This window comes from Lygodium microphyllum, chromosome 30 (genome assembly GCF_053477565.2).
Source record: "Lygodium microphyllum isolate KBCC chromosome 30, Lygodium_microphyllum_v1.1.10, whole genome shotgun sequence".
NCBI classification, from domain to species: domain Eukaryota; kingdom Viridiplantae; phylum Streptophyta; class Polypodiopsida; order Schizaeales; family Lygodiaceae; genus Lygodium; species Lygodium microphyllum.
The window spans coordinates 52338932-52400104 of NC_141164.1; the positions used below are offsets into that span (position 1 = coordinate 52338932).

At 40.7% G+C, this 61173-nt stretch overlaps 1 protein-coding gene across 1 annotated transcript; it reads left to right on the forward strand.

Annotated features, from left to right (window-relative positions):
* The first annotated feature begins 6922 nt into the window (after positions 1–6922).
* LOC148009844 (uncharacterized) lies at positions 6923–41362 on the forward strand. The gene is made up of 2 exons (XM_087673267.1): positions 6923–7515; positions 41055–41362. The coding sequence occupies exons 1-2, from the start codon at positions 7029–7031 to the stop codon at positions 41075–41077; spliced, it is 510 nt and encodes a 169-aa protein (XP_087529393.1). The 5' UTR covers positions 6923–7028; the 3' UTR covers positions 41078–41362.
* Positions 41363–61173: the final 19811 nt, after the last annotated feature.

The following is a 61173-nucleotide window of genomic DNA, read 5'->3' on the forward strand; positions in this document are numbered from 1 at the left end:
AAGAGCGTAAAGCTTCATAAGAGGCTATTTACCATGAGAACCATGATAATGAGGAGCTAGAGATTAGTTCAACACATGCTACAGTAAACAATCAAGTGAATGGGGTTGGCACTACTCATGCCTCTATCGATTTTAACAGTTTTCAACAACTCTCTAATGACATAAAGGACATGAAGTCGGGCATTGAAAAGCTTGTGGCTCTCTTGAGTGAGAGGTTATTACCTACAACAATTCCAAATGCTCCAAGTCCTCCCATTGTTGAAGAGCAGCCAAATACCACAACTCCCAAGGTTGTTGGACACTATGAAGTTGGAGAGGCATCAAGAGCTTAGCCCTCTCATTTTCAGCCTCAATTATAGCCCCTTTATCAACCCAAGATCTACACTAGCCCTCATGGTCATGATTTGGAAGATAAGACTCATGCTAACTCAAGGCTTGATGATGATACACATGGATGCCATCCTTTTTACAAGTCTTTTTATGGACATCCATCTACTATTCATAGATCTACACATGAAGAGAAAGCTGAAGAACAAAGGTCTTATCATGGTCAAGCAAGTGGAGGTAATAATTCTCATGGACAACACCCTTACAATGGACATGGTCATGTAAATTCAACTCCAAATTCTTTTGGACAGCAACATCAAGTCAACAATAATCATATAAATAATCAGCCCTCTAAACAAGGCCCTAATTCAAATTAGTTTTGGCCTCATCAAATGAGTGGATAGCAACCACCAATGAATGCCACAACAAATATACACTCTTCAATGTATGGACATCAAGTCTATGGACAGCCTCATGTTGTTGGCAACTCTTTTTTTCCGCCACAAGGACAATTTAATCAACCAAATGAATTTGTAAATATTCATGGATAGCACATGGAGTAACAATGTTCAAAAGCAAAATTCAGCAAGGTGCAGCCAATTATCCCAAGACGATTGCATGTCATGACAATAATGTCTTAAGTATACTTCCACCCATTAGTTAACCCTTTCGATTTGACCATTAGTTTAAGGGTGGTAAGCGGTACTTGGGGCAAGAGTAGTGCCCATGGAAGTAAACAAACCCTTCCAAAAATTTCCCATGAATCTAGTGTCTCCATCCGACACTATCCTCAAGGGCATACCATGTAGCTTGAACACTCCTTCTATGAATTGGTCGACTACTTGCTTTGCTGTAAATTGTATCTTGGTTGGAATAAATTGGGTTGATTTGGTAAGTCTGTCCACCACAACAAAAATCCTATTCCACAGTGCCTTGTGGTAGGGAGGCTTGTAATGAAGTCTATTGAAATGTCGGTCCATTTTCCTAGTGGGATAGGCAAGGGCTGAAGGAGACCGACTGGTAATAAAGATGACTCTTTATTTTGTTGACATTCAAAGCAATGAGAGACATATCCCTTCACATCCCGCCATAGGCCTTTCCAATAGAAACTCTTGTGCACTTTGTCAAAAGTCTTAAAGAGACCAAGATGACCAAAAGAATGCATTTCTTGAAAGACTTTTAGCCTAAAGTTGCTTTAAGGGATCAAGTAGACCTTTCCCTTGTACCATAAAAGTCCATTATGCCATTTAAAGTTTGGATATTCTTCATTTACCCCTTGATGTAATTTTTGCATTATTGTGGTAGCATGCTCCTCCATCATATATTCCTCTTGTATGTCATTTATCCAATCTTTATATATAGTGGAGGCAATAGATACATTACATGCCCACATCCTAGAGAGCGTATCCACCACTACATTGTCTTTTACAACCGTGTATGCTATCTCGAAATCATATGATTGAAGAGTTGCCAACAACCTTCTTTGCTTAGGAGACAAGTTAGGCTGAGAGAGGAAGTACTTGAGAAGTACTTCAACACCCAATGGTCACTTTTCACTTTAAAGTGACTTCCATGGAGGTAATGATACCATTTTTTAACTGCATGTAGTATAGCTAGCATCTCTTGCTCATATACATTCATTTGCCTCTCTTTTTCATCAAATTTTCTGCTCTCGTATGCAATGACACCATGTTCTTAGACTAAAGCAGTCCCCGATCCTCTCCCACTAGCATCCGCATAGATCACAAAGACCTTAGAAAAGTCGGAACAAACCAATATAGGTTCTAAAATGTGGAGTTGCTTCAGCTCATTGAAGCTTTTGTCGGCTATTTCATCTCAAAAGAAAGCTTCTTTCTTTAACCTATCGGTCAATGGTACAACCACACGAGCATAATTCTTGATAAATCTTTGGTAGAAAGAAGACAAACCAAGAAAACCCCTCAATGAAGTAGTATTTATTGGAGTAGGCCAGTACTTCACACATTGGACCTTTTTCAAGTCAACCTTGATGCCATTTTCTTCAACAATATGTCCCAATTATTCTACTTCTTTGGCCATGAATGTACATTTGGTTGCTTTAGCAAACAACTTGTGACTCCTCAATATGTCAAAACATGCTGTAAATGCTATTCTTTGTCCTTGCTATATATCAATATGTTGTCAAAGAACACCAATATTGTCTTGAACAAAAGTGGTTGAAGTATTTTGTTCATTAAAGCTTGGAATGTGGCTGGAGCATTTGAAATACCAAAGGGCATAACCATGAAATGATACAATCCCCTCTTGGTTCTAAATGCACTCTTGTATTCACCCCCCTCCTTCATGCGTATTTGGTGGTATCCCGATCGCAAATCGATCTTTGAAAAGACCTTGGCATCCTTCAATTCATCCAAGAGATCATCAATCCTTGGTATTGGATACCTATTTTTTACGGAGGCCTTGTTCAAGTCCCGATAATCTATGCACATGTGGAATGAATCATCCTTCTTCTTGACTAAGAGAACAGGAGAAGCAAAGGGAGATTGACTTGGTTGTATAAGGCCCATTTCAAGTAGCTCCTTTACTTGGCGCTCAACTTCTTCTCTTTCCACCTTTAAAAGGCATTATGGAGACTTATTGATAGGCTTGGTATTTGGAAGCAAGTTGATGGGGTGATCCACTTCACACTTTGGAGGAAGAGAGGAAGGTGGCTGAAATAAATCATCATACTCTTCCAACAATTTACAAAGACAAGGATCCATATCTTTTGAGGGAGTAGAGGGCTGATCATCATCAATCTTTGAAAAGAGAAGGGCAAACATACATGCCTTTGCATTAATCTCTCTCTTAATATTCTTGGGGCTGATCACCTCTAGCTTCTTCTTCTCAATTCCTTGAAGAGTAACTTGCTGTCCATGCCATTGAAATTCCATTTTCATCCTATTCAAATCCATGGGAAACCTGCCAATACTTTTTAGCCAATTGCAGCTAAGTATAATATCAATGGGGCCCATCTCCAAGGCAATAAGACTCACTGAAGCAGTACAAGATGACGATAAAGTGATGGGAACATTAGAACAAATCTGATTACTACTCTCATAAGCTCCATTTGCCACTTGAATTCTTAGTGATGAAGGCATTTCTTGAGTGTACAACTTCAACCCATCAAGAGATTGTGTATTAACGAAGCTATGTGTATTCCCAGTGTCGACAAGAATATGAGCAATTCTTCCATTAATGTAGCCTTTAAGGCATAATGTATTGTCCCCTTTGGAACCATTTCATGCATCACGGGAGATAGAACAAAGCTTCAATGAATCCAAATTTGCCCAAGGATCATCCATGTTGTAACCACCCGAGTCAAATGGAAAACCATCCATAGGGTTGTAAAATTCTTCATAGCAATCATCATCATGGTCATGCGTCTCCTTAAGAGTAGGTAAGCACTCAAGTTAAGATAGATTGCTTTCATTTGCCTCAACATCCAATTTCTCTTCAAAGATCATGCTCACTTTGACATTCTTGGTTTTGTATTTTGTTTTGTGGTCGGGAGACCATTTCTCCCCACATTTGAAGCATACACATTTCGCATACAAGTCCTTCAGCTTGTCATTAGACACATGTTTTCCTTGCACCATAGGAGTTGAGTTTTTGCCACCTATTTCAGTCCTCCTTGCATCTGATCTATTTTCAACATTGAATCTAAAATTACTGCCCTGTTTTGATCCATAAACAAAAGAAAATGTAGGAATCTTGTTGTAGGTATTTGTTGGCCACGAAAACTTTGATCATTGCCCTCTTTAATGCATCCCATGTCAAGAATTCATTACCAATCATTGACATGTACTGCCACCAAGTATGTGCATATCCCTCCAAATGTAGGGCTACAAATTTAATCTCAAGAAGCATAAAAAGGTTCTTAGGAACTGAACTCTCAATGAATGAAGGGGCTACCTATGGAAGAGTCCACTTGGCAACCCTCTTCTTATTTGGACGCTTTTCCATGGCTTTTGGAAGATGAATGATGATAGTCTATGCAGGGACAACTTGCTGTTTCAAAATACTTTTACTAATTAAATTACCTTAATGACATAAAAAAGTGGTCTTGATGGTATGGAATGATACCTCAGGTTGTGTACTTAATCTCTATACCTCAAACATTGAATTTGGACACTCTAGTCAAAAGTTATGGCAATTCTACTTATGCAGCTTTGTTTGGACATCAATTCACTACTTCAAGTTCATTGTGATGTTTCTTCACATAAAGTGCTTCCACATGCTTATGGATATTCATCAACATAAATTGCTTCATTATCAACTTGCCTATTACCTCATTATCTTAAGTTTTGAGGACAAAACATCTCTAGGAGGGGATGATTTGTAATGAAGCAAATTATCAACATGAGAGTTGAAGCCTAGTCCAAGTATAAACCTTGTAAATACTTGAGCCAAGAGAAAAGAGGGCTTTGGGGATTAGTATAAAAAGGCAAGAAATGCTAATGTAGCATCATTCTTTGGCACTATCACAATTTTTTTCCTTCTTGTCTTTCATCTTCTTGTACTTGGTTTGCAACTCATGGCTACGTTGTGCTATGGTAATAGAAGATGTTCCATGGCATGACCATGCTTGTACGTCAGTTTGGTATATTTCTTGTTATGTGTAGCTTAGAATATTTTGCTTTCCTATTCATTTCCATTGTTAGATTAGTCTTTCTTTACAAATACTCAAACCCATCACATCTATTAACAATAATATCCCAATACATTTTTGTACATTTATTTAAAGTCCATCGTCTCTTGACTTCTTCAAAGGGATGATGGCGTTATTAGGATTAATCCATTGTGATGCTTTGCTTACTTTTGGATTAACCAATGGACCTGCAACCTTTAACATGCTGATGCAAGACATTTTTCAGCCCTATCTTGATGACTTTGTTCTTGTCTTCTTTAATGACATCCTAACCTACTCAAAAAGAGATGAAGATCATTAATCGCAACTTCGAGTTGTCCTTTAAACAATGAGAATACACAAGCTTTATGCCAAGAAGAAGAAATGTGCCTTCTTTATGAGGTAGATTGAATACCTTAGATTTATAGTCTCTAACAAAGGGCTTGTGGTAGACCTTGCCAAGGTTAAAGATGTACAAGATTGGGCACCCCCAACGACAGTTAAAGAAGTCTGGGCTTGACAAGATGGTACATGATTTTTATTAAGGATATCAACAACTTAATAGAATAATGGATGTAAGGGAATGCATCCTTAGAAGCACAAACCATTAAGGAATATCTCATCCAGTGGAAAAACTATCTTGAGGAGGATGCCACTTGGATGAACGAGGATATCCTATGCAAACAATAACCCCAATTTCTTTTGTAATAAAGGACTAGGACCCAAAAAAATCTTAGAAAGTGCTTCAGGAGATGTAATAAACCACCCCACTTCCAATAAGAATTGCTTTAAAAAGCTATTCTATCTTGTCCATATAATCTTAAACTTTCAAGTATTGTAGATGGTCAAAGTAGCATAACAGAAGCATTATTGAGTCCTAGCTCAAAGCTCAATGGTCCCCACTTATGCTAGAATCTACAATCCTAAGTTTCCTCGAGATAAGGACATCTCAATTCCTCTTAGGGGGAGAGGATGTAATACCCCAAACCATGCAAACAAGGCTTATGGGAGAGGAGTGAGAGAAATAAAGTGTAACCTTAATAGGAAAAACAATAGGAGGAAAAAAGGAGAAGATGTCAAAGTCATTGCCGTTGACAGATTATACCATCTTCCAATAATCTCCCCCTTAAGAAAAATGTTTGTGTGATTTGGGAGCTGGGGGGAGGTGGGGGGGGGGGGGGGGGGGGGGCGGGGGAGGGGGGGAAGCCCAATACCAAAAGGCTTTATTATTTGCCTTTAGGTATACTCTTTAATTTTGGGTTCCGACTTGACTCCTAGAAGGAAAATTCTTCAACCCCAACCATGAACAAATGCTGTCACATTTTGGGTTTTGATACCCCTTATTCGAGATTTCCTTCTAGGAGTCAATAATGCTTCCTATGATTCCTTTAAGGAAAATTCTTCAACCCCAACCACGAATAAATGCTATCGCATTTTGGGTTCCAATATCCCCTATTGAAGATTTGATTCTAGGAATCAATAGTGCTTTTGATTGTTCTTGCAAGGAAGGTTCTTCAACCCCAACCACGAACAAATGCTATCATATATTGGGTTTTGATACCCTTTATTCAATATTTGCTTCTAGGAATAAATTTGAGGTAAGAAAAAATTCATTTCAAGTGAGAAAAATTCAACCCTGATGACAAACAAGGGTGCACTATCATGCACAAGAGCATTGTTCCTTTTTGAGAGAGAGAGAGAGAGAGATAGAGAGAGAGAGCACCACTTTTCTTTACTTTTCTAAAAACAAACTCTTCTTTCTCGAAAAATAAAATATCCACACATTTCAAAACTAAACTGATCATTGAACTAATATCAACATTGAATAAATTTTTTGGGACCTACAACACCTTGTCACCCCACCGTCCACGGTAACAAATGCTCTAAACTCCATGGTAACAAATCCTCCAAACTCCCCCCGATATAGAGGAAGGGAGGCCCAAAGGTCGATTATACGCTAGAAGTCTCGACGCTAGATACAGCTCTAAGTCTAGTCTCTGCTTACATATATTCTATATACCAGTGCAGATTTCGGAGAGGCTCTGTCGCAACAATGCCGAACCTCTTAACACGACAAGGCAAGCGAACCCTCTTCTGGCACAGGACCTTCAGGCGATGCCTTTGTTCTTCTTCTTCCTCTTCCTCTTCCTCTGGATCATCCTCTGCCCCGGGTGGTTCCTCTCCCCAGCCATGGAGCCTAGCCGACGAGGCCTCCGACACAGAGGGTGAGAGCTCCCCTTTCGCCAAAGTCATCAACCAGGTCTATGTCGACTACAGGTTCAAGCGATTGGCCCCCAGCTGGCTGCCCCTTTACCGCGAGGCCTCCTTCTTCATCCCGCCCTCGCCGCCTCTCACCAAGATCATTCAGGAGCAGCAGCAGCATGCCCCTGCGCCCACCTTGTCTCCTGAAGTAATCAAATTCGCCATCAACCCCTTGGGCTGGGTCTCTGAGGAAGCCCTCGTGGAACTCGGAGCTGTGACGATTGACCCCAATGATTCCCGGACAGGCAACCCTGACCCAAATTCTCCGCTTCAGCAAGGTTATTTCTTGGTCCTTTTCCTTTGCTGCATACTTTGGGCACTGTTTGTATTTTCGTGATTTTGTCTGATGAGTACTTGTGTCCCATTGGTTAGTGGTGTTTTGATTGGGCCACAAATGAACCTTGGTGATAGCATCAAGCATTACAACATTATAACTAGGTTAGGTTTCAAGATTATAATTATAACATTACAACGTTATAGGCTGGTAATACCATTGACCATTACAACATTATGGTTGGGTTAGGTTGCTAGCATCTATACTAGGGAGTGATCTGGAAAAAGCTTGCTACAGGCAATAAAATATAACGGAAACATGGAACAAGATGAAGGATAGGTGGTAAAGAGGTCCGAAATTTCAGTCCTAAATATTGAGTTTTTGGCTGAAAAGTAGAACAGAAACCCTCCCCCCCGCTTAAGGGGTTTGTAGCTATACCATGGCGTTGCTACCGGAAACACCTATATAGGGAGCAGTTGTGACTTTGAGCCGTGCTTGGTTTCCACTCTACATGTGATTTCCTATACCGAGTGGTGAGCCCTCGTTATGTACGGCGTCACGAGGGTATAGTCTTGGGATGTGCCTATGTTGTATCGTTTCTTTGATTGAATTGTTACCTTTTTGTGCCGTGTTGAGTGAGTGAACAAGTGTAGGTGCATCTCACACTTGGTATCAAGGCAACTCTTGCTCGGAGTGAAAGAGTACTCATGGAAGCAAGAGAGGAGATTCATTGCCCCAAAGAGATCGTGCTAAAACGACCCATGTCGTGTCGCCCCACGTCGCGCCAACCCCCGGCGTGATGACCCCGATACTAGCCAACACCTAAAGACGTGATGCGGCTTCCCTGTGTCAATCCCGAAAGCTGAGGCGTGGCTCCCCACGACCACATGGAGGACGAGAGAGAGAATGCATCCATCGCAACAATGGAAGAGAGGAAGAAGAGCAGAGGGCAAGAATGGAGAGTAGCTCAAGAGGAGAAGGGAGCCAGACCAGAGAGGCAGTTGGAGGGTCTATTGGACTCAATTTAGAGGAACATGCAGATGAAAGAGGAGGAAGAGGAAAGGAGAAGAAAACTAGAAGTGAAGCAGGGTTATAGAGAGTGGGTGTTACAGCAACAAGAAGAGAGAAGGTAGAAACTACAAGAGGAGATGGATAGGTTAGGGAGAGAGGAGACTTCTAGGAGGGCACAAGATACAAGAAAGAACAAGGAGAAGGTAGTGGAAGCAGGAAGTAAGATTACAAAGGAGAGAGAGACGGATTGGTCCTGAAGAAATGGATCGCTAAGGTAGACAGATACCTGAAGCATGCCAGGATCATTGAAGACAAGAAGGGAGAGGTGGTGGTAATCTACTTAGAGGAGGACGCTACCAGTTATTGGTACTTGCTAGAATAGAAGCAAGGGCATACCATCTTTTCATGGGAAGAACTCCAAAAGGAACTCAAAGACTATTTCATTCCAAAGATGGAGAAATTCAAAGTTAGAGATGAATGGAGAAATCTCAAACAGACACAAGTGAAAATGGAGTATGTTAGCAAATACAGGTAGCTCATGCTGCAGTTACCCAACATGGACACTGATACTAAGCTAGATGGATTCTTATTTGGCATGCAAGAATGGGCCAGAAGAGATGTAGAGAGACAGGAGCCAACCAGTTTAGCTGAGGCTATGAGGATGGCTGAAAGACTAGTGGATCTAGAAGGGAGAAGGACAGCTCAAGGGAAGCAGACTAGATTCAACACCAACCTCAACAACTTCTCCTGGACCCTTAGATCCAATATCCCTAGAGGTCCATTCCCGGAGATGCGGAGTCAAATCTCAAGCATAGCCCCAGTTGCGTCCCAATCCACCTTAGTACCAAGAGCAGTTGGCAGATGGGGGAGTAACCGCTACATACCAACTTTGAGTGTATCATATGGGCCTGCAGGATCAAATACATCATGGTGGAGATCCCAAGGCCCAACCATAGGGATTAGATGTTTCAAAAGTAGGGGACCCCACTATCAAAATAGATGCCCCATGGATGACATAGCCTCATCAAGCGGGTCTAGAGTGGCAGCCAATAGTGCATATGGAAGAGAGGAACCACATTCCCCATGCATCCAAGAAATCCCCAATGGAAGTGATGAAAGCATAGACCATCCATGGGTGGGGATAGTCAATGCTTGTCCCCAATGCATGATGGCCAGTGTAGCAGCAGTCCAACACTTATACATCAAGGGCAGAGTGAGTGAAGGGGATCAAGCCATTGTGGTGGACACAGGGGCCACCCACAACTTCATCACACCAAACTGTGCAGCCAAACATGGGCTAAAATTATCTAAGGTCCCAAAAGGATTAATAGTAACTTTTGCACAAGGAGAGGCCAAGGAGGTGAAACAAGTCTTTCTAGTACAAGTAGAAGCAGGAAAGTGGAAAGTCAAACTCAACTTCTTAGTCGTTCCCATGGACGATTTTGAAGTCATATTAGGTCTGGAATTCTATGACAAGTATGTCATCGCCATGTTTGGGAAAGGCGTTAATAATATGATGTTGGGTATGCAAGGAGAAGGTGTTAGAGTACCTTGTGAAAGAATGCAATTGCTAGGCAGAATATCAATCAAAGTGCAATTGAAGTAGAATAAGCTTGGAGTCTCATGCCAAACGGCGAAACCAAGTACAAGTCAACCAAGAGCACCAATCCAATCACTGCCATGTCAGGTCAACCATATCAGACCTTGCATCATGACTTGCAGTGCCAAGCAGGTGGAGAAGTCAATAAAGCAAGGAGACATGGTGTATCTATTTATGATTCATGGTGTATCTATGTATGATTCGACCCTTGAGCAGGAGGTCATCAAGAAGCCCAAGTCCCAAGCCAATAATACGGAAGTGGCAGAAATTCTTGAGGAGTTTAAAGATGTAATGCCAGCAGAACTAACCAAGGGCTACATCTGATGAAGAAATGTATGAGTCAAACCTTGTCCTAAAAGTACCCAACTTCACCAAGCCCTTTGAGATCTCCACAGATGCATCAGATTATGGTATTGGGGGCGTGGTGGCGCAAGAAGGCCACCCCATAGCTTATGAATCCAAGAAGCTCATAGATGCCAAAACGAGATAGAGCATACACGAGAAGGAGATGCTAGCAGTAATCCATTGCCTTAGAAAATGGAAGCATTATGTCCAGGACAAACACACAGTAGTCTTTATCGGCAATATCTCCCTCAAACAAGTTCGATGGCTTGATTTCCTAGCCGAATTTGACTTGGAGATCAAACAAAAGCTAGGATCCACCAACAAGATAGTAGATGCTCTAAGTCGTAAAGCTGATTTGAAAGCCGTCAGTGTGGTCAGTAGCAACTTCCTTGAGTTAGTGAAGGAGGCTTTGGAACAGGACCAAGACATGCACAAGATTATAGAATATGTGAAAGTTGACAAGACACCGCATGGTATGTATACCCTTGAGGAGGGAATTCTATTTGTAGGAAGGAAATAGATTTTACATTTCCAACAACGTGGAATTGAAGAAAGTCATTTTACATGAAGTGCATGATGGAAAACTAGGTGGACATAAAGGACAAAGCAAAACACTTGAAGTACTCATAAAGCAGTTCTTTTGGCCTAACATGAAGGAAGAAGTCATAGAATACATCAAGACACGTCCTACGTGCCAACTTGTGAAGGCACCACGCTCTAAGCCGGGATGCTTACTCCAACCAATGCTAGTACCTAGCTGACCATGGGATGTAATTAGCATGGATTTCATTGTGGAGCTCCCCGAATCGCGTTGATACACCATTATTTTTGTAGCGGTGGACTATTTCTCCAAGCAAACTCACTTCATACCTGCCAAGCCACCATTGAACACCAAGGAGATAGCCCGCCTCTTCTTCACACGTGTTCAAGCTACATGGTCTACCCTTAGCCATAGTGTCAGATAGAGATGGAAGATTCATGAGTGACATGTGGAAGGAACTCTTCAAGTCCCTAGAAGCATAGTTGCGATTCTCATTATTCTTCCACTGTGAGAGAGATGGGCAAACAAAACGAGTCAACGAAGGCATTGAAGACTATCTTAAGAGCTATGCTTGGGTGGATCAAAAGGATTGGGCCTTGTACCTTGATGTGTTGGAGTTTCACTACAACAACTTAGTTCACTCCGCCATTGGCTACACACCCTTTGAATTAGCCATGGGAAAAGAAGTCATTACCCCTCTCGCCTTAGCATCGGGAGTGGCCAAAGCTGAAGATCAAGATGTGAAAGAATTCTTGAGGAAATGGAGAGACCGCAATTCTAGCAAAGTAGAGCCTAGAACATAGCAAATTCACCATGACAGAACAAGCCAACAAAAAGAGAGAGGCAGTACTCTTCACCAAGAGAGACATGGTCCTAGTTAGCTCCAAGTATATGTCACTCCCAAAGAATATGAGCCCCAAATTCAATCACAGCTACTATGGACCTGCATTACTCAAGTGCTGAATGAAGTCACATACAAACTTGACTTGCCAGAAGGTATTTGTGTTCATAATGCATTTCACGCTCGACTTCTGCGCAGGTTCTATCCCGACAACCAATGGGGATGGCACGTACCAATGCTTCATTCCAATGGCCCCTTCGAAGTAGACGCATTCCTTAGGCATTGGGAACACGAATGGTACCTTGAGTACCTCACCAAGTGGAAAGGGCGCCCTCTCAAGGAAGCCATTGGGATTTCAGAAGTGAAGGGCTGAAGCGCACGAATGTGGCAAAGATGCCTTTACCATTTGGCTCAAGGAGAATCCCACCAATTCTTCCAATGTTCCTTGAGTCATCCTAATGGCACTCATCATAGGCCTAGTAACGCCTCCACTTCTCAAATGTAATTGAGTCGAGGGTGGACTTGCATGGTAGCTCGAATAAACCAAAAAGCCACCAACAAGTCTAGATGGGTAGACACTGACCAACTTGCTAGATAAAGTTGTGTTAAGACCCCCAAGTCCTAGTGTGGCAGACACTGGCCAGTCTAATAGTAAAGGCTGCATTAAGACCCCACGAATGTATCAAAGTCCTAGATCGGCGGACACTGGCCAGCTTGTTAGCAGAAGCTATGTTAAGACCCTGGATGAGTCAAATAACCTCTACCCTTAGATTGTTGAGGACAGCAATCTAGTAAGCTTGAGCGAGTGTAAGGGCTTTGTAGCTATACCATGGCATTGCTACCGGAAACACCTATATAGGGAGGAGTAGTGACTCTGAGCTCTGCTTGGTTTCCACTCTACGTGTAATTTCCTACACCTAGTGGTGAACCCTCTTATGTGCGGCGTTACTAGGGTGTAGTCCTGGGATGTGCCTATGTTGTACTGTTTCTTTGATTGAATAATACAAGAGTATACCTTGCTCTCACATATGGTGTTACCTTTCTGTGCTGTGTTAACCATTGGTGTGCTTGCCTAGATTACTATCCAAACTGTTGGCTACTGCCAGAAACTGCTGTTTGACTTGCTCCTGTACATGGTACCATGGTTTGAACGGCTCTAATTGTTGAGATATCGAGCTCCACTCGTGGTATGCCAGGGTGACCGTTGTGCATTTATGTCACCGACTTGTCAGTTTGCAGATGCGGTTGGTACACCGCCCATGAATAATAGCTAGATGACAACTATCCTTATCTACTCTAGTTCGTGGCTCAGTTAGTATGCTACCTTAGTTAGTTGAGTTTGGTTTGAGATCCATATATAGGGTTCTTCTATTTCTATATACTAGAGTTCTTTTTGGCTTACACAACTAAGAAGAGGAAAACTGTTTTCAGCCTCCACCCTTGTGTGTATTTTCCCATTGTGCAAGCAAGAAAGCCACAAGTGAGACTCCTTCCTTCTCTCCCACAATCTTGACATGGTATCAGAGCCTTGTTCGTGGTAAGGAGCTCAAGAAAGCAAGCCAAGTTCGCGGTGTTCTGGTAAGAGGACCAGTGTTGCTTTCATTTTTTTGTTTTGGGAGCAAGTCTCTGCAGGTAGCATAGCCGGAAAGTGCAAGAGTGCATTGTCTTAGATTGAGACGCCCTTCGCGGTGTAGCAAGAGGGCAGTATATGCTGCGGGAAAGGGCTTTAGCCCTTGGTTGCTCTGTTTTTTTGATTTGAGACCATTTCGGGGTCTGTTTTGGAGGTGGAAGTTTTCTATACGCACTCAGGAAAAGGCCCTGTTTTATGCTGTGCGACCACTGTTCTACAGGTCGGTGAAAAGTTACCACAGAAATTGCATCGTATGCTTGTGTGCAGAGACATTGGGAGTTACAGAATCATCCTTGTTTCCTGTTTATGCAAAATCGTCACTAGGAAGTGACTGTGTGGTCAAATACCACTTTCGCCAGTTTTGCAGATTTGTCCTTGTGAGGGTGAAGCTGTGTTTTTTGCAGTGACATAATTTTTTGCAGTGTTCTGTAATGGCGTTTGATTCTCTTTCACAGATTGTAACTAAAAAGCTTGACAAGAATAACTTCCAAGCATGGAAGTTTAGAATGACGAATTTCCTTATGGGAAAAGGGTATTGAGAATTTGTTGCAGGAAATGAAGAAGAACCAGTTCTTCCCGATGTTCCCAATCAACAGCAAATGCATGCATTTAAAGCATGGCATGAGAGAGCTAGGAAAGTTATGTACTGGCTGTCTATCAGTATTTCAGACTCTATGATTGTGCATATTCAGGATGCAAGTACGCCAAAGGAGGCATGGGATACTTTGTCAAAAATGTATAGCACAAATACGCAAGCCAGGAAAATGCAGCTCAAGCAAGAGTTGCATAATGTGCAAAGAGAAAGTATGAGTATCAATGACTACCACATGAAGGTGAAGAAGATTGCAGATGCACTTGCTTCCATTGGATCGCCAGTGGAAGATGATGATTTAGTTTCTGTGACCTTGAATGGTCTAGGAAAGGATTATGTACAGTTTCGGGCATCCATTTCAGTTCGTGAAAGACTTCCTGATTTTGAGGAGTTGATTGCTCTTCTAATTTCTGAGGAGAGGAGCAGAGAAATGGTGATGCATCTTCTTCAGGAGGAACTTCAAAAGAAACTGTCTTCTACTCAAATGCTGGAAGAGGTAGAGGCAGAGGTAGAGGAGGCCGATCTGGAGGCCGTGGTAGAAATCAGAATATGCAGCAGACTCAAGAAAACCAGTCCTATGGAGGAGGATGGTAACTCTAGAGGCAGGGGGAGCCAAAGAGGTCGTGGTGGATGGCAAAGAGGCCAAAATGCAAACAGCAATGTTGAATGCTACTACTGTGGTAAAATGGGTCATATGGCTAAAGACTGCTATAAAAAGCAGAATGACATCATGAATGGAAAATTGCAACAAGGAAATTATGCATCTTCTAGTAGACAGGGTGATGACAGAAATGAGCATTTGTTTATGGTGCAGCACATGAACAATTTTGTGACAAGTGCAGAAGAGAGCAACGAAGTGTGGTATGTTGACTCAGGTGCATCAAACCACATGACAGGTTATGCAAAATGGATGCAGGATGCAAGAAAAATGAAAAAACCAGGATTTGTGGAGACTGGTGATGATACTGCACATCCTATTGTGCAGATTGGAAAAATTCCTTTGTCTATGCAGGATGGAAAAAAAAAATATTTGTCAGATGTATTTCATGTCTCGAATATCACCAAGAATCTGGTTTCTATTGGTCAAATGGTTGAGCAGGGCTTGCAGGTCAGATTTAATCCTCATGGATGCTTTGTTGAGGATATGAAAAATAAAGGTCGCTTGATAGCAAAAGGAAAGAAGAAGGGCAGAATGTTTACATTGGATGCAGACATGCTTGAATTGAGTGCAGCAATGTTTGTACATGGGACCGGTGTAGTTGCAGATATTGATATTTGGCATAAACGCATTGGTCATGTTAATGTACAGCGACTTAAATCAATGCAGGCCCAAAATATTGTTGCAGGATTGCCTAAATTCAAGGTTGCAGAAATGCATAAGGTATGTGAAGCCTGTCAGTTTGGAAAACAGGCAAGGAAACCATTTCCTAGACATGTTCAAGAGAGTAAGAAGCCATTGGAATTAATCCACTCTGATGTGTGGACTACTAAAGTTGCATCTCTTGGAGGCTGTCATTATTTTGTCACTTTTATTGATGACTATAGCAAAAAAGTTTGGGTGTATTTTATAAAAAAGAAAAGTGAAGTTTTTGGGCATTTCAAAACTCTTAAAGCTATGGTTGAAAAAGAAACAGGTCTGCAAATAAAATGCCTAAGGTCAGATGGAGGGGGAGAGTACCTCTCAAATGAGTTTGTAAGGTTCCTCCAGGAGCATGGCATAAAGCAGCAATATTCATGCAGTCATACCCCACAACAAAATGGAATTGCAGAAAGGAAAAACAGACATATTGGAGAGGTATCTCGTGCCATGCTCAATGAAAAAGACCTGCCAGATTTTTATTGGGCTGAGGCAGTTGCTATAGCAGTCTACATAATGAACATGACTTCCACTGTAGCAATACATGGGATGACTCCAAAGGAGAGGTATACTGGTAGGAAACCAGATATTTCTCATTTGAAAATTTTTGGTTGCATTGCCTATGTTCATGTGCCAGATGAGTTGAGATTCAAGTTGGATCCAAAAGCTGAGAAGTGCATCTTTATTGGTTACTCTTTGCAGCAGAAGGGGTATAGATGCTATAACCCTTCTACTCGTAAGTTTATAGTGAGCAGAGATGTTTTTGATGAGATGAGTAGCTGGTATAAACCAGTAAATGTGATTGATAATGTAGATGGACAAAATGGTAATGCTGCACAGATTTCACAGCAGCAGTCACAAGATATCAGTGGACCTGGAGTGTCCTCTAGCAGTGGTTCACATTCTTCGCCATGGACAGGCAGATTGAGATCATGAGAATCTTCTCAAAGCAATGCAGATAGTGGTATGCAGGTATCACCAAAAGGAAAAGAGAAGGTAGATCAGCCCATGTTTGATGTGAATGCAGGTCACTCTTATGTGGATGGTGAATCCAATGGCTCAGAACAGAGCATTGATGATGAGTTAGGTATTCCTTCTATTGTTACATCTGGAGTAAGGAAGACCATGGATGTTTTGAGAGCACCTGGAAGTGAGCCTACTTTGCGTAGGTCTACCAGAGCTAGGTATCCTGTGGATAGGCTGAAATATGATGGATTTATAGCCATTCACTATGCATATATAGTCAAAGTGATACAGGAACCAGAACCCACTTCTTTTGAGCAAGCCATGGGAAAAGAAAAATGGGAGAAAGCCATGGATGAAGAAATGGATGCCTTGGAAGCAAATGCTACAGGCGAGTTGGTACCTTTGCCTAAAGATAAGAATGCAATTGGCTGTAAGTGGGTTTATAAGGTGAAGCACAACGCAGATGGTTCTGTGAATAGATACAAGGCAAGATTAGTAGTCAAGGGATATGCACAAACATATGGCATTGACTATAAAGAAACATTCAGTCCGGTTGCAAGGATGGCAACCGTAAGAGCAGTCATTGCTATGGCTGCATCAAAGGGATGGTCTTTACTTCAGATGGATGTAAAGAATGCCTTCTTGCATGGTGATTTGCAAGAAGAGGTCTATATGGAGCAGCCACCAGGTTATGTGTATGCTGTTCATTCTGAGTTTGTTTGCAGGTTGAAGAAAGCCTTGTATGGCTTGAAGCAAGCACCTAGAGTATGGTCTGACAAGATAGGACAGTATCTTGTCACTATTGACTTTTAGATTTCCAAGGCAGATTTCTCACTTTATGTGAGAAAAACAGAGAAAGGTATTATGCTGCTTGTCATTTATGTTGATGATTTGATTATCACAAGTGATAGTGATGAAGATATCCTTCATGTGAAAATGCTATTGAAGCAAAAGTTTGAGATGAAGGATTTGGGAGAGCTGCGTTATTTCTTGGGCATTGAGGTGATTAGATCACCAAGTGGGATATGGCTCTTGCAGAGGCAGTATGGATTGGACATACTGTCCAAATATGGGATGACAGCCTATTTCAGTTCCTTTGGAGCAGAATGTGAAGTTGAGCACAGATGCATGTGAGCTTCTCAAAGACCCTACTATGTACAGACGCATAGTAGGAAGTTTGATTTATATGACTATTACCAGGCCAGATTTGAGCTATGCTGTTGGATTGGTAAGTCAGTTTATGCAGGCTCCAAGGAAACCACATTTGGATGCGACTAGACGCATACTCAGATATGTGAAGTCCACATTGTAGTATGGACTATTCTATGAGACTGGGGTTCAGATACAGTTGCATGGATACACTGATGCTGATTGGGCTGATAGTATTTCTGATGGACGATCTACCAGTGGATATGTGTTCTCTTTTGGGAGTGCTACAGTCACTTGGAGCAGCAAGAAACAGCCTACAGTTGCCTTGTCAAGCACAGAGGCTGAGTACAGGGGTGCAACAATGGCTGCATGTGAGGTAGCTTGGTTGCATAAGCTACTTTATGATATGCATCAGCCTACAGATGGACCAGTTGTCATTTATTGTGACAACATGAGTAGTATACACTTGGCAAATAACCCAGCCTATCATGTTAGAACAAAGCACATTGAGGTGCATTATCACTATGTGTGGGAGAGGGTTTTACTAGGTCTTATTGATCTAGTTTATGTCAGCACAGAGGATCAGGTAGCTGACATATTCACGAAGGCATTGGGCGCAGAGAAGCTGCGCAAGTTCAGAGACTTGCTTGGTGTGCAGGAATTGGGATTGAGCTCGAGGGGGAGTATTGAGATATCGAGCTCCACTCGTGGTATGCCAGGGTGACCGTTGTGCATTTATGTCACCGGCTTGTTAGTTACAGATGCGGTTGGTACACCGCCCATGAATAATAGCTAGATGACAGCTATCCTTATCTACTCTAGTTCGTGGCTTAGTTAGTATGCCACCTTAGTTAGTTGAGTTTGGTTTGATACCCATATATAGGGTTCTTCTATTTCTATGTACTAGAGTTCTTTTTGGCTTACACAACTAAGAAGAGGAAAACTGTTTTTAGCCTCCACCCTTGTGTGTATTCCCCCATTGTGCAAGCAAGAAAGCCACAAGTGAGACTCCTTCCTTCTCTCCCACAATCTTGACACTAATTTGCCCTATGCCAAGGCTATGCAACTATTATTGTCACATAGTAGTGTGGTAGCCCTCGTTTGTGAAGAGCTAAGCTCCTCCGACAACCTTTGAACCCAAACGATCTCATAAGTGGTAGAACAAGTTATGTGGTACTCGGCATTTGTAGATGAAAGGGCAACTGTAGGCAGCTTTTTGTTGCTCCAAGAAATTGCAACTGTACCTAGAAGATAACAATAGCTTGTAGCTGATCGCTTGTGATTAACATCACCAGCCTAGCCAAAGTGTCCAACCTCGTAGCATCAAAGTAGAACCACTTGCACCTACTGGATAGAATAGGCCAAGATCAGGGGTCCCCTTCAAGAACCACCACATCCTCAAGGCAGTGTGCCAATGAGCCTTCTTGAGCTCATTCATGAAGGCTGCAAGCAAACCAACTAGAAAGCACAAATCAATCATAGTAATCAAAAGCCAAATCGTCAGCCCAATCAACTATTGATATCGGGAGGCATTTGCCGCTAGTGAATCAACATGGGCCAAAGCCTTTGAATGTGGATCCATAGGAGTAGAAACAAGGTGTCTCTTCATTATCTCAAAAGTAGTTGAGCTCTTGAAAGAGAATGATCCCCCCCAATTTTCCATATCTCATGACCTAGAGGCTAGGAAGCACTTCATGCAAAGTTTGAGATGACACATATGGGGCTTCAATTAATCCTAATATCCAAAAGCCAAATTAGTGACCCAATCAATTGTTGATATCGGGAGGCATCTGCAATTGGTGCTTCAAGATGGGCTGGAGCCTTTCAATGTGGATCCATAGGAGTAGAAACATGGCATCTCTACCTCATTTGAAAAGTAGTTGAGCTCTTGAGAGAGAAAGGTCCCCCCTCAATTTGCCATATCTCATGACCTAGAGGCTAGGAAGAAATGAAGAAGCCTCATATGTGTCATCTCAAACTTTGCATGAAGTGCTCCCTTAGTCTACTTGATCCTCTGGGCATGAGCACTTGTCAAATGAGATCGTCCATGTGAAGTTAAAACAACGTGTTCTCTAGCTGACATGTGGACATACAAATTTGGGTTGGAAAGATCTATTTGGGTAAGAGGTAGATCTTTGATATCAACCTCTCTTGTGAAATGAGTCTATTTTCTCATTCCATGCATAGGGAGCTCATTTGAGGCCATAGAAGGCCTTCTTTAGCATGTAAACCTTACTATAGGAGCAAGAAAATCCATGGGGTTGTCCACATAGATCTCCTTTTTTAAATCATTCAGAAAGGTGGGCTTGACATACAATTGGTAAATCGGCCATCTCCCATGGTAGGTGAAAGGAAGTACTGTTCGAATAGTGGCCATACGAGCTGTGGGGGCAAAAGTATCATGGAAGTCAATACTTGGCCGTTGTGCAAAGCCTTTGACAACCATACGTGCCTTGTTCTTTCGAATGTGCCATTATTGAGGTACTTGGACTTAAAAGATCCACTTGACTCTATTAACCTTCTGATGAGCAGGTTGAGGTACAAGGTATGAGGAGGTTGATACTCTTGTCATTGCTTTGCCTTTGATGAAGTCTTTGGAATATCCACAAACGTGGAATCCAGTGAAGTAATCTCCTCATTGGTAGGTGGAGCCTCAAGAGGCATAGGCTCTAGAGGCACTAGCTTTGGTGCTCAACTATCATTCGAATCTCCAAGAATAGAGTGCTCCTCACCTCCCTCTACAGTTAGGAACTCAATGAACCCGATATCTCGGCTTGTGTAGATATCTTGTGAGATGGAATTATAAAGTCTATATCCTTGTGAGAGCTATAGTCAATGAACACTTGTTTCTTGGACGTGGGCTTGAACTTATCTCTTTGCTTCTTTGGGATTTTAACAAGAAATATTTAGTTTTAGTCCAAAATAGGCCTCTAAAGGAGTCATACCAGCAACAACAGATGTGGTTGACCAATTCAGGATATAAACTGTGGTGGCCATTGCTTTAGTTTGTAGACGTTGCGATGTTGCGGATGCATTCTCGCTTGAAGACTAAAGCCTTTAATGCTACTATCGTTGTTGGTGAATCCATATGAGACTGGAAAACAAGGACATTAGCTCAATTTCACCAATTTCTTAGATTTTCTAGATGCTCTCATTGATGCCTTGGGTTGCGTGTAGGGACTAATCAGTCCTCATTGTATCCAACATTCCTTTAGAATTCAGTGTAGATTTTCTTATTCCATTATCTTCTTTCATTGTAGTCTTTCTCTTCCCTTCTCTCTCCATGTTCGTGTTTCTCTTTTGTTACGCACTCACATATTCTTGCCCAAAAAATTAAAAATGCCCATCCACAATTAAATTGGCTAGGCCATTTTGACCCAAGTGGTCTTGTGATTAACTGACCCTAGAACTAGCATTAGTTAATTAATTAATGCCCAATTCTCTGTGTCACCACTTATATCTATTGGTCAAATAAAATCGCAAGGCCCAAATTGCTACTAGGTGCCACCTAGTATGTGTCCCATGTAACTTATCACAACTTTTGCTTTTGATAGCCATTGATATCTCGGGGTCCTTGGCTCATGAAACCGGCCTCCCTTCTCAAAGAGGGTAGTAACACCTGATCAAGCACTTTAGTATAGTAACTAATAAAATAGCATAAACTAAAACGCACACTTTACCTTAAGAATCTTGGACAGTAGACACCTTGTTGGCCCCAAGGGTGCCCCTTTTGGTTATTTTAACTCTAATTGCTAGTGGATTGAGTACAAGCTAAGATTTCATAATCGCCTTTGCTGATCCAAAAACCCCTTGCTGTACAAACAATTAGCAAGCAATTTGAGCCAATTGTCCCTTGATATTCACCCAAGACTTGCATAAATGGAACCACCAATTGGCCAAGTGCTGCCCCAATTTACAATGGATGAGCTAGTATCTGAAATCCTTGACAATTCCTTGAATTTTAGGTGCTGATTTCAATGTACGATGCCCTTGAATGATGGTATGGTTCCCAAGGTGGTTATTAAATCCTAATTTTTGTAGAAACTTAGGGCTTACAGCATAATTCTCCTTGCTGACCACCAAATTGTCAGAAGTGGTGCAGCAATGGAAGCGTAAAGAATATGCTGAAATAAATGCTGAAACACAAGACAGAAGAAAGAAAGAAAGAATGAACACAGTAGACAGATGAGAACTCAGATGTATGCTCGGGAAATGGAATCCATATCGAACACGAGACAGCAGCATACAACGGTGAGTCACTGGCTGCGTGGGCTCCTCAGCACCGGCTCCTCTCTCCCAGAAGGATCTCCACTGATGGCTGAAGTACCGAAGACTGTGGAGAAGGAGCCCTATAAATAGCCACAAAAGTGGGGAGCATAAAATGCAGGTCGGCCAGCAACAAATGCTAAAAAATACATCATAAATGGCCACAAAAATGTGCCATAAAATACTGCATAAAATGCTACATAAAATGCCCAGCCTCTGCACACAGACTCACACCATGAGCTGACTAATATCTGCTAACACCCTCTCTCAGATCATGTGTGATCTGATACAATAAAATAGTACAATGATGGAGAATCATAAACTACACAACAAAGAAACACCAGAAGGACCATGGATGTCCAAGCGGTGAGTGGCCAGCCCACCACCAAGAAGCCTTGGAGAGTATCTGATGTCGATGTCGATCGTACCAACAACACCTGAAAATAGAGAAGAATCATAGCAGCTCTCTGTGTAATGTTACCTATGTCACTCAGGACATACAAAGCCAATCTGCCAAACATGTCTCTAAACATGTGACCATGGATTCCCCGCCTTTGGCCAAACCACCAAAGTGTCCCCTCATGTGAGCTCCAGACGAAAGCCTCTCGCTCTCTGTCAAGAAGAACAGCTCATCATGAACCCAGAAATCAACTCCAGTCTCTAGGATTTCACTGCCAGATACCGTCGATGCGTCAGGGACATCCCTCTCTGGATCCTGTGCATCTATATCAAAATATAGATGAGGCACTGCAGCCCCACCAACACCCGCTCACACTCCCTCTCTGGCACAAGAGTCGTGAGGGATGACCGCATCACCACCACTAGAAAGCAGCCGAGGAAGGGGCCACCAAGCCCTTCCCGCGATTCGAAGAAGAGGATCCCTTCCGCGCCTTGGACTTCTCCTTGGTCGGAGGATCGGAGTCGGAGTCTGATGAAGGAGAGGACTCATCGGTAGAGTCAGCATCCCGCTTCGCCTTCTGCTCCTTCTTCCTGGAAGCCGCTAACTTCTTGCAGTCCTTCCACAAATGTCCCTTCTTGCCACAGTGGTAACACTGGGCCTTGGACTTCTTCTTCCCGTCACCCCTCTCTGAAGCTACATAAGCCTCACCTCCATAATGTGCCGGAAGCCGCCCCTGTAATCTCAAGGATGCCTCATGCTCAAGAAGCATCGAGGTCATATGTGTAAAACTGACAGGAGTCGATGATGTCTGCGCCCGCAAAGCATTGGCCACTCCATCAAACTCCGGGGGGAGCTTGTAGGAAGTGCACGGAGGAGCCATATGGAGAGGATAAGAAGAGAAGTAGAAGAAAAGAAGGTCGTTTGGAGAGTGAGCACAGCCAAAACGCAACCAAAAACACCAAAAATAGTGAGTTCACATGCAATATAACCCAAAGGCTGACCAAAATAAGCCAAAAGCTGCGGCACAAAGTCAAAAAATCAGTCAAAAACTGCCAAAAACAGCAAAAACGGCCTGAATAATCAGAAAAACAGACAAAAATAATGCTGTAAACAGCAAAACGCAGGCTGCAAACTGAAGAAACAGGGGCTAAAGACTGTTGCCAGCAGGTTGATGAAGGAAACACGGGCAGCAAAGAGTGGAACAGCAGTAAACGCAAATCTGTCCAGAAAAACGCAAAACGCAAATGCTGAAACACTGTCGCCAGCAGCAAATCAGCAGGCGCCAGCAGGAAGGACAGCTGGCTGATCAGCAAGAAGGGTGTAAATCCTGAAATCAGCAAGAAAACACAGCACAAATAGGTTGCAGCCTGTAATCTGATACCATGTCAGAAGTGGTGCAGCAATGGAAGCGTAAAGAATATGCTGAAATAAATGCTGAAACACAAGACAGAAGAAAGAAAGAAAGAATGAACATAGTAGACAGATGAGAACTCAGATGTATGCTCGGGAAATGGAATCCATATCGAACACGAGACAGCAGCATACAACGGTGAGTCACTGGCTGCGTGGGCTCCTCAGCACCGGCTCCTCTCTCCCAGAAGGATCTCCACTGATGGCTGAAGTACCGAAGACTGTGGAGGAGGAGCCCTATAAATAGCCACAAAAGTGGGGAGCATAAAATGCAGGTCGGCCAGCATTTAATGCTGGTCGGCCAGCAACAAATGCTAAAAAATACATCATAAATGGCCACAAAAATGTGCCATAAAATACTGCATAAAATGCTACATAAAATGCCCAGCCTCTGCACACAGACTCACACCATGAGCTGACTAATATCTGCTAACACAAATTTGGCCAAGATCTGCTCCAAATGATTGAGAGATGCTAAGATCTTCAGAGAATAGGTTGGAGATACTCCAAATTGCTGGTCTGTCAAATCTGCAATTAGCGCAGTTGCTTGCTGCTCTAGGCCTCATAAATGTGGTTGCTTGATTAGCAATGTTGTCACCATCCCCTCTGCTGTTCTTGCCTCCTAGAGCCCTTTGATGGTTGTTGCCTAAAGCAAATGCTGATTTCTGTGCAGGGAAATGAACTAGTAGCCTCTTCTCTCTCTCTCTCAGCTTGCCAACGCTAAATGGCTCTCCACCAGCCCCAAAAATGTTTTCTCAGTTGCATGGGTATTTTTGCCAAGTGACGGCCTGTAATTGTCAGAAGTGGTGCAGCAATGGAAGCGTAAACATAAGCTGTAATGAATTGCTGAAACACAAGACAAAAGAGAAAGGGAAAGAAAGAACACAATACAGATGAGAACTTAGATGTATGCTCGGGAAATGGAATCCATATATCAAGACATGAGACAGTACAAAAGCAATGTGAGTCACCAGCTGTGGAGGCACTAGCACATGCTCCCTCTCCCCAAGAACTGTCAGGTGATGAATGAATATGGAGGAGGGAGCCTGAGAATATATAGGCCAAATAAATGCCAAAAATATGACTGGTCGGCCAACATTAAATGGTGGCCGACTAGCTGCAAATAATGCCAAAGCACAATAAATGCTGGCAAATAAAATGCCTGCCCAGCTTGCTGTACCACATGTACAGACTCAACCATGAATTGAATAATTTGCTTACACCCTCTCTCGCTCGGGAAATGGAATCCATATACCAAGACATGAGACAATACAAAAGCAATGTGAGTCACCAGCTGTGGAGGCACTAGCACATGCTCCCTCTCCCGAAGAACTGTTAGGTGATGAATGAATATGGAGGAGGGAGAGCCTGAGAATATATAGGCCAAATAAATGCCAAAAATATGACTGGTCGGCCAACATTAAATGGTGGCCGACTAGCTGCAAATAATGCCAAAACACAATAAATGCTGGCAAATAAAATGCCTAAAATATCTTTGTGCCCAGCTTGTTGTACCACATGTATAGACTCAACCATGAATTGAATAATCTGCTAACACCCTCTCTTAGATCATGGGTGATCTGACACAATATAATATACAATGATAATGTCTCATCATAGTACATACAAGAACCATGGATACCCAAGTAGTGGGTGCGCAAGCCACCACCAAGGTGCCTCGGAGAGAACCTGATGTCGAAGTTGATTGTACCAGCTTCTCAAGATAGAGAAGATCATAGCAGCTCTCATGTTCGTCAATAATGCCTCTAATGTAGCACACGTGACCATCCTGTCACCAATGCAGCAGTGCATAAATGACCATGGATTCCCCTTCTTTGGCTAGACCGCCGAAGTGTCCCCCCATGTGAGCTCCAGACAAAAGTCACCCGCTCTCTGTCAAATAACCAGCCCATCATGAACCTAGATGTCAATCCTAGCTCCAGGATTTGTACTTGCCAGATTGCGGTCGATGCGTCAGGGATGTCCCTCTTTGGATCCTGTGCATCTGTATAGCAATATAGATGAGGCATGGCTGCCCCATCTCACTCCTTCTCACACTCCCTCTCTGGCACTGGAGAGTCATGAGGGATGATCTTATCACCACCACTAGAAAGCAGCTGAGGAAGGGGTCACCAAGCCCTTCCCATGATCCGAAGAAGAGGATTCCTTCTGCGCCTTGGACTTTACCTTGGCCGGAGGAGCTGAGTCGAAATTTGCGGTAGGTGATGACTCGTCGGAGGAGTCCGCATCCCGCTTCGGCTTTTGCTCCGTTTTCTTCTTGGAAGCCGCTAACTCTTTGCAGTCCTTCCATAAATGACATTTCTGGCCATAGTGGTAACATTGGGCCTTTGACTTCTTTGGCTTCGAACCCCTCTCTGAAGTTGCAAAAGCCTCACAGGAATCTCCATGAAGCGTATCATCAGTGGATGTGCATGGAGGAGCCATTTGTAGAGGATTGAGAAGAGAAGGAGAGAAAAGAAGGTATTTGGAGAGGGAACACAGCCAAAACACGACCACAAATTGCAAAAAGCAAGAGTTCACATACAGTATAACCCAAAATCTGACCAAAATAAAACAAAAGCTGCTGCAAAAAGTCAAAAAATCAGTCAAAAACTGCCAGAAACAGCAAAAACGACTTGATAATGCAAGCGCCCAGCCGGGAGGAGATGCAGAGGCACCAAAATGCAGGTTGAAACAGACACGCAGGTTGTACGTATGCTGATGTCAACAAAAAACGCAGGTAAAACAGGTCGCTTGGTTGGAGCAGCAGCCGCCTGATCAGCAATGGTGAAAACAATCCTGAAATTAGCAAGAAAACACAATAGGAACACAAATCCTGAAATCTGATACCATGTCAGAAGTGGTGCAGCAATGGAAGCGTAAACATAAGCTGTAATAAACTGCTGAAACACAAGACAAAAGAGAAAGGGAAAGAAAGAACACAATGCAGATGAGAACTCAGATGTATGCTCAGGAAATGGAATCCATATACCAAGACATGAGACATGACAGAAGCAATGTGAGTTACTGACTGTGGAGGCACTGGCACATGCTCCCTCTCCCCAAGAACTGTCAGGTGATGAATGACTATAGAGGAGGGAGCCTGAGAATATATAGGCCAAATAAATGCCAAAAATTTGATTGGTCGGCCAGCATTAAATACTGGTCGAATGGCTGCAAATAATATCAAAACACAATAAATGTTGGCAAATAAAATGCCTAAAATATATTTGTGCCCAGCCTGTTGTACCACATGTACAAACTCAACCATGAACTGAATAATCTGCTAACGACAATCCCATTTCCCAGCAATTTTCAGCCATTAAATTTAATTTCAAAATTAATTAATTCTGAAAATTAACTTCAGCCTGTTTAGCCTAGCCCAAAATTAAATGTGCCCGTCCATAACTAAATCGGCTAGGACATTTGCAACATGTAGTGGTCCTTAACCTCAGTTGACTCTTAGACTAGCATTAGTTAATTAATTAATGCTAGTCCCTAGTCTCACCACTGACACTTAATGGTCGAATAATTGTCCTAGTGGCAAAATTGACACCAATTGACAAGCAAAGCCCAGCTAGCATAACTTGCTATAACTTTTACTTGTGATTTCCATTGACTCCTTAGGGTCCTTGGCCCGTTACCACGAAATAATTGCCATGTGCATCACATGTGCCTTACAACCTTGCACATTTGATTATTAAATTAATCAAATGTTACTAGCAAGATTAAATCATTCGAAAAATTTCATGTCCTTATGACAACTCATTAGTGTGAATTAACTATCTTGCACAACATGTGCACCTCACATTTGCACATTTGATTAACAATTAAACAAAATGCTAAGCAAAGCATAAAAAATTCACATTTCCATTGTAATGAAGTGAGCTAGGAGAAAGAAACGAGAAAGAGCTAGGAGAGAGAAACGAGAAAGAGAAGACTGTAGGAGAGAAAAGATGAAAGCAGAGGAGAGAGAAGGCTTAAGTGACGAGAGAGATTAGAATTGGAGAGAGAAAGATAAGAAGAGAGAAAGAGAAGCCATGGAAGTTGGGAGAGAGAAGGTAAGATAAAGAGACTTTTGTATTATTGAATGTTGAAAAATAAAAGTCTCTTATATCTTAAATATCTGCTAGTGTAGCTAGTATTATTTCCCATTATTATTTTCCCACTCTCTTACATTCTATCCTTACCTGAATGTTTTTGTTCTCAAAAACAAGATTAGGACTATTATAATGTATGGGATAGGAGCAGAACATAGGACTACTCTGTTTAGAAATTACAAGGTATAAATAAGTGGGGAATCCAAGAATCTTGAATGAATAAAGTGTGAAGATATGCTAGGGTTTGCACTGAGGAAACATAGCATGTACTAACTAGACTGACTCACAAAGACTCAGACAGAGACAAGCAAAACTCAAACCCTAAACACAAAATGCAAAAACTCAAAACTCAAACATAGAGACAAATAGAGAGAGAAGGAACTTTGAAGTGAATGAATGTAAGAGTATACAAAATGCCCAGGGTCAGAGGAATACAATGTTAGAAAGTGACGTCCATGGGAGACAGATCCCAAGTGCTGTGACCACCAGTCGGAGTATTGAAGTGCATGAAATACCAAACATTGATCACCAAAGTGTCAGGAAACAAAGGCGACAACAGGAGAAGTGTTTGTTGATGTAGATGGCTTGCTAGACAACAAATGCGCAGGTACTACAGCACTCACCTAGTAGGAGAGATGGCAGCAGCTTGTTGCCTTGCACTTAATGTTGAAACACAGACTGATCAGATGCTATGATGATGCAGCAGATAGAGACCTCCAAACAACAAGGTGATGGTTGAAAACGGGCCACCTAGGGCTGGATAGTGATGTGTTGCAGTTGGTGATGGTTGGACAGTAGATGGTAGGTTGTTGATGGTTGAAATCTGCACGGTAGAGTGAGAAATTTGCACAAAAGGATGAGGCTGAATGGTGGGCAGCTCGTCTATTTATAGATGTTGAAGGATGCTCCAAAAAATTAGGGTTATGGGGGACTATTGAAACTCTCTCAAACCACATATCGAATTTGTGTCTTTCATTAATTAAGCATGTTTTGGGGCTATTTAAAAATGCCCATAAGCTGTAAAGCGTGTTTTAGCTCAATATCCCCTCTCAGGCCCAAAATTGAGCCTAAAAGGAAAGACCAACAATGTTTACCCCAAGGCGTCCCACCCCAAAGTAGGTAGGACATTGGACAAAGGGTGCACATTGGCTACCCAATGGCCTACCAAGACTAGAGAGGTGATAGTTATCTTACTAAGAGAGTCCAAGTAGGCACCTCAGAAAGGACAGGGCATCGGACAAATGTTACTCGTCGGTTGCCTAGTGGCCTACCAAGCCCTACAAAGGCGGATGGAACCACATTGAACTTTTTTTTGGTAGAAAGTTAATTTTAGGAGTGGTGGCCGATTAAGTAATAGTGACCCAAAAGACGGGAGTAGGGATGGTATACCCAATACATCACAAAACAATACAAGCTTACTTAACCACTCGAGGATGTTAATGACGAGGAAAAGGTAATGAAGTATCATGTGAAGAAGAATGGTGGTATAATCCGCTGGTGGAAATAGCTTAGGATCCTTCTAGTGGTGGGCTGCACAATGGGATGCACATTATGCTACATTTTGAAGAATGCTCATGCAATAGGTGCCACTTGGATGGTGTTCCTCGTGGGGAAATTATTCACTTGTCCAAGCGCCCTAGTACAAAGATGATGAAATCATGCAATGCATAAGGGAAGGTACAACAAGGGGGGAAGGTCGATGTTGAAGACAAGTGCCGAAACCTGTAGAATACCAAGAAGAGTAGGAACCCCCTCTCAACTTGGATGTTGATACCAAAGAAGGAAGAGGAGTCTGAGGATGTCAGTCTTCATGTGGTGCCGAGAACCATGCGGATGAAAATGATGAAGCATCCCTACTGGAAGAGCAAGGATAGATGTCACTATCATGATAGCATCAACAACAATGTTGCATGATCCGTGTGGGAGGGAAGTTGCCATGCTAGTAGAATAGCAAAACTCCAAGTAGACGGAACCATGAAAGGAACGACGAGCATCTCCTGTCTCCAACTTAGAAAAGGCTGGTGCAAGCTTGCATGTTAGCTCTACTTTGAAATACAAAACCTTGCAAAAGAGATCAAAATCTGCAAGCACAGATGTGAGTAGTGAGATGCTCCAAAAAACAACATTGAAAATAAAATTATAGAAAACAAAGCTAAGTGCAATGCAATGAGTATGTAAGTATGCAGCCGAAGTCTAAAAAGAGAAAGGCTGTGTGTGTGGCCACCATTGCGTATGGCAAGGTGGGGAAGTGGTCCTAGACAATGCAGTGGATGTCCTAGGAATAGATGCATAAAGTGCAATAGGTGAGTCAGTAGTAGACCAATTAGCCAATCCTTCAAGAGTAGTGAAGGAGATAGGTTGTTGAGGCTGTTCGTGTGCCACATATCTTGTAGCCGTTGGGGGAGATGGAGTAGATGGTGCAACAACGGGAGGTGTAGTCCTACTAGACTGGCTAGCCGGTCGAAGCAGTCTGCTGTGGTTTTCTAGGAGGAAGACCTTGGGCCTTGATATGACACTTCTCGTCCACATGGCCCGACCTTTGGCAGTGTGTGTAAAACCTATTTTTCTTAGGAATTTGCTGCCAAAGGGATCGTGTTTCTTTGTTTTCGTCAGAGGAAGCGGTGTTACCCTTGTTTTGCCTTGCCTTCGTATCTTGCGAGTTTTTGTCGCTGTTGGTTTTTTCTCTCTCGAAGAGGCCACCAACCCTCGCCCCTCGAAATCGATGTGTGGAGGACTTCTTATGGACTTGATCATGCAGTCTTGGATAGCACAAGAATTGACAAACTCATAGAAGGTTGGCAATCTAGGTTGTGAGATAATGTGCTGGATAAAATGGAAGTATTTGTCGGGCAACTTGTTTAAGAAGAATGTGACCTGATTGTCGTCTAACTTTGGGGAGCCAGTAGTAGCAAACTTGGCAAGAACATTGGACATCACGGGCACGTAGTTGTTTGTCAGTCAATAATAGTCTTGATCTTGTTGGGATCCATGACGATTCCTCTTTGGGAGACATTGTACCCCAAGAATTCCACTTCACTCTGATGGAAAAAACACTTCTCAAGTTTTACATATAGTCTTTTTTCTTTGAGCTTTTCCAAAACTAATTTTACATGGTGCTCATGCTTCTTTGGATCTTTTGAGAATATCAAGATATCATCCAAGTATACAACTACAAAATCATCTAGATGCCCTCGGAAGATATCATTCATTATATGTTGAAACATTGCAGGAGCATTGGTGAGACTGAATGGCATAACAACATACTTGAAGTAACCATATCTTTTGTGGAAGACTTTCTTCCATTCGTCTCCTTCTCTGATTCATACAAGAATGTAAGCCCCTCGTAGATCAATCTTTGTGAAGATCTTGGCTTTTCCAAGGCGTTCCAAGAGCTCTGGTATTAACGGCAAAAGGTATCGATTCTTGATTGTTATCTTGTTGAGTCCTCGATAATCCACACACATTCGAAGTGGCCTGTCTTTCTTTTCACGAACAGAATTGGGGCTCCAGTAGGAGACTTTGAGTGCTTAACGAACCCCTTGGCTAAGTTCTCATCAATGTTCTTGTGTAGAGTTTAGCTATTTGATTAGGGGATAGCATGTAGATGGGTTCAAAAAGTGGTTGAGCCCCCCTCATGGAGTTCTATAGCACCATCATATGATTTGTGTTCGGGCAAGAGATCTATATTCTTTTTCCAAAGACATCTTGGAATTCTTGATATTGGCTTGGTAGCTTGATTGACTCATCCTTACTAGATTCTTGAGCTGGTATATGATAAATCACGTAAGTCGGTTCTTGCTTTGCTATGTGCATAAAGGCTTTGGCTCCTAGATATACCGACTTTCCTTGATTTTCATGACATGTAATCTTTTGCTTAACCCAATCAATTTTGGGGTTGTGCTTCTTTAGTCAAGGCATCCCAAGGATGACTGGATTTGTGGGACTGGATATGACATTAAAGCATACATGAGATTTGTGATCGCCAAGAGTTACCATGAGTGATCGGGTTTCCTTGATAATATCTCCAGATGCTAGAGGTCTTCCATCCACGACTTCAGCTGTTGCAAGATTGGTCTTTTGGATTACTAGAATCTGGTATCTATTCACAAAGCCATCATCAATGAAACATGCGGAGGTCTCGAAGTTGACTAGGGATTTGAGGGAAAGGGTCTTTCTCGGCAGGATTATTTGGACTGTGACAAGGAAAGTTTCCATGGGTGTGGCTGGGTTCAAGAGATCCTTTCTTATATCAAGGTCCCGGCTATATGGTCTCATTTACAACTGGACATCCTTGTTTTCTTGTTGAGGATGGTTACAGCAACTCTTGGAGTTCTTGCTCTCTTATTTTGGCAATTTAGGGTGATGTGTCCAAGGTTTCCATAATATGGGCATAGTTTATTCTCTCGTTGTCTTTGCTTTTCTTGTGGGGTCAAGGATTGGAATTTGGTATTATCTATTTGCATCGGTTCGGCTTGGTTTCTTCTTTGATTGGGGCTGGGTTCTATTGGCGAAGCCTTAATTCTTCTCGCTTTTCTTGCTTCCTATCGAACAATCTATTATCACACTAGATGGCTTGCATGATATAATCATTGAGTGTTTTTGCCTCAGGCATATTTGAATTCTCTGATAAAATGCTCCTCATGCCAAGTGAGGTCGTAGATTAATTGCCTAGATTCAGATGTATAAGAAGAGGTAGGGCAGTCATTTTGTTGTAGCTTTCGAAGTTTTGTTTCTGCTACTTGACCAGTGTCTGTATCTCCAAATGTGGAACTGAGCTCGCAAAGAAAGGCCTCATAGTTATAAAGTATTGGCATATTCTTTTTTAAGATTGGGGCAAACCATGATAAAGCTTGACTACAAAGCAAAGTTCCAATGAATCCCACCTTGGAAGCATCATCTGGATACCTATCGAGTTGCATGTGGATATAGAGCTTTACTTATTGGAGGAGTCCCTTGAACTTCGAACGGTCACCATTGAACTTCTCTAGCATGTTGATCTTGGATTCTCTTGTTGGGGGTTGATTAACACACGGAATCATCTGATCACTTCCTCTCTTGTTCTATAAGTCTTGGATCTGGTCTTGCATCTCTTGAAGCGCAGGGTCTAGATGCAGAGTACCCAATGCCAGATTTTGGCCTAGATCAATTTATTAGTCACTAATATTAGTCATGACATTAGAGACTAGGCATTAAGTAATAACTAATGCCGGTCTAAGGGCTAATAAGTAGAAGAACATATGCTCAGCCAATTGAGCCTCTTGCTTTAGCCATGGAGCAAAGCGTACTTGCAAGGTGTTTCGGTTGCCTTCTCTACCCCTCTTTCTTGATTGGCTTGCCAAGCCTTACAAGGGCCTAGTATGTAGAGGTGTGCGCTCACCACCAAGAGTACCCTCATGTGCAAGATAAGAACTAGTACTAGCAACAAGTGTGCATGTTACCTTGTGACCAATTGCAATGGAGTCAATTGGTGAAGGCATATCGATTGCACCATCAGATGGTCGTTATGCTTTGACTTGAGTTTCCACCCCTACTCAAGCGATTCCTCTTTGCTTCTTTTCATTTTTTGTCAATTTGTTGCGAGGTTAATGGTCTTCTTAAGCGTGACCGCACCTCAGTCAATTTTTCTTGTGTTTCACCATGTGCTAAGAAAATATCCTCGGGTACTCTCTTACAACCATGGCTAACCTTGCTCATGGTCCATGTGAAATGCACTCTTGTACGGGTGGAAGTCCCGTGCAATGTGTCTCCACAAAACTTGCAAACCACAATTTTGGTTTAGGATGTTTCATAATGGTGGAGGAACAAGGTATCTTCCTAAACATCTGGGGTAAGAAAGAGTAGAAAGAGAAGTCGAAAAAGATGAAGTAGAAAGTGATGGAGTGGAAGGAGGAGAGAGCGATGGAGGAGGTGGCGGTAGTTGAAGATGGAGTGATGGAGGAGGCGGTGCTGGCTATGGGTGATGGGGGCACGAACGGCAGGTGGAGAGACTAGACGAGACAATGAGTTCGTGAAGAAAAATTCTCTGGATAGAGTTGCAAGATTGTTTGGGACAAAATGTGTCCACAGAAATATTTTTCTAATTTTTTTTTAAAAACTCACATAAAAGCCTCTTATCGTAATCTCGTTTTGCAAAACAAAACGTTTCATTGGTTTTGGGGTTTCATGTTTCGCTGGGAGGAAACACGTTTTTTGGGTTATTATGGACTAGATATTGAGAATGCTCTCAAAGCCAGCTTGAAACACATATAAGATAGTGTAGTAATTCTTATACTCCAAGTGAGAGTAACCTTGATTTTAATAAATGTGCTAGAAGATAGCCACTGCAGTGGTTCTTGTAGGTAGTGCTAGTAGCGTGGCTATTTGCTAGATATGCTCAATGCCCCACACTTGTAAGGTGCCACCGATGATTCATGGTTAAGTTGTAATGCGTCCATTATGAGGAGAAGCCATATATGAGTGCAAACATTGGTTGGGTCCTGAGTTGTATATCAAATGAGGATCGAGGTCTATGTGATCAGATGTAAAAAATGTGACCTTTGTAGATCTAGCCTTTGGGTTGGATAGAGTAGTTATGCTAGTAGCAACTCCAGGCACAATGCATTGAGTTGTGGGGTGTAGATCTACCTTTCATTGAGTCAGAGTTTTTTCAGCTATTCTTAAGTTGTTCGTCTATCATCTGTCTGGATCGCCATCTTAGCTTTATGATGAAAGCGCACTGGTGGACAAAGCCATCTTTGTATTAGTTCGTTTGAAATTAAAGCAGTTTTTGTTTTTTTAATTATTGTTTTGTGTTTTTTACTTCTTTCTCAGATTCTATTTGTTGTGCCGTGTAATTTTTACATGGTATTAGAGCCTAGGGGGCTTTGAGGTGTAAAGAGTATGCAAGAGACAAGGGCTTCAACACCGAAGAGGAGAAATGTCATCTGTTGCATCAGGTAGTGGTGTTGGCGCATTAGGTAGTGATGTTGTTGTATTGACAATTCAAACATTGAGGATTCGTTTACCAACCTTTAGTGAAGGCAAGCTAGATGGCACAAACTACTCTTTGTGGAAGTTTAAAATTTCAATTATCCTTGATTCTTATGAGTTTCTAGAGATGGTGTTAGGGACTGATCCATAGCCACAAACCACCCTTGATCCATAAACACTGAAGAGAAGAAATATCATCTGTTGCGTCAGATAGTGGTGTTGGCGCATTAGGTGGTGATGCTGTTGTACCGACAATTTAAAAATTGAGGATCTGTTCACCAACCTTTAGTGAAGACAAGCTAGATGGTACAAACTACACTTTGTGGAAGTTTAAAATTACAACTATCCTCGATTCTTATGAGCTTCTGGAGATGGTGTTAGGGATTGATCCATAACCACAAACCACCCCTAACCCATCAAATTCGAGTGTTATCATTTCTCTAAATGTAGATCTTTTGCGAGCTTGGAAACGAAGAAATGCAGATGCGTTGTGTGCCTTAGTTACAAGCTTTTTTGACAGTGTCTTAACCTTGATTCAGTATACAATTAAGGCATTAGAGGCTTGAAACGTACTTGCGAGTCAGTATGAAACACAAAATTAAACAAGGATTCAACACTTGGAGAATCAACTAGCAATAGAGAAGCTTGCTAAAGGAGAGACAAGTGAACTATTTATCACTCGGATAAAGAATTTGTGCGATCAGATGAGTGACGTTGGGATATAGAAGACTAGTGAGGAGGTGTCTTCGGATTTGTCCATGAAAGTTTGATGGATTGGTAACTGCCCTAAACATTCAAGTGAGACCCCAACCTTGACGTTTGATAAATTTTGTGCACTATCAATGGAGGAGTTGTGGCTTAAAGATTGAGAAGGTAATAGAAGTGGAAATGTTGCATTCTTTGCCAACGTGAAAGGCAAGGGTGATTTCTCTATCGATGGTGATAAGAAGAAGAAGGGTGGTAAGAAAAAGTTTCAAGGAGAGTGCTTCTACTGTAAGAAGGGACATGCAATTGTCGATTGTCGTGTCAAGAAGGCAAATGAAAAGAATGCATCGTGAAGAGATACCGGACATGACATGGTAATATGTATAATCCCATGTATAACAATGTTGGCATGATGCTGTTGGAACATAAGGTGGCAAGTTTGGTAATGCATATATGCAACCTAGTGTTTGGGACTCACGGTATTAATGGTGGTCATACAATTTCTCTGTATAGTGTTGGTTATGAGGAAAAATGTTGCTAGTAATGTATGCAATGTATGGGAAAATGTATCTTGATATGGCTGGTAGTATGATAATTCCTATGCACAATCACATTGCAATGGTCCAAAGTATGCAAACAAGAATGTTTCCTTATGCATTTGGTGCTCCAAGCATGTGAGGTACACACGAGGGGCTAGTCAACTGGATGTACTTGGAATTGCAACAATGTGAAAGTATAAAGCATCGCAATGCTTAAGGGCAAGAAAGGCTGGATGGAAGAGAATGACTAGGCAGACCATCATGCCTTTTAGCAAGAGCCGACTACAGTTTGGGCTCAGTCAAGCTCAGTAGAGCCGGGGTCCGAAGCATTGCCTGATGCTCAAGGGAGAGGTAACACTTTCGCTCCGCCAGTTGTGGACAACTCTCGTATGTAGTGGATCTCGGATGTATTCAATATGCAACCAAGTTACTGTGGTAATAATTGCTATAAGGTCACTACTCAGTATACTAGTCATTGTGAGATGTATGTAGATGCGTATGGTTGTTAACACGGCTCTGAGACTATACTTTTGCATTAGTTTGGGATCAATTCATGATCAGTTGGGCATGAGCTTTTGCCTTGGTTTTGAAATCAAAATTTTGATAAGTTTTAGCTCTCAGTTTTTATAAGTTTGAGAACCGTTTATGGTCACTTTTAGGATTAGTTTTGCATCAGTTTTTGCATTAGTTACTAATCAGTTTTTGTAATCAGTTTGTGATCAATTTAGGGTCATATTTGCAACAATTTGTAATCAATTCTCAGATTAACAAGTGATCAGTTTATGATTAGATTATGCTCAATTTTCAATGGTTTATAGCTGGTTCCATGGATACAGCATATTAGTATATGCCATTGACAATCTTAGCCATGGCTTATGCTGAGAATATGCTTTACTATGATTGTGAAGTTAGAACAGTTGAGAAACATGAGTTATGGATGCATCCAATGGGTTTCTAGCAATAGATATGGGCTAATTTTGGGTATTATTTGATTTGTATGCTGGCTGGAAATTTTCTGCAAGGTTTTGGGCATGTGGTATGGGTGGACAACAATGGCTAATGTTGTGACTATGATGCCTTATGGAAATTCTAGTGCAGTATGCTTTTCTTTTGACACAATGCAGTGCAATCGAGGACAATTGCAGGGATTTCAAGGGGAAGGTCTGTCAGGACTTAAAATTTATTGCTTCGCTTAGTATTTGATGAAAAGTTAATCAAATGTGCTAGTGTGACTTGCACATGTGAGATGCAAGTCAATTATTTCAGAGTGTGGGATCTAGGACCTTGAGATATCAGTTGGTGCCAAAGGCAAAAGTTATGATAAGTTATGCCAGTTGGGCTTTGGGGGTCAATGGGTGTCTAAAATAGTTATTTGGCCAATAAGTGTCGGTGGTGACATTAGGGACTAGCATTAATTAATTAATTAATGCTCGTTTAAGGGTTAACAGAGGTTGAGGAACACTCCAAGTTGCAAATGACCTAGCCAATTTAATTATAGATGGGCATATTTAATTTTGGGCAAGGTTCTAGGCTGAAATTAATTTTTAGGATTACTTAATTTTAAAAATTAATTAAATGGTTGGATAATGCTGAAAAATGGGTTTAGAAGGTTGCCACTTGGCAAAAATAACCATACAAATTGAGAAAACGTTTTTGGGGGTTGGGTCTTAGCCATTTAGTTAATTTACAGCTTGGAAGAGAAGGAGAGAGATTTGTTGGTCCATTTTCTGATCAAAGAACAGTAATTTGCTATAGAAGATAGCCATCTGGGAGCCTCAAAAGGCAGGGGATAGTAGGGAGTCACCTTCTAGGGACGGGCAACAACATTGCTGATTAGGTGACGGCATTTTGGAGGTGCCTGACAGTAGATAACTGCATTGAATGCATGTTGGAGCAAGTAGCAAGCAGAATTTAGGGTTTTCTTACGAAGAAAATCAGATTTCTCTCTTATCTTGGCTTTCTCTCACCTTCTCCAACCCCTCTCAAGAGATCTCAGCATTTCTCAGCCAAAGTAGATCTTAGTAAAATTTGGTGGATAGCAAAGAGATCTCTGCTATAAACCCCAAATTTTTGTGGAAATTAGGGTCTTATAGCCACCTCGGGAACCGTGCCATTTGGTGAAAGATACATTGAATTCAGCACTTGAAATTTGTGTTATTGTCAAGAAGTTCAGATGCCAACCCATTCATTGTAATTTGGGGCAATATTTGACTAGTTGGTGGTTCCATTTGTGCAAGTCCCAGGTGAAAAATCAAGGGGTGATTGGCTCGAATTGATTGTTGATTGTTGCTGCAGCAAAGAGGCTTTTTGGAACAACAAAGGAGATTGTGAATCTCAGCTTGTACTCATTCCATTAGCAATCAAGTTAAAGAAATACCGAAAGGACTGCCAGTTTTGGGGCCAAAAAGGTGTCCAATATTCAAGATTATTAAGATAATTTGTGCATTTCTGATAGTATTTCTTGAAAATTAATTTAATAATTATTACTTATTGAGATAATTAACTTGACCAGCCAACAATTAAATTGGCTAGGCCATTTCATCACATAAGTGTATCTGAGTACTCATTAGCCCTTGGATTGTCATTAATTAGTTAAATGATATCAAGTCCCTAGTGTCATTGCTAGCTCTTAACGCTAATAGGACAATCTAGGTCAATTTATAGCATTAGGTATCATTGAGTATGTCTCAAGCACAATGTATTACAACTTTTGCCTTTGGCCCCAACTGATATCTTGGGGTACTAGGCTCGATAGTGTAAAATAACCTACTTGCACATCACATGTGCGCCTCACATTTGTACATTTGATCATTAACTTAATCAAATGCCAAACAAAGTATAAAAATTTTACATCCCTGTGACACCCATACACCTACTTTTATAGATAAATAGGTGGGACAACCTACGGGACATAGGCTGGCCAATACTTGGGGAAAAACCGCCCTTGAACTAGGGTTTGGTTTGTTATATATGTTTAATGCCCCACCCTTGTAAGTTGCCACAAATGATCCATGGTGCTCTAAGTTCGAAGGCCTCCATTATGAGGAGAAGCCATGTGTGAGCTTGGACATTGGTTGGGTTTTGACTTGTATTCAAATGAGGTCTATGTGACGAGATGGCAAAAACAAAAAGGCGACCTTTGTGGATCTAGCCTTTGAGTTAGATAGAGTAGTTATGCTACTAGTAACTCAAGGCACAATGTATTGAGTTGCTAGGGTGGGGGAGTTATTAGGGATCCCTATTTTGGAATATTCCAAGGCAGACCAAGGAAGATTCATATTGACTAGACTACCTTCCTGGGCTATACAAGGAAGATCTCTTCAAAGCTGCATTCGGAGTTCTTCCAGCTAGCCTTAAGCTTTTCACCTATCATCTATCTAGGTTGCTGCCTAGGCTTCATAGTGGAAGCGCATGGGTGGACGAATCCATCTTTGTATTAGTTCATCTGAAATTGAAGGAGTTTCTGTTCTTCTCATATTAGTTGTGTACTCTCTACTCCTTGCTTAGATTTTGTCCATTGCGCCATGTAATTTTTTTACATGGTTGCCAATGAACTTGTGAAATAATCAGTCTCAGAGCAAAAGCGTAGTGCAATGCTAGTGTGTATATGGTAGACAAGTCCATGGTAGGCAGATTTGATCAAAGCCTGTATCTTCAAGATTTTTTTCGGAGAGGGGTTCATTATTGTTCATAGTACTTGACTAGGTCTCTTTTTCGATGGATGACATCAACATTGGTTCCTCTACTACCCTTGGATCCACTGTAGAGCCTTGGAGCTTTTTTTGAAAATGGTTCATGGTGCTTAAGTTTCCTCTTCTCCAAGCTCTTCTTGTCAGTGTTCCATCCTGTTTTACTCATTTGGCCTTCTGCCACACCTAGGATCTGGGGGGTTGTTAGCAGCCATGCCATTTCTTGTCTTTCTTGTTGTCTGTCTCTTGGTTGTGAACCTCAATCTGAGTCAGAGGATGATGTTTGGAGCTATGGCACTGTTCATGCCGTCAGTTTTCTGCTCTTCTCAGCAGTGTACATCCCGGGCATATTAGATGGAGGCGTATTATAGCTGTAGGTTTAGGCTGCCCAGATTGGTACAGCCATGTGGCATCTCTCCCAGCGTGTGGCACTTTACTGCAGCAGTCTGACCATTTACTGCAGTCTGTAGCTAGTCAGTCAAATAGCTCAAGGTCAGCCATACTTGCGGCTGGTTGGCCAGATCTGTCATTCTGCCCTGTTTATGGGCTTCTATGCCATCATTGCTGCTATCACAGCATTCCTCTCCTTCATTGTGATCATTTCCATTCTGCTGTCACAGTCATCTCCTTCAAGCCACATTGGCATTCTGCAGTGAACATTCTGATTTCTCTTTCATATTCCTCATTGCTTCTCTCCTCCTCCAGTGCTCTCACTAATTGTACCCTCCATTTGGGATTTCTGTAGGGGTCCAGTCACTCTTCAGCATGGTAGGCAATCCAATTTTCTTCATCATTATTCAGGTTTTGTCTTCCATTCTCTTCTCTCTCTCTCTCTCTCTCTCTCACAGTTGCACTGTTGATCCCACATGTGCACACATACAAAGACCAAATGATAGGTGAGTGGGGCCCTCAAGACATAAGTGGCTCAAAGTGCCTAAACAAGAAAAGGATCTGCATAAAAACATGCTGATACAAAAACATGCTTATACAGGTTCAAACTCTACGAAACGTTTTTGATATTTTGTATGTATGGAACTTGTTTCTTGAAATCTTACTTATTCAAGACTAAATGTTTCTTAATCTCTAGAGATTAAAGTCTTAGATTTATTGATCTTTCTTCTTTATGCATTATGGACTATCTGCTAGTATTCTATAAATAATTTTCTGCTTACTGTACGTGTTGTGAAATTTGTTTCTTGTTATTTCTTGAGTCCTGTGGAACCATATGTCTCCACATTTGAGGCAGTCAGTAGGGGACCTGGAAGTTAAGCATGGATTTACATTTAAGTTAATATCTGTGGGAGAGAGGGGGGGAGGGAGTGAGATGTGAGACTGAAACGTTAGTGTGTGGGAGAGGAGGGAGGGAGGGAGGAAGGGAGGAAGGGAGGGAGGGAGGTTGGACATAGACTAAATATGTTTCTTTGCTTTGACAGCCGAAGAATCCGAGTCACAATGAATTATCGATTTGACATATGTGGAACAAGGTCTTATAACATGTGTCAACAGGTGAAGGCAAAAGCTTTTCATGGTACATATATTACCAACAGAAAGGTGTTCATGTATAGCATATTTCACCCAGAGTACCGTCTCTGATCAGATAACAAATGGAGCTCATTGTCAGTACTGTTTCTTCAAAATGCTAAACTTGTCCACCTTTATGTCTTGAATGTAAAAATTTGATTATAGCTGGACTTTGTTAGGTTTATTCAATGACATAAATCTGAAATTGCTAGTTGCTCTCTGTATTGGCTGAATGGTGCTCTTCTTTCTCAAACTCAGCTATGGTTTTACAGTTTGAAATAGTGATATTCATGGTTGTGTTTTGTTACTGTTGCAACAGGTTAACTGAGCTTGTTCATGTTTAACATAATAGCGTCTTGCTTTTGTTATGAAAAGAGAGATCTTTGCATCTTTCTAGGTAAGTCTCTTGAAGGTTTGTAATAGTTGCATAGCTAACCAAATGATCAAACAGCACTTAAAATCAACCTTTCTGCTTAGTGATGATCTGTGTATGATGTCTGTGGCATGTAAGAGCATCACTGGTTCTTCACTTGTAGATTGACTCCCAAGGCTTTGGCCAATTATCTAGCATTCTGTTATATTATGATTATCACTAGTACAAGCGAAACACCTAAAAGAATGTATACCCGGAAACAGCATTCATTAAGTTTTGGTGTTTACTTGAAAAGAAATAATACTTAATTTGATTTTGTGGTCAATTAGTCTTACACCTATCCTTTTCTTGTTCTTCTTGCTTACATCTGCGATTTTGCCAAGCGAGATGAAGGCGTTCTGGCTGTCAAGAGTGGCCAGAGGATATGAGTTCGTAAAGATGTGGAGTATTCCTATCTGAGCCATCTAGAAGGGCAAACATCACAACTACCTCTGTAGGGTATGTCAAAATGCTGTCCAGTGGACTAGGCTACCACAATTTACTGTCAATTTTGCTAGTAGCCTGAGTAGTTTGAATTTCCACCTTTTTCCTGACTACTTGCAGTTGAAATAATTGGATGGTTGTAAAGAAGGTTGTCTAGACTTACTGATAGCTTGCTTTGTTGGAAGGCTCAATTTTGCAGTAGCATAAAGAAAAGGATTTTGATGAGAGGTTCCAAAGTATTGGAGAAGAATTTGGTAGGGAAGTAGGTGGTTTGGATATTATGGCATTAATTGTGGATTTGAAGTGTCAGGCTTAAACAGCTTCCCGAATGATTGATTGCATTTGATGTCTTATTGTGCTGTTCTTTTGTTTGGATTCAAGCTAGTCGATGGGGCATCTTGGATAACATGTACATAGTCTGGTTGAGTAGCTTTAATTGAGTTTACAATAGGAGCTTCCATGTAAGTATATATTCTTTGCAATACCAAGTAGATGATACAGCTTTTTTTTCAAATAGAAAATGCCTGTATAAAAATGCTACGACAGGAACTTCTAAAGGTGTTGGAATAAAATCAGAGCAAAGAAAAGCCTATGAATATTAGCTCAATTGTTTTTCTAGAGAATGTGACTTGCATTAATGGATGAGCTATGAAGATGTGACCCTGGATTTAAGATTCTGCGATATTTGACACCGGCGATGGCATTGAGATAGTCATAAAGAAGATTATCAGAATGCATACATTCCAAAGAAATATACTTGTGTTAATGGTACATTTAGAGGAATGAAAAGTATAATTATTATTGTCTTGAGCTGATTGTACTCTTGTATTATAGTGTAAATCTTAGTTGAAAGTGGTCAATGTTGGCTTATAAACAGTAGTCTATAGAAATTCAAAAATTTGATGTCCATTTAAGACTTTTAAGGGGTCTTCGTGACATGTACTACAGTATGCTTAAGGACCAATTGGGTGATCATACATGAATCTAACATATGTTGTTTTTCTGTCATCAGGGTAGCTGTAAATGATCTCTATTTTGCGTGTAATTTGACACTCCTCTTGCAAATCATAGTCATACCAAGTGTGCAACCCATGTTCAAAATTCAATATTCCTATTGCAATCAGATCTTTTTCAATTTCCTTCCATGGGGTCTTTGTCAGCTTTACATCTTACATGTCCACCACTTTCACTCTACACCTCGAAAATAGGAGTTTGTGCACGTTTTGTATTCTGTCTAGGCACTTCCATCAGGTTTTTGTTCTATTCCTTCCATAGGGAGCCATCAATAGAGGGTGGCAACTCAAAAAAGTGCAGAAACTTGTCAAATTTAATCACAATTCATGTAAGCAAAATGCATAGTATTCCTAATAGTAAGAGCTTGAATCAATAAGAAACCACTTGTAGAACTGTTGAGCTATTGATCCATTGAATTGTTAGACCTTTACCTTTGGCTTAGAAAGACTTGAATTAGATTGTCCTATACTTATCGATGAAGTCAAAACATGTTCAACTATACAACTTGAATCCAAAGAAGTATTTAAAATAAAAAGTTTTTCTTGTGTTGAAGTGAGTTTCCAATTTATCTTCATCATGACATTTCCATTACTTGAAATGCCAAAAAGCTTTATGTTGTAACTTTGCAATTAAAAGAAGTGCACTAGTTTGGAAACCATCACCTCACAAAGAGGAAAGTTATATTGACTTTAGGAGAACTCATGCATGATAGACACACAGAATGCCATTCCTCATGCACAGAGTGATGAAACCAAATTACAAGCTAAATTGAACATTCTTGATGCACAAAGTGAGGTACCATCTAAATTGATCGTTTCTCATGTATGAAGTGATGAAAAAACAGCGGTAGCTTTATCATTCATTGTGCACTCATTAAATAAAAAGGGTTGGGAGATATATTTTGGCATAGTTTACATAAGGACAATGGGACCTAATACTTATATCTAGAGCATTGGATGTGGTTTATTATGAATAATTGGGGTGATGTGCTATTCTATGTTGTCGTGTGATAGTAAATCAAGAGTGAAAACAATAGAAAGGTCCATCTACATTAGTGTTTCATTGATATGCATATGAAACACTAATCGCTTGTTTTCATGAGATGTTGAGTCACTTTGGTAACATATTAGGGAGACTTTATAGGATTGTCTAGGAACAGAATTGGGCTATGAAATAGTTTGAATATCCAAGGTTAAGTTCTAATGAATTAATGAGAACTTTGGGTGTCTAAATATTTGCAAGGGCTTATATTGAGTAGTACAAGTTGTGGAAGTTGAAAACTATCAAAAAGTGATGTATTTATAGAATAACAATGTTTACAACTATTTTGGGAGGTTTTTTGTAATTCCACCTATGCAAGCTTGTCGATCATGTTTGTATGCTTTGTTTTGAATATCTGGATGAGCTATTTGGAGTTCTCATGAAAAAGTTCCAGCGAAAACAAGTTGCGGCTAGTTATAAGGCTTGCACAAAAATGAACTTCGGGAAAGCATTGAAGTTAAAAACAAGAAAAGATTCATTGATGTATGTGGTTGTATGCATAAAGAGAGACCAAACTGAGTATTCCAAGATTGTTGTGGATTGATCTATGCAAAGGTTAGAGGTTGTAGATTGATCCATGCAGAGATTAAAGCCTATCTATTGTTGTTCATTACTTTGATAGGGAATTCTACCTTGATTCGGGTGCATTCTATTGCTCTTGGACGTCCCAGTTAGAGGCATATTGTGGAATATTTGAGGCTTACCTATGCTCTGCCTTAGGTGAATCAAAGCGATGATTTTGGGTTGAGAAAAGGGCCTTTTTGAAGCTTCTACACATGGTATTTTGATATATGTGAATTGTTTTGGATCTAGATTGTTCTATGCATGTTTAGGGCTTGCTTTTGGGACATAGTTATATGGTTTTACGCTTGAATTCTTGTGTAGAAATCATTGCATCATTTCTTTGAGCTATAGCCACAAAAATATTGGGTTTCCTTTGAGAGCCCCAAAACTATTGACTATAAGTGGATATACAATTTCAGCCAAAGCTCTATCGTGATAAATACAATCTATAGTTGGATTTCTTATATTTCTTATGTTTCAGTGGATTCTTGTCTTCATCTTTTGTAGAAAATTTCCCCTCTCTTCTATAATCTCTCCTTAATGAGAACCTTGGTGGTTTTGGGCCATACACAACTAATCCCCCAACACCTTTGGTGAATTTGACATGAAAGGCCTAGAGAAGAGTTTTTACAATGTGGGAGATGCTACAGGTCCTTTGGATGATGCAAGGAAATTTTTGTGGACTCTTATTATGTATTTGTAGCAACATCATCAATTGGATTTTGTTGTAAAGCATGAATCGGTCGTAACCAAGCAATGCAAGTTGTGGAAAGTTAGCTTAAATTTTTTGATAGTCAAAATATTTACAACTGCTTGAAGACTTATGATGGGAGGATGGATTTCTATGGGATACCTCCGCACAAGATGAGCTAGTATTTTGTCTAGCATGTAGTGCATGAGCTCAAGCCACATATAAATGAAATTTATATGAAAGATGCAGTATAGGATGAATTCAAGAAATCTCTAAAGGAAGAGTATTTCATAGAACATGTAGGATTGGTTACTTATAGGACTTTCATGGAGTGGGCTATGAAACCGAATAAAGGTCTTGCAGCTATAAATCTTTTGTGCAAGTTTGAGTGTAGGTGTGCCCAGTTCGATACCATGGAGTAGTAGGTTCTTGTATTTGAGAATATAGAATTGTTTATATAGGTCACAAATCCTACTTTGCAATTAAGTTTGGAAGAGCTTCTTGGGGCTGAAACTACTCAGTAGGGTTTACAAACAGAGTGGTAAGATGTCAAGGATGTTGTCTCTATGCTTGTCAAGAGACAATGGAGACATGTCAGAATGCTTGTTAGGTTGATGCCTCCAACCCCTAGTAAGGTTACAGATCATGCGTGAAAGCAGTCTATTTCTATAGCTGCTCTAGTAAGAGACGGTGTGGTGGATAAGCTTGTTAAGGGTATGTGCGACTTGCAACTAAAGCTTACAAAGTTAGAAGAAAAGGGATGATTTGCACTTTCAAGGGCTTTGATTCGAGAAGGCTGTGTATGGTGGTGTTTTCATAAATCATATGGTGGGGGGATTTGCTTGAGCTACTACATCGAACACACAATATACACACAAGAGGAAGCTCGATCAAGAACACAAGAAGAGAGATGGAGACTAAAACATTTTATTTCTAGTTTTTCTTCCATCTTTCTCTCACATTGCAATGTACACAAAGTATTGATAAGATACAACATAAAGGAAAGTGTCCTACTAAGTCAAATAATGCATAACTTATTGAGATGTCGAGCTCTATATGAGCTAGTATCCACTATGTGACTTAGTGATGTGGCATGATATTATTCATTGGGGTGTTAGGTGATCGCCATGAGGATACACTAGTGATTCTACAGCTATGGACTACACCTATGTAGTCTAGCATCCTTGGTTATGTCACATTTATTATAGTTCACACTAGTGACCGCATGTATATATGTTGTGGTACTTTTGTATTAGTCTTTTATCATGTTGTAGACTAAGTTTTTTTATGTGGAAGAAGAATAAGAAGGTTTCAGCCCTATCTCTTTGTGTTCTTAAGTCTCCATTGCTTGTGTGTGTGTATGTATGCTTTTGAGTGCTTCACCTCTCTCCCCTCTTATTTGTTTTCATGGTATTAGATCCATCCCATGGCTGTGTGGAGCTTGATTGAATTGAGGTGAAGGTGTTGGAGCACGAAAGTAAGCAAGCAAGCAAATGGTAAGAAGCTTTTCCACCCTGCTTGATTTGGCTTAAGTTATTGCTGTAAGAGGCTCCTGAGGCTCGTAGAGTTGCAGTCTTCAATTGCAATGAAACTTGATGAGCAAGAAGAACAATGTATACACTTTAGATAAGCACTTTAGGGCTTGTCCATTGTGATTTTTGGCATATGAGATCATTTTGACCTTCGTTTTGAATCTGTAAGTGGTCTCGATAACAATTTTTGGGTATACCATAGTTTTAGCTGTATTGGCCTTTACAGGTGCATAGGTTATATATTTCAAATCTATAAGATTTCAAGTGTTTGCTGGGTTGCAAACACAAAAGGCATTTGCATACGGATTGTAGATTGCAGTTATTATTGTGTAGTTAGTGAAAAAGGTTGTGTGTTTAGTTATGGTGCACTTGGTATTAGCGTACTTGTAGATTGCAAGCTTTTACAACATTTTTCGTTATGTCAAAATGTCTGACAACTTCAACCAGATTGTCAACAAGAAGCTTGATAATAACAATTATTCTGCATGGAAGTTCAGGATGACTAAGTTCTTGAAGAACAAAGGTATTTGGATTTACATTGAAGGAGACATGGCTGTAGCACTTGAAGTTCCTGCACGAAATGCTACCAGAGAATAGTTAAAGGCTAAGAAAGATTGGGAGTAGACACAAAGTAAAGTTCTGTCTTGTTTGTTAGCGTCATAGATAGCATGATGTGCTATATTTGTAGGAATCTAAAAACCCTGCCATTGCACCAAAGAATTCGGCAAAGCTGTTTGAAGTAAATATAGAGGCTAGAAAGCTGCAACTCAAGTTAGAGCTGAATCAATTGAAAAGATGGAAACTGTCCATTAATGATTGTCTTAAAAGCATTTTTCGGATACACCACAGGTTTGATTGTGTTCTTTGTTTATAGATGCACAAGTTACAGATTTTGAATGTGTAATGTTTCGAGTGTTTGCTAGGTTACAGACACAAAAGGCATTTTCATATAGATTGTAGATTATAGTTATTGTTGTGCATTAGTGAAAAAGGCTACATGTTTAGTTGTGGTGTACTTGGTAATAGTTTGCTTGCAGATTGCAAGTTTTTGCAAGATTTTTTGTTTTGTCAAAATGTTTGAGAACTTCAACCAGATTGTCAGCGAGAAGCTTGATAATAACAATTACCCTACAAGGAAGTTCAGGATGATCAATTTCTTAAAGAGCAAAGGTGTTCGGAATTATATTAAAGGAGACATGGCAGTAGCACCTAAAGCTCTTGCACGAAATGCTAATGCAGAATAGTTAAAGTCTAAGAAAGATTGGGAGCACACACAGAGTAAAGTCATGTATTGGTTGTTTGTCATCATAGTGTCATAGATAGCATGATGGGTTGTTTGTAGAAATATGAAAACCCCGCTATTGTATGGAAGAATTTGGCAAGGCTGTTCGAAGTAGAAACAAAGGCTAGAAAGTTGCAACTCAAGTCAAAGTTGAATTAATTGAAAAGAGGGAACCTGTCCATTAATGATTATACCTTAAAAGAAAATTTTGGGTATATCGTAGTTTTGAATGTGTTGGCCACAAGAAGCTTTTGTGCAACAAGAGGCTCCCTTCAGGTGCTTTGTTGAATCTGTTTAGTGTATCACTAAAACAAAACTCATTAATTGCACTCGCACCAAACAAACAAATAGCCCTCTTAGCCTAATGAGATAAACCATAAAGCACACCATTCAACAACCTATTGCTTAAAGCAAACCCTTGGTTCCCACATAAACCATACTGAAGCATAAAACTAGACTAAGGGGATGGCCATTCAGGTTCTACACTAAATGCATCAAATTATTAGGTAAACCCCCTGCATACATGGAAAGGGGTATTCAACAAATATGCCATTGAATGATTTGATGTGTCCATGGCAGAATATAAAGATGGTCAATCACTAAGTGGCTCATAATCCATACTAACCATTGGCGGCCAAAACATGACACATCAACGAAGCAGTCCCCATAGTAGCCTTGGACTAACATCAAGAGGCAATCGTAAAATCCCCTTAGGATCACAATTAAGAAAGACATCTTTAACAAATGCATAATTAGCTAGGAAGTTTGCAAAGTGATTCCACTTTCGAGGAATCAGCTGGCAAGTCATTGCTTCAAAGATCTCAAGGGTGTCCAAGATTGCATGGTGGTACATTCTTAAAATGGGATCCCTCACAGTATAGGTTCCATTCAATTGGTTGATCATTAACTGCGAGTTGCCTTTCACTAATAACTGGTGAATGCCACTATGTCTGGCTAGATTTAACCCAATAAGCAAGGCCTTATATTTTGCCATGTTATTCGTAAAAGTAGTGCCTAAATACACTCCCATTTTTAAAACCACTCAACGAGGGGGATCTTTAATTACAACCCCTAACGCTTGCATGCTTAGTAGGTCCTTGAGAAGCTCCATTAAAATATAATGTATAAACCAATGCTTCATTGATGCAGCTTGCCATGGCAATCAACCTATTCGTACACATGATAATCAAAGTCTAATTGAGAGAGGGGGTGTAAGACATGTACAATCCCTTCTTCCTCACTAAACTCAATAGGAATGCTAGTAAGAAATCTATGACAATGATATCAATAGACTTGAATATCCCATGTGAAAGATCTGTCCTGCCACTGAGTAATGTGATAATCCTTACTCCACTAGATCAATTTGCCTTTGGCGGTAACGCTGCTCTAAATATGGATGCTCAAGATAAGGAATGACTTTTTCCATCAAATAGTCTTGGTGCCCTTTTTAAGTTTAAGCTGGATCCTGAATGACTTGCAAAGGCATCAAGTCCAATGTTAGCCCCTACACATAATAGGGCTTCAGTTTATTGAAGTTTACTTTAGTTTTGAACTCGACCCCTTGCAAAATTACTAAAAGTGCAATAGAGCCATTCTTTCCTATACAAACAATCTTATAAAGATCATCCCATTGGGTTCCAACTTGTTTGGGAAGAGGTCATGATGAGCATCATAATATACGAGTAATTGACACTTAGAAAATTTGTACTTCTTAGCCTCCTAAAGATCATGAAGCATTTTCATTCTCTTCTTCCCTACTTCCCTGAGGTAACAAGGCTTGCAATAGAATCTCGTCAAGATGTGCAAGGGAAGTGAGTTTTTCTTGCAATGCTTTCTCTTCACCCAAAGACCAGTTTAGAGCAAACCTTACTGTAGGTAGCTCAATCTTCAAAGATAAAACACAATATTTTCCATATACTAATTTAAAAGGGGTGTGGCATGTAGCTCTTTTGAATGTCATATTATAAGCCCAAAAATCCACACACAACTTCTTATCCCAATCATGCTTACCTTTGGATACTGTCTTGGATAAAATCCCCACAAGTTGCTTATTAGTACTCTACTTGCTCATTAGCTTGGGGGTTGTAAGGCATGGTCTTATTATGTTTAATCTTTAGTACTTCTATCAAATCCTCAATCACTTTATTAAAAAAATGTGTCCCGTGGTCAGACACAAGCTCCTTAGGTGGACCAAAATGGCAAACAATTTGCTCCAAAATAAAACTAGGCATTTCCTTCGCATTATCCTTCATCATAGTGAGGGCTTCAGACCACTTCATGAAATACTCTATTGCCATAGTTGACGAAGGATGTATAGGTCCAATGAAATCAATGTCCCACTTCTCAAATGGTAGTATAGTCATGATAGAAGTCAGTGGGGTGGGTGCTTCCTATTCTCTCTATTGTCATGTCTTTGACATGTATCACATCTCTTGACACACACAAATGCATCTTGAAAAATGGATGGCGACCAATATCGGGCTCTCAAAGCTTTATGTGCAGTTAACCATCCAGCAAAGTGTCCTCCACATGCAGAGTCATGACACTCTTCTAAGATAAGTGGAACCTTATCAGGCATGACACATGAGCGATAAATATCATCGATCCCTTGTCGATATAGTATTCCTACAATCAAGGCTAATTTCAAGGCTTGCTCTCTAAATTTTCTCTTTTTAGCCTTTGACAAAGCGGCTCCAATCTCTCTTGTGGATAGATAGTACATTATAGTAGCATACCAGGATGGAATGAAGGCCCTATCGATTTTGAATAGACCCTAGAGGTCACTACCCTAAGCCCAGAGACTTTCTTCGGATCCCCAAAATTCACAAGACATTAAATGATGCTCTACAACTTCGGCAGCTTACTTCTAATTTCTTAATCAAACTCCTGCAAAGTGATCAGCCACTTCGCTAGGTGGTCAAGCGGCTGTAATTTATTAATCAATAGCCTTAGTCTCTTTGTCTTCATATAAAATACTACCTTTTCATACACGATATAATGTTTGAATTTCTTCGTTGCAAAGACCATTCCAAGGCACAATACATTATAGAAATAAAAATATATAAAATATCTCACCCATTTTAGGTGTTTTGAGGACTAGTAATTCATGCTTTATATCCTTGAAAGATACTTGACATGGATTACTCCAAACAAATAAACTTTTTATTTGTTCATGCTTGACATGGATTACCTTTCATTTAGAGTCACCTGGTAGACATCTTCTGTAGTGGACCTCTCTCTTTATTCATTGCTTGACAAAGTCTCATTGCCAGAAGGATCCTCTAATGCATCTAATTCTATCAAAGATAAGGGTACTCTCTCGCTTTGAGGAGATTTAGAATATGCATCCATTATTATGAGTTTGGTACCTCTGCAAAAAATTAGATGACCAGTAGGCATATCAACTTAATAGTCAGATTGCAAGATCCATGGCCTTCTTTAATAATACTTGATAGCTTGGCCGCCCTGCAAACCTTATAACCCTAAAGTGGAAAATTCATTTGGAGAATTGTGGACTTTGGTAATACAACCTTCCGGTTGTCTTAAATTGTCATCAACCATTCGGAGAATTGTGGAGGCATCCTTTTGGATTTCCAATCCCAACCTTTTCATCAATTCCGAACTCGTAATGTTGATGGAGTATCCAATATCCACAATGGCATGGCCCACTAATATGCTAATAATATATATTGCCACCCTTGGGCAATGCTTTTTAGTATGTTCAAACCAGTCATCTTGCACATGGGCTATTTCCAAGGGTTCAATGATATATCTAGTGCGAAGGATTTGCTCAAACTCTTTATGCACTCCTGAGATAACTTGATCAACTGCAAGATATTTGCATCAAGCTCTTTACCTTGCAAGAGAATTCACTAAGTCAAATTCATGATAATTAGCAATGGTTCTCTTCTCTCGCTAGACCATTCTTTCTCTTGGTTTGTCTCATTGAAAGGATTTGGTGCCTCTTTCTTGGCTTTTACCTTCTTCTTTGGCTGCTCCTTATTGGAATCAACTTTGCCATTAGTAGCTTTTAGAGGACTGGCTTCCACATTAGGATTAAGGACTTGCATCCCCTTATCATCCTATTTAGGGTTTACCTCAAAACATGTTTTACATTATATGGCTTGTAAATTGGAAGCCTCAGTGGTGTTGATATGCATAGCTTTGATAAGACTAACACCACTACCACTAGGTAGCTCTTCTATGATAGCTTTTCCTATTTGCAACATTTGCTTCAGTTTCTCATCCTGCTTAAGGTTATTCCCTTTTACTCGATGATTAATCAGACCTGGCTGCCTACTCCCTTGCTAAAGAGAAGTGATCTTACTCCAGTAAGCATTAGCTAGATGGCCGAACTTCTCACATATGCCACATTTGACATTAGGGCAATTTCTCAAAAAGTGCTATTACCACACCAGTTACAACCAAATCTTGATGGATCACTCTCTTCATAGGACGTCGGCTTCCTATCAAGTCTTGCTGCTTCTTTAGGAAATTAAAATCTACGACTATTTGTCTATACTATTTTGTTATCATTTTGGTATAATTCTTCATCATGTCCTTGATTTCGCCAAGAACATTTGATGCACTAGACTCGTAATCTTGATCATGTGCTTGTTGTCCAGCTGGCCTAACCACCTAATTAGGGATCAAACATCATTGATTAGTTGGCATGACATTAGAGTTCTTTGGCTTCCATTATTTAGTGGAACCATTTGGCTAGCCATTGGCATATCAACATTAAGAGGAGCATGTAGCATAGGCACGTTTTGTATTATGCTTCCTCTTCCATTTGAACTAATCATATGTGTACTAGTTGCACCTTGACTTTCATTGATCAATGCCAAATTATTTTCAGGACCTAGATGTATAGGCCTTAACTCAAATTTAGGTTAGCCCTAGATGTGTAGGCCACTTGTAAGTGCGACTCTAATAGTAGTGTCTAAATCAATAAGAGCAACACTACTCAAATGCACTTGGATATTGAAGTCTAATCGAAGTAAAAAGTACTATAGTTGGGTAGTAGGTGGAATAGGAATAGAGGTTTACAATTTGCAAAATGCCCCTTTTAGTTTCTTGGCATATGCTTGAGCGTTTTCATGGGGTTCTCGATGTGTCGCATTAAAAAAAGATGTAGCCAATACTGATCACCTCTCTTAGGGGTAAACTCTCTTTGGAAGGCCATAAAGAATGAGTTGATCATGGTTATGGTCCTCGCTTCCAAGTCATGATAATACCACATTGTAGCTCTTCCTTCATGTTGAAAAACATCATGAGATGTCCGTTCTGAATTCGACAATTGAACATTGATTTCTGGAACTCACTAATGTGGAGCTCGACATCTTCCTCTTCCTCTGCTAACCCATTAAAGATGGATACCGGGAAACCTTGGAATGGGTTGTGCCTTAATGACAAATGGATTTGGTATAGGGGTCTATATTGGTGGGACTACACCCCCACACGAAGTTGGCTAATTTATCAGGGTAAGAGGCATATTAGAGATTCCCCCTTCTCCTAATGGGCAGTCTGGAATAATAGGGTCAACAAGACCTATCTTTCTTAAGGATATCAAACTACTACGTTTAGGAGAATATCTCCTAAGGATCTCTACTCGCCGTCTAGCCCTTTCATCTCTTTCTTGATGTTCAATGATGCCTATTAGGAAATAACATATCTATTTCAATGCGCTTTGACATACATTGAACAATTGGTCCCTATTAACCAAGATTCGGGAATCACCGCACTTATCAACGGCTCTAGGCAAACGCACCACCTATTGGGACAAAAAATGGGCTCGACAGTAGCTCTGGGGTTCTAGATGGGCCTCCTATGCTCACCAAATCACCCTCACGGCCTCGCTGCCAGGAGTATTTGAAGGTTGTACACTAATATAGCTAAATCATGCATTTCTATCAATTCGTAGCCCAACAATTTATCCCATTCTAACTCCAATAGAAGGAGTATATTGTATACATAGGTGATTAACACCTCGTTGTGCACACATACAGAGCATCCCCCAATCGATCATTGTGGCTCATATGGCTCTCCTACACCTCGGGGATTAGTCCTAAGATGTGCCATCTCATACATATACCACAATCTTAATATTCTCTACTCTTTTTCCAAGCTACACATTCTAGAATATATTTTTGTTTTATTACTTAATTAGTTCCCAAAGAAAATTGTTCTATTCTATAGCTCAAGGATTCTCACACTCTCATCGTTGGTCAATAGTTTTAGCAACCAATTACAATGTATCCAAGAGACTTCCTCTTTCTTGATACCATATATAAGAATGCAAATGCAAGGTATAATGCCATATAATAATCAAATAAATTAACCATAAATCAGGCAATATGTCATGTGAAAAACACTCTTTCAATGATTTCCTTTCTAACATATTGCTTCATTGTTTAAAAATAACACCAGGCTGATCCTTGCTATTGTTCCTTTGAACTTAAATAAAGTGAGTCCTATATGTCATGATATGCGTGGAAATCAAAAGCTAATTGATACTTAACTTTTCACAACCCCAACCTCCTATCGTTTAGGTTTTTGTAATCGTACATCAGTTTAAGAGGGTATTTCATGTCTTTTTTTGTATAGAAAAGCGGTAAACACATACTTTCATATAAAGATGGAGGTAGTCTCCATGCCCTATCTTCACTATATACATCCACACACATATATCTAATTTATTGTAAATTTTTGCATAAAATTTAAATTTTCTATTTTTCATAATTTTTATCATTTATTTTGATATTAATTTTTGATTTTTTTGTTTTTCATATTTATGAAGCTTATGTGGATTATGATTTAGTATGAAATTCAATATATCTCCATACGAATATTATTTGAACCATAAAAATCCATAAAATTTTTATTTTTATAATACATTTTGCATTGTAGGTTTTACGATTTTAATTTTCATTACGTGAATTATTAGAAATTACTGATTATTCTTTAATTTTAGACATATTCAAGCATATTCAATAATTTTCCATGATAAAAACGAAAGATTCATCATAAAATTCAATAGAAGATCGATTACTCTATAATCTGTATACGTACACATTGTATCTCAAAAATGAGAAGTCGTTGATGCTTTTTTTACAGTCGTTGACACTTCCTTGTCCCATGTCTTGCATCTCGTTACGAATCGGCACCCATTCCCCCTCATTCTCTCAGCCCATATGAATAATATTTATGGCGAGAAAGAAAGAGGAGAGAAAAATACTAAATTTCTATCTTTTCATAGCACATCGAATCACTTGCTATTTTTTGCGATGCAGAGTGAAGAAATCATGGAATCCATGTCTACGAGGATAATGCTTGATTCAGAGAGCCACAAAAATGATTTTTTAAATGGAATGGAGGGGCAAAAAAAAAATTGCGTGCTCCCCTCCTCCCCATTCATCATGTTTTTTGGAGTTGTAGGCTTCTTTTAGCTTCTGACTCGCAAAAAAATTGGTTCACTCCAGCGTGTTCACACTGACTTGCAAGTGGTTTTGGGTCAAACGGAGAAGCAAATGACCTCGGATTCGCAATCCAACTAGACATGCGATCTTTTGCATCAAAATCTATTGTGGTAGTCTCCGTCACTTGCTTTTCGGCTTCCAAATTAGGTAGTTGCTTCGTAACACCAAACCTTGTGGCCATTAAATGGAGGGTCAAATGGACTCTGATCTCGATGAATGAACACTTGCGTTGGATTTCCGGTGTCAAAATGTATCTAGTAAAACTCTAGCTCCTTGATCCGTGATTGTCACATTTTTTGCCTAAAACGCCTCTTTTATGGATCTCGGGCCACTTTTTCCTTTTAAATTTGGCTCTAAAATCAGCTCTCACAAGGTATCTCACCTTGCTAGACTTGTGTACATTGGATCCCTCAATGGAGCCTTTACATTACCATGTTCTTTTTGTACACATGGCATCTTGATTGAAGGATTACCAAGCTCATCATCCAAACTCTCTAAGCCACTAGAGTCTCCATCAAGAACCACATGAGTAGTAGATGCATTATTAGCATTTGACACCTTCTTCATCACTTTATCATTACTTGCTGCACTAGTAGATGCACCTAAAGATGTGGGATTGCTCAGTCTCCTACACTAAGGATTCACTATAGGTCTACTACTAGATGATGTCTCTCGTCCACTAAGAGTCTATGATTTCTACTTTTCCATGACTATCATGATCATCAACATCATCCAATGCATCTCCACTAGATGCATATCAATAACTACTCATCTTATAAAAAACAACATCCTTGCTTACCAGAAACTCACCATAAATAGGGCCATAATAATGATATCCTTTCTACTCATCACTAGAGTATCTAATGAAAATATATATTCTAGCCTTGGCATTTGATTTCTTCCTTAACTCATCAGGCACATGAATATATGCAATACAACCAAACACTTTCAAGTGGGATACATCAAGTTTCTTTCTTGTAAACCATTCATTAGGAGTTATATCATGAATTGTAGCTATGGGAGACCTGTTTCTTACTTGTAAACCATTCTTTAGGAGTCATATCATGAATTGCAATTGTGGGAGACTTGTTCATAATATAGATAGCAGTATGAACAGCCTCAAAATAAAAATTTTCCTGTCCAATTTTTTCCTTTTAACTCATCAGGCACATAAATATATATAATACAACCAAACAATTTCAAGTGTGATACATTAAGTTTCTTGTCTATAAATATATACTTTAGGAGTCACACCATGAACTGTATCTATGGGAGACTTGTTCATAATGTAGGCAACAATATGAATAGCCTCAAACAAAAAATTCTTGGGCATATTCTTTTCAGCCCCACCATCAATGATCGTGCAACTTTGGCAATATGTATGTTTTCTCTTTTTGCAACCCCATTTTGTTGTGGGGTATTCCTACATGTAAACTATTGCTTTATTCCATGAGACCTTAAAAAATCACTGAATTCATAGAGAGGTATTCTCTCCCTCCATTTGATCTCAAGCACATAGCTTTCAAGCTTGTTTTTGTTTCAATAATAGCCTTAAAAGTTTTCAAGTGCCCAAATACTTTATTATTTTTCTTCATAAAATATACACAAAATTTCTTAGAGCAATTAGTGCATATGAGCTCGCTTTGGATATAGATTAAGAATCTTTATGACAAGTAGAGTCCTGGATCTCAAATGTATTGGTTGAAACAATTGATGGACCTTTGCATAAAGGAAGGGGCTTCTATGTCTACACACCCGAATGAGTTTCACTCCATCATTAGCCATTTAGCTTTATAGGAGATTGAGTTCAAGGATACTTTGCATCCTTTATTTTTGCTTGGTACTCTACTTGAGTTGTGGGACACTTTTCTTACGGCTCTTTATGCTAAGGATGAGCTGAAATTGTAGAATGTTGAGAGTGCCCTGTTAACAGAAGAGGTGAACATAAATAATATGGATGCTTCTTGTACGTCATATGCATTGACTATGAGAGCTCGGTAGAATGGGAATGGTCATGCACTACAAGGGTACACACATATAGGACGCTAAGTAGCGACGTTTTTTTTCGGCGTCGGTATTAGCGTCGCTATTTAGCGACGCAAATAGCGACATTTTTAGCGATGCTAATAGTGATAACTTACTGTGGTAACATTTCGCGGAAACCCGAATGTTTCTTTCAAATGAGCGCGCGAAGGCGGAGAGAAAGAGAAAGGGAGGTGAGCAAGAGAGGGAGGTGAGCAAGGAAGCAAGCTGCGAGCCGCACGCGAGGAGAGGAGCGTCGCCCGTACGAAGAGGTCGTGGAAGAAGAAGAGAGCACGACGGTATGCCCTGTTTTGGTTTCTTTACAATCTTTGTTTTGCTTTGCAATGTAGGTTAGAAAGTGTTGGTTTCTCTTCGATCTTTGTGTTGCTTTATGTTGCTTTGCAATGTAGGTTAGGAAGTGTTAAAAGAAAGAGAAATGCAAGCGAGTGTTTTCAAATTTTTTCTTGTGTTGGTTTTTATTCTTTGCAATGTAGGTACGAAAATGTATGTGTGTGAGCATAGTTTAGAGCCGACCTCAAAGATATATAAGTTTAGAGCCGAACTCAAAGAGATAGGTACGAAAATTTTTAAAAAAAGACCTGAAATATATACAGTGGAGTGGTCCCAATATACAATATAGAATCATTATTAAATTATCATTCCATTACATCGCAGTCAAGATGTCTAGCACTCACGACCAACATGGTGGTGATCGTGAGGCTTGGCTCAATCAACGTGTCCCCTGTCCATGCACGCAATGCAAATTGGCCATTCGTCGGAAATGTCGTTCGTCCATAGAGCATGTGCAATGGTATGGAGAGTTTCGAGTTGAGATAATCGACCAAGCAGTCTTGAATTACGAGATTGCGGTAAGTTCTCTCTCATTACGTACTATATGACATGTAATTGATTTAAGTATAACAGTTTGGGGTTATCTTAGAAGTTAGCTCCTTAACGTCCTTTACAGGGTCAGGGCCATGTCGATACATTGCAGTCCGCAGATCTTTTGCGTCCAGTAAGACGGGTTCGTCCGCACTCTATACAAATGCCATCCGAGATAACTAACTGTATCATAGAAGGTGATAACTCTCAACCCCCTTCTATGGGTGAGAATGCTGGAGACATGGACGATCCTCCTGCTTTTTTGGAGCCCGAGTTAGAGGACATGATCGAATCATTGCTTCCGACTGACTTGGAATCCCAAGATCCTTTAATTGCGGAGGCTGCCATTCCATTGTATGATGGGAGTTGGGTATCCCGTTTGAAGACACTTCTTGCATTGTTGAGCATACAAACAAAGTATGGATGGAGCGATGCGAGTGTGACAGAGCTATTCAGGTATATTATGATGTGTATGATTCTTTATTGGAAGCCATTAAAATGTGCTATGTAGTACTCTAATAACGTGCTTCATTGCAATTTGTAGAACGTTGAAATCTTACATTTTGCCTACCCAAAACACGATGCCTGAGTCTCGTGATGATGCAAGACAAGTGCTATGAAAGCTAGGCATGGATTATAATTGTATTCATGCTTGCCCCAATGATTGTGTTCTCTTCCGGGGAGAGTTTGAATTGTTGGCCACATGTCCCAAGTGCGGTGCGGACAGGTATCGAAATGACTTGCAAGGACAGACTGTTCCGCAGAAGGTTTTGAGGCACTTTTTGCTGATACCGCGTGTTCGTCACCTTTTTCGAACCAAGAGTTTTGCAGATTTGACTACATGGCATGCGGAAAATCGATCCACTGATGGTGTACAATGTACACCAGCAGCTGACTCAGAAGCATGGCATCACATTGACGAGACTTTCGCTCACTTTGCAAAGGAGGCGAGGAATCTACGATTCGGTCTTGCCATGGGTGGGGTAAATCCTTTTGGTTTACGTTCCACCTCCTATAGTGTATGGCCCGTGGTTCTTGTTAACTATAATATACCGCCATGGCTTTCCACCAAGAAAGAACACCTTTTGCTCAGCTTGCTTGTGCCTGGACAATACAAAGTCAAGAATATGGATGTCTACCTCTCTCCACTGATTGATGAGCTAAAGGAGTTGTGGGAGGGAATTGTAGTGGAGGACATGAGGAAACATATTGGTAGGCGATCCGCAACTATAAGGGCAATTCTTATGTGGACCATGCATGACTTTCCAGGTTATGGAGAATGCTCTGGTAAAGCGTGTTTTCTTATTTTGCTAGTTTTCTTTGAGCGATGTTGGTGTTATGACATGCCTCATTGTACATGTGTGTTGTGCAGGGCTAGTCACATCAGGTTACCATGCATGTCCTCTGTGTGGACCAAGGTTGGATTCTCGTATGTCAAAATCTATGAAGAAGATGGTATTTGAGGGACATCGGGCTTTTTTGCCAGAGGGTCATGTCATGAGAGAAGGATTTCTTGGTCGCCCTCCTGTGAGAATGAACGCACTGAGCTGGTTTGATCACGCAGGATGGTGGACCAAGACTCGCTTCCCAGTGGAATGCGACGCTTCTCAATTTTCTATGAGCTGATTTATTGGAAAAAACTAAAGATTAACCACCTTTTAGATCCCATGCACATTTTTAAGAATGTGGGTAGCTTGCTATGGGACCACCTCACTGGGCAGCAAGACACACTAGGAGCGAGGATGGATTTGAAAGCAGTGGGAAAGATGGAACCATATTGGCCTGTAAGTGGCGTCGACGGTCGAGTGCAATTGCTGCGCGCTCCTTGGGTTTTGTCTGGCAATGAAGTGCGACGAGTAAAGGAAAACATCAAGTCCTTTCGCACGCCGACTGGCCTAATGTGTTCTCTCAAGACAGCATTCACAAAGAATGACCAACTAACAAGACTCAAATCCCATGATTGGCATAAGATGTGTTAGGTATGTACGGTATGAGGCTGCGTATGGCATGATTCTGCGTATTAGATTTCAGAATCTTCGTTTGTTTATACACAATATTAATTACATGGTTTTCACAATTCGTATTGCCGATCGCAATCGCGGGGTCTCTGACATCGGAGGTACGGATAGCCATTTACAAATTGTCCGAGTTGGTTTAGTTTGTCTCCCAAAAAGAGATTCACACATCATCGATTGAATCCGCGAAATGCATGGCAGTAGAGACTGCTTATCTTTTGGAGAAGTATCTTCCCACTAGCATGCTCACGATACAAACCCATCTTCTAGTGCATATTGTAGATGAATTGTAGGTTGCAGGTCCAGTCCATAGTCGATGGATGTTTTTCCTTGAACGGTTCATGAAGACCTTAAAGGGATTTGTGCAACAACGGGCTCGTCCTAAGGGTAGCATGGCTGAAGGTTGGTTAGTGTCGGAGGCCTTGGTGTACATTTCTGAGTGGTTGTCCATTGTGGACCGGGACAAAGGCTTGTTACGGTCACTTAAGGAGGATGATCGTCTGAATGGAGATGTCCTAGTGGGAAACGGAATAGAGAAGAAGATGGATGCATCCATGGAGTCCAAGGTGAACCGATTTTGTATGCTGCATAGCGCTACGATGGAGAAGTGGCTGCAACGGTATGAGGATGCTCGAGCTAAGCGAGAGTCTGCAA

Coding starts and splice junctions, on each gene's coding strand:
- LOC148009844 (XM_087673267.1), top strand. CDS start 7,029: ATGCCGAACCTCTTAACACGACAAGGCAAGCGAACCCTCTTCTGGCAC. Junction 7,516..41,054: donor AAATTCTCCGCTTCAGCAAG/GTTATTTCTTGG, acceptor TTGCTTTGACAG/CCGAAGAATCCGAGTCACAA.